This window comes from Borostomias antarcticus (genome assembly GCF_949987555.1).
Source record: "Borostomias antarcticus genome assembly, chromosome: 16".
Lineage (NCBI taxonomy): Eukaryota > Metazoa > Chordata > Actinopteri > Stomiiformes > Stomiidae > Borostomias > Borostomias antarcticus.
Window position 1 is genome coordinate 15860177 of NC_140249.1, and position 61176 is coordinate 15921352.

A 61176-nucleotide genomic window follows, 5' to 3' on the forward strand; every position below is an offset into this window, starting at 1 on the left:
GGGGTGTGTATGTGTGAGTGTGTGTGTGAGGTGAGTGTGTGGGCCTAGCCCACAGGGTGTTTTGATGCGCCTTGTGCAGTAGATAGGTTGCATGCTTACTTCCCACCTGCTTGATAACCTCTCGCTCTCAGATACTGCCGCTGGCTAGCCCCTGTGGTGAAAGGAGAAGCAGCCTCTGGTGTAAGTCTTCTCCTGCCAGTACATAGCCTCTCCATCACCAAGACTCCTGTCAGGCCTCCGCGTGGCCAGAGGTGTGATGTGCAGGCCCACAGTGTGGACACGTCCTGGCATCAGCCAACCACTGCCCCACTGCCTTGTGGGTTAGTCTGGGAGGACAGAAGGCTAGGGGAGCACACCCTGAGAGAAAAGCAACGCGCAGGCGGACCTCGACAGACTGAGGGACCGGCAGCTGTCTGCAGCTGGGGAGGGTGCTGGTTGTCTTGGGCCTCCCTTGCCACCAGAGTTCAGTTCACCATTCTACAGTCAAGTAGTGCTATTGAGGATTGCGCAACCCCTGTGGCACTTAAAAAACGTCTCTGCGCAGGTCTCCTCTTTGACCTCGGTGACAGAACATCTGGAACCAACCCAACCAAGCCTGGCAGCACTGGGGTGTTCGGTGTCGGGGGCAGGTTTGACGAGGTCAAGTGCCCCCCCTGATTGGCCAGCCCAACTCTGCTCAAATTCTTTAAAAAAAAATAATTATATATATATATTTTTTTTACTAATTAACACAATTATTAAATACATAATTGTGGTTTGTACCAGTTTGTGTTAGGTCATCATTCATTTTAAAAGTGTATTTATTACTTAAACTAGGCTACCTTTAAAAAAATATATTCATAATCCACCAATGGCACAACTCATCCGTCGACCTCAACTATTTCCGGTTTGATCTGTTACCGCAAAAAAATGAGATCTGACTATACTGCTCAATGCTCAACAAGCTACAACTAGCCAACCTGCTCACAATGGCGAAAAGAGCTATAAAAACAATTGACCACTTCTCAAACTGGCAATGCTAATGAAGAAACTACCACTCGAAATGACACCGCAGCAGGTGCAATCGAATGCACAAGTGCGCCAGAGGCTATCGAAGCTAGGCTTAATTTAGTTACTGTTGTGCTACTGACATGGCATAGCCTATTTCGAAGGCTGCAGGAATGCCTGTGTGTGTGTGATAGCCTACACTCACTGCTCTGCTACGTACACAGTTGCAGTTTATGTTGTGATCTTGGATATGGCCTAGTGCTCGGTCATAAAGTCATATTGACATGCTCGTGGTTTCTGGATGAAGTTTGATGTGTTGTGCATATTGAATTGTCATACGGATTTCTTATTAGCATACTGTTCACAACTGGCATTCTTTGTAAATAGATGGGATGGGACAGGATGGCAGAACTGTTTTTTTTTTCTCACGCCAAAATGTTGCCCCCCCTACTCTCAGAGGGTAAAATCGCCTATGCCTGTCGGCATCAGTGAAAGGCTGATGTCCCTCCGTATCCCCCTTGCAAACAAGCGCTTTGCCACCCTTCTCAGTGCCTATGCACCAACCATGCCATCTGAAAACGAGGTCAAGGACTGTTTCTATCAGTCTCTGGATGCGACACTCCGTCGTATCCCCAAGACTGACAAGATCCTCCTGCTTGGCGACTTCAATGCTCGGGTTGGCTGTAACAACAGGGTATGGAGTGGAGTGCTTGGTGGACACGGTATTGGTCAGGCCAATGCAAATTGCATGAGACTGCTCACTCTCTGTGCTGAGCGTGACCTGACCATAACAAATATACTGTTCCATCAGAAGAACAAATACAAAACATCTTGGATGCATCCCCGCTCCCCCGACATCCACATCACAAGTTTGTCTGTGGCAACAGCAGGGGGATATCACTGCTTTGTGTTGCTGGCAAGGTTTTGGCCAAGGTGATGCTGCAGAGGCTCATCAACACCATCACAGAGGAAATGCTACCTGAGTCACAGTGCGGGTTCAGGAAGAACAGGAGTACGGTCGATATGATATTTACAACACAGCAACTTCAGGAGAAGTGCCGGGAACACCAAGACCTCTTCATGGCCTTTATCGACCTCTCCAAGGCCTTTGATACAGTGAACTGCCCAGCCAAATTTGTCAGCATCCTCCGACAATTCCACGATGGGATGATGGCCTGTGTGACCATTGGAGGACAAGAGTTGGCACCTTTCCCTGTTTGTACAGGGGTAAGAGGATTTTAGACTGGATGGAAACCTCTTCAACATCAGGAGGCTACAAGCGACCACTAAACGGTCCAGAGTGCGGGTCCTTGAGCTGCAGTATGCAGATGACTGTGCTCTTGTGGCACACTCTCCACAGGACCTCCAGGCCATCCTTGCTGTGGTTGTTAGAGCCTACAGCAGGATGGGTCTGTCTGTCAACACCACCAAGACAGAAGTGGTCTGCCCGTGGAGTTCCAGTACCCCACACACCCTGCCTGCTTTCACCATAGACCACAAGCCACTAACAATAACTCCATCCTTCAAGTACCTGGGCAGTATCCTGTCTGAAGACTGCAGCATTGACAGCGAGATCCAAAACCGGATCAAACAGGCATCAGCTGCCTTCGGGAGGTTACAGCGCCGGGTCTTCCAGAACAACAACCTCCACCTGCACACCAAAGTTGCTGTCTACCAGGCTGTCTGCATCACCACCCTCCTCTACAGCTGTGAAGCATGGACCACATACAGCCGTCACATCAAGTCCCTGGAGCACTTCCACGTCGGATGCTTACAGCGCATCCTGGGCATCATCTGGCGTGATCGTGTGCCTCATACTGAAATACTCGCAAAGACCAACTGCAGGAGTATCGAGGCCATGATCACCCAGCATCAACTGCGATGGCTTGGACATGTGATCCGGATGCCCCAGGACCGACTGCCCCGCAGAGTGCTGTATGGCCAGTTACACCATGGCCAGCGCTTGGCAGGAGGGCAGAAAAAGAGGTACAAGGACCAGCAGAAGACCTTGTTAAGGAAATGCAACATCAGGCCTGAGGACCTTGAGGCTGCTGCTGCTGACCGTGACTCCTGGCGGCAGAGTTGCCCGGAAGGAACTCACAGGCTGGAGGAGGACAGGACTGCCAGAAGACAGCAAAAAAGACTCAGGAGGAACACACCCATGACTGCCAGTACCACTGCCCCCAGCACAACTTACACATGTCCCACCTGCAATAGAACATGTGGTTCCAGGATTGGACTCTTTAGCCATCAAAGAACTCACCGTTAAGGACATAAGTTGACGTCATCATCGGATTCGATGGACAACCATAAGCAAAGTAAGTGTGCGTGTGTGTGTGTATGTGTGAGTGTGTGTGTGCATATTGAAACTCAACTCTTCCTCCCTCGTCCCCCATCTCTCTCTCCTCTAAGCACCACCCACTACTGTCTCAACAAGAACAGAATCAACTCCTGCATCATCTGCCTCATTATCGCCAGGTCCATCCTTAAACTCCTCCACCACCTCCTCCTCCTCCTCCTCTTCCTCTTTCTCATCACCATCATCATCACCCTCAGCCACAGCAGATGGTAAGATGTTACCTTTACTACCAACCACACTGGGGCAATACTGACCTGAACTGAACTAACCTGACCTAAACTAAACTATAGTGACTGAACTGAAATAAACTGTTAAGAATTTAAATGGCCCTCCAATTCACACAAGGTTCTTACTTAGTGTGTATGTGTGTGTGTGTGTGTGTGTGTGTGTGTGTGTGTGTGTGTGTGTGTGTGTGTGCGTGCGTGTGTGTGTGTGTGTGTGTGTGCGTGCGTGTGTGTGTGTTTTTTTTGTATGTGTTTTCCAGGTACCTCTGTGCTCATAATGTGTGTCATTCTGGGTGTGTTGGTGTTCACTCTCACCCTGGTCATGGTCTACAGATACAGGAACAGGAAGTCACAAGGTCACACATATAGCTGCCTCCTTTCTGTCTTTCTTTCTGTCTTTCTTTGTTCTCTATTTCATTCTTTCTCTATCTCTCTCTTTATTTCTATGCTTTTCTCTCTCATCTTTCTTTCTTTCTTTCTTTTTTTCTTTCTTTCTTTCTTTCTTTCTTTCTTTCTTTCTCTCTTTCTTTCTTTCTTTCTTTCTTTCTTTCTTTCTTTCTTTCTTTCTTTCTTTCTTTCTTTCTTTCTTTCTTTCTTTCTTTCTTTCTTTCTCTCCTCATAGCAGAGCATGTTGTCCACCGCTTTGAAGCTTTCTAAAAATCAAATCCTCTAAGTTCTGTAAGAAAACAATCTGGAATAATTGTCCTACTGTAATTAACTTCAACTCTGACACTGTTGTTTCAAGTTAAGATTCTGAACAGGTGAGATTGTAACAGACATGAACGTACTTCTGGTTTATAGAAAGACAGTTTGGCTTTCATAGGAAGTAATGCAATCTCCTTATTGTTTCAATCTCCTTCTTGTAATGCAATCTCCTTCTTATTTCCGTAAAACTATTTCGTGAGAAAGGTGAGGTTGATCTATGAACTATAATTACACTGTAGGAGCTGCTGCCCTCCCTTACTGTGTGTGTATCTCTCTCTCTCTCTCTCTCTTACTAATGTTTGTGTTGTATCTCAGGTGCTGTCATTTCAGCAGACAAGAGAGATACAAACACAGGAAACCAAGAGGTCAGTGTGTGTGTGTGTGTGTGTGTGTGTGTGTGTGTGTGTGTGTGTGTGTCTGTGTGTGTGTGTGTGTGTGCGTGTGTGCGTGTGTGTGTGTGTGTGTGTGTGTGCTTCTTTCCTCTGTCCTTACTGATGTTCTCTCCCTCCTCTTCCTCCTTTCAAGGGTAGTCATGGTGACCGTGTGTCTGAGGACAGACAGGAGCCTGCAGTCTACACTGGCCTACAGCTAAACTCGGGTGCTGCCATCACCACCATCTACACCACCGCCAACCTACCCACAAGCCCCTCTGCTTCCCTCCACTATGCCAGCATTAACTTCCACAAGAGCCCCGACTGCTCCAACGACGCCTCCGTCTCCATCACTAAAGATGTCCCTTCCTCCTGTGAATATTCTACTGTGAGAAGCCCCGCCTACTCTACTGTCAATCATCCACAGAGCTCCACTGAGGATTCTCTCTACGCTACAGTCAACAAACCCAAAGACCACTGAGACGCCATCACTCATTCACTCATGACTTCATCCGTTCATCTGTCCTCAAATCAAATCAAATATTGACATGGACTTGAAAAGCAGTCATCATTTCAAGACAGCAATGGATTGCCTGTTGATATGAAGTGTTGTATTTATAACATGTCATTCCAATTGACCATGGAGAGGAGGGAGAGGGAGAGAGAGAGAGAGAGAGAGAGAGAGAGATAGAGAGCAGTGGCGTGCACAGACATTTTGGGGGGCAAGTGCTCAGTGAAAAATAAGGGTGTTTATGTTGACAAAGGAAGAGAGGGGAGGGAGGGAGGGGGGGGGGGGGTGTCTGGAAAAATTACAACACATTTTGGGGCATTATTATTACACGCTTTTAATGGACAATTGATCACGGGCCACATAGTACACTGTAGAAGAAAAAAAACATGTACAAAAAAGTTAACAAACTAACTTTCAAAAGGATGATTGCCTGATCCAGAGGGCAAAGGGAAGGTGCTCTAGCACCACCTAGTGTCTATCTGTGCACGTCCCTGATAGAGAGAGAGATATAGACAGATAGAGAGATAGAGGAAGGGTATCACTGTAGGTATCTCACATTATCAGCAACAACTCAGTATTCAATTCATTTAGAGTATCCTATCATAACCAAGGACCGCTCCACCATCACCACACACACACATACACACACACACATGCACATATGGAGAAAGGGCGCTCTTTAGTGGCAGAGTGACTGTGTTTCTCTGTCCTCTTGACAAACTACCTCTCTGTGTACGAGGATGCATACGCGTTCCTCTGAGCTGTAGGGGGCGCTCTCACTCTGTCTAGCTGTCTTTCTTCCTGTCTCTCTCACCACAACACCCTCTCTTTCTCTCTCTCTGTCTCATGTCTTGCTCTCACTCACTAAAGATGCAGTTAAAAGAAAGCAGGAAGAGGAGGGGCTGTAACCATATACTGAAGCAGAGACAGAGAGAGAGAGAGAGACTGAGACAGAGAGAGAGAGAGAGAGAGAGAGAGAGACAGAGACAGAGACAGAGACAGAGACAGAGACAGAGACTGAGACAGAGAGAGAGAGAGACTGAGACACAGAGAGAGAGAGAGAGAGAGAGAGAGAGAGAGAGAGACTGAGACAGAGAGAGAGAGAGAGAGAGAGAGAGAGAGAGAGAGAGAGAGAGAGAGAGAGAGAGAAAGGCAGGCAGAGATCCTCTGCCTTTTAATTTATTCCTCTACCTCATGTGGATTATATCTTTCAATGTATTTTACATATGACATTTGGTACATTTCATTTTGTATTAATATATTTTTTAATTGTCTATTTACTGACCTATTTTATGACCTATATTTCTATCTACCTGTTAGTTTACTTAATTCATTGTATACTTACTTTGTTTTCTCATGTCATTATTGAATTGTATCCTTGACACTGGTAATATTGTTCACCTGACATTCATGCAAATAAAGCATACTGAATTGAATTGAAATTGAGACAAAGAGAGTAAGAGAGAGAGAGAGAGACAGAGAGAGAGAGAGACAGAGAGAGAGAGAGAGAGAGAGAGGGGAAGTGAGGGAAGTGTTCGTACTCTCCGTGTGTCTAAGAGACTTGCTGTGAGAGGCTCAGATGAGGAAGTGGAGCTGGAGGCAGCAGGAGCAGTCAGATGTGACTGAGTCCAGCTGTCTGACCGTGTCTGAGAGAAGCTGGGAGCCTCAGAGACCACAAGATGAGGAGCCTCCTGGTCGTCCTCCTCCTCTCTCTGACCACAGGTCACAAGCTGCATATGACTGGATACATAGGAGGAGAAGTCGTCATCAACTGTAGATATCCCAGTGACAAAACAGGGAATGCAAAGTATTTCTGCACCAAGTCAGAGTCAAGTGTAAAGAAATGTAAGGACTTGATAAAAACCAATAGGAAGAACTTCTTGGAGAAGAGTGGGAGGTTCTCTCTGTATGACCACACAGAGGAGAAATATACTACTGTGGTCTTCAGAGACCTGACCAGAGAAGATGCAGGGACCTACTGGTGTGGAGTGGACATCCGCTTCTCAGAAGATGATTACAGTGAAGTGGAGCTGTCTGTAAAAAACGGTACAACACTAAAGCTGCTTTGCTACATCAGGCCTTCAATCAAAATACTTAAAAAATTGGGTACATTTCAGAAGATTCTGTTCAGAAAGGATAATCTATATTGTATCTAAAATGTAACAGATGAAAGTGGTCAAGACTGAGAGAGCGAGGCAGGTCAGTACAGAGGCAGGTCATTATAGAGGCAGGTCAGTACAGAGGCAGGTCAGTACAGAGGCAGGTCATTATAGAGGCAGGTCATTATAGAGGCAGGTCAGTACAGAGGCAGGTCAGTACAGAGGCAGGTCAGTACAGAGGCAGGTCAGTACAGAGGCAGGTCATTATAGAGGCAGGTCATTATAGAGGCAGGTCATTAGAGAGGCAGGTCAGTACAGAGGCAGGTCAGTACAGAGGCAGGTCAGTACAGAGGCAGGTCATTATAGAGGCAGGTCATTAGAGAGGCAGGTCAGTACAGAGGCAGGTCAGTACAGAGGCAGGTCATTATAGAGGCAGGTCATTAGAGAGGCAGGTCAGTACATAGGCAGGTCAGTACAGAGGCAGGTCAGTACAGAGGCAGGTCAGGTCAGACAGGTGTGTGTGTGTGTGTGTGTGTGTGTGTGTGTGTGTGTGTGTGTGTTTTGTATGTGTTTTCCAGGTACCTCTGTGCTCATAATGTGTCATTCTGGGTGTGTTGGTGTTGACTCTCACCCTGGTCATGGTCTACAGATACAGGAACAGGAAGTCACAAGGTCACACATATAGCTGCCTCCTTTCTGTCTTTCTTTCTGTCTTTCTTTGTTCTCTATTTCATTCTTTCTCTATCTCTCTCTTTATTTCTATGCTTTTCTCTGTCTCATCTTTCTTTCTTTCTTTCTTTCTTTCTTTCTTTCTTTCTTTCTTTCTTTCTTTCTTTCTTTCTTTCTTTCTTTCTTTCTTTCTTTCTTTCTCTCCTCATAGCAGAGCATGTTGTCCACCGCTTTGAAGCTTTCTAAAAATCAAATCCTCTAACAGTTCTGTAAGAAAACAATCTGGAATAATTGTCCTACTGTAATTAACTTCAACTCTGACACTGTTGTTTCAAGTTTAGATTCTGAACAGGTGAGATTGTAACAGACATGAACGTACTTCTGGTTTATAGAAAGACAGTTTGGCTTTCATAGGAAGTAATGCAATCTCCTTATTGTTTCAATCTCCTTCTTGTAATGCAATCTCCTTCTTATTTCCGTAAAACTATTTCGTGAGAAAGGTGAGGTTGATCTATGAACTATAATTACACTGTAGGAGCTGCTGCCCTCCCTTACTGTGTGTGTATCTCTCTCTCTCTCTCTCTCTTACTAATGTTTGTGTTGTATCTCAGGTGCTGTCATTTCAGCAGACAAGAGAGATACAAACACAGGAAACCAAGAGGTCAGTGTGTGTGTGTGTGTGTGTGTGTGTGTGTGTGTGTGTGTGTGTGTGTGTGTGTGTGTGTGTGTGCGTGTGTGTGTGTGTGTGTGTGTGTGTGTGTGTGCTTCTCTCCTCTGTCCTTACTGATGTTCTCTCCCTCCTCTTCCTCCTTTCAAGGGTAGTCATGGTGACCGTGTGTCTGAGGACAGACAGGAGCCTACAGTCTACACTGGCCTACAGCTAAACTCGGGTGCTGCCATCACCACCATCTACACCACCGCCAACCTACCCACAAGCCCCTCTGCTTCCCTCCACTATGCCAGCATTAACTTCCAAAAGAGCCCCGACTGCCCCAACGAAGCCTCCGTCTCCATCACTAAAGATGTCCCTTCCTCCTGTGAATATTCTACTGTGAGAAGCCCCGCCTACTCTACTGTCAATCATCCACAGAGCTCCACTGAGGATTCTCTCTACGCTACAGTCAACAAACCCAAAGACCACTGAGACGCCATCACTCATTCACTCATGACTTCATCCGTTCATCTGTCCTGTCAGCAGTGTGCAGTGATGTTTATATTTCTCATCATGTCTATGTTTCATTATATTTTTAAAGGCTACATTCATATTCTTTAACTTTTACAATTCTTCATATGTTGTCATCATTTAGCCTGTATATACTGTAGATGCTGGAAGCCAGAGAGTGTGAAAGCTACAGACAGACATGTTGTAACATTGCATGTTGCAAGTGTGTTGTTGTGTTGTTGACTCCATGTCTTAATAGGTTTGCATAGCATTTGTTCAAACTAAAATAATCATTCCTTACTCAGTTCCTTACTCATCATCATCATCATCATAATTTAGTCATTCAGAATCATTCAGATTGATCAATATGAATTGTATCACTGTGAGAGGGTCCTTACTGTGGTGTATATCACCACAGTAAACAGCTCCATCATCATCATCAACACACACACACACACACACACACACACACACACAATACACACAATACATTCATTCCCTGAAATGGAGTGGGGGTGTCCCCCAGTGGTAGAATGACTGCGGTGACCCAGATGTGTTGGGTCCCTGTGCTGTGGAGAACCGAAAGAGCACTCTGACTTCATCATCATCACCACTGTTGTGTTATAGGTATAGGTACTGCATTTGTAATGCGCTCCCCATCCAGTTGTTACACTGGCCCGGAGCCCAGCCTGAGGGCAGAAAGAAAGGGAGAGGAAAGATTGCACAAAAAGGGAGGACAGTACACAAGGACAGTCTAGCACTCAAGCACACAGTGTGAGGGGAAAACTCACACAAACAACTCTCACACAACACAACAGCAAGTGAACCTAGGAGTCCGTTATGGTGAACAAATGGGTTTTTAACAATCCTTTAAAGGTCCCTACGGTGGGAGCAGACTTGATGTGAATGGGGAGCTTGTTCTACAGTATCGTGTTGATCTCTCCTCCAGGGGAACCTGGCCCCAGGCAGCAGGGTGGATGACCAGCCTGATGATCATCAGCTGCAGCCAGATTACAACTAGATACTCTATGTTCCACTAACGTGGAGCTGCTAGTGTGGAAGAAATGAATAACCCAATAAAAACTGTTTTTGTGTGTGTGCATGCGTGTGTGTGTGCGTGTGTGTGTTCCAAAAAAGAGATGTGGACCAAAATACACAAAATGTATAAATTATCATATTGTACAGATATATTCCTCCTTATGGCCTAACTCACTGATCAGTATCGGAAAGACACCAGTATATTGTAAGAACTTAATGGTATTACCTACAGGATTCAGTACAAAGATGGAAACCACGTCACAGACTATTTCATGTTACCTGAGGAGCATCATACAGCTTCTGTAAGCTGTTGTACAAAACAACCAACTGCTTAGCAATGAGATTTGAATTTCCAAAAGCACTTTACAATAGCCTCTCATTCAGTCAACAATGGCGGCAGCTACATTGCAAGAACTCTGCACATGATGCATGTCGTCAGCATGTAGTGACATTAGGGTACCGATATTTAGAAACAAATGTCAAAAACATAATGGTGGTCCCTCACCATTGCAGTTCATGTGCAGCTAGAGTTGACACAGCTGGGGTTAACCATGGGTGCTCTCCAGCTCTGCTCTCTGATGCATCTCAGCTACCCAGCTAAATATGACAGGACCAGGGACAGGGCAGACTGCAGTAGGGCCTCATCTAGTGCTGTAGATTTCAGTGAATCGCTCGTCAGTATCGCTTTCACCCTCTTGCCCACGCTGAATTCAATCTAGTCCTCTGACTTGCCAACACACTTGACTATTTCTCATAAATGGACGTTTTCGCCAGATAGGCCACTGAAAGGTGGTGTTTATACTGAGGAGGGAGTTTAACCAATCCAACTCTGTGTATGCTGCGTCTCTGGCTTTGCTTTGATCAATATGAATTGTATCACCGTGAGAGGGTCCTTACTGTGGTGTATATCACCACAGTAAACAGCTCCATCATCATCATCAACACACACACACACACACACAATACACACACTGCATTCATTCCCTGAAATGGAGTGGGGGTGTCCCCCAGTGGTAGAATGACTGCGGTGACCCAGATGTGTTGGGTCCCTGTGCTGTGGAGAACCGAAAGAGCACTCTGACTTCATTATCATCATCATCATCATCACCACTGTTGTGTTATAGGTATAGGTACTGCATTTGTAATGCGCTCCCCATCCAGTTGTTACACTGGCCCGGAGCCCAGCCCGAGGGCAGAAAGAAAGGGAGAGGAAAGATTGCACAAAAAGGGAGGACAGTACACAAGGACAGTCTAGCACTCAAGCACACAGTGTGAGGGGAAAACTCACACAAACAACTCTCACACAACACAACAGCATGTGAACCTAGGAGTCCGTTATGGTGAACAAATGGGTTTTTAACAATCCTTTAAAGGTCCCTATGGTGGGAGCAGACTTGATGTGAATGGCGAGCTTGTTCCACAGTTTCGTGTTGATCTCTCCTCCAGGGGAACCTGGCCCCAGGCAGCAGGGTGGATGACCAGCCTGATGATCATCAGCTGCAGCCAGATTACAACTAGATACTCTATGTTTTACTGAAGTGGAGCTGCTAGTGTAGAAGAAATGAATAATCCAATAAAAACTGTTTTTGTGTGTGTGCATGCGTTTGTGTGTGTGTGTGTGTGCGTGTGTGTGTTCCAAAAAAGAGATCTGGACCAAAATACACAAAATGTATAAATTATCATATTGTACAGATATATTCCTCCTTATGGCCTAACTCACTGATCAGTATCGGAAAGACACCAGTATATTGTAAGAACTTAACGGTATTACCTACAGGATTCAGTACAAAGATGGAAACCACGTCACAGACTATTTCATGTTACCTGAGGAGCATCATACAGCTTCTGTAAGCTGTTGTACAAAACAACCAACTGCTTAGCAATGAGATTTGAATTTCCAAAAGCACTTTACAATAGCCTCTCATTCACTCAACAATGGCGGCAGCTACCATGCAAGAACTCTGCACATGATGCATGTCGTCACCATGTAGTGACATTAGGGTACCGATATTTAGAAACAAATGTCAAAAACATAATGGTGGTCCATCACCATTGCAGTTCATGGGCAGCTAGAGTTGACACAGCTGGGGTTAACCATATGGGTTCACTCCAGCTCTGCTCTCTGATGCATCTCAGCTACCCAACTAAATATGACAGGACCAGGGACAGGGCAGACTGCAGTAGGGCCTCATCTAGTGCTGTAGATGTCAGTGAATCGCTCGTCAGTATCGCTTTCACCCTCTTGCCCACGCTGAATTCAATCTTGTCCTCTGACTTGCCAACACACTTGACTATTTCTCATAAATGGACGTTTTCGCCAGATAGGCCACTGAAAGGTGGTGTTTATACTGAGGAGGGAGTTTAACCAATCCAACTCTGTGTATGCTGCGTCTCTGGCTTTGCTTTGATCAATATGAATTGTATCACTGTGAGAGGGTCCTTACTGTGGTGTATATCACCACAGTAAACAGCTCCATCATCATCATCAACACACACACACACACACACACACAATACACACACTACATTCATTCCCTGAAATGGAGTGGGGGTGTCCCCCAGTGGTAGAATGACTGCGGTGACCCAGATGTGTTGGGTCCCTGTGCTGTGGAGAACCGAAAGAGCACTCTCACTTCATTATCATCATCATCATCACCACTGTTGTGTTATAGGTATAGGTATAGGTACTGCATTTGTAATGCGCTCCCCATCCAGTTGTTACACTGGCCCGGAGCGCAGCCCGAGGGCAGAAAGAAAGGGAGAGGAAAGATTGCACAAAAAGGGAGGACAGTACACAAGGACAGTCTAGCACTCAAGCACACAGTGTGAGGGGAAAACTCACACAAACAACTCTCACACAACACAACAGCAAGTGAACCTAGGAGTCCGTTATGGTGAACAAATGGGTTTTTAACAATCCTTTAAAGGTCCCTACGGTGGGAGCAGACTTGATGTGAATGGGGAGCTTGTTCTACAGTATCGTGTTGATCTCTCCTCCAGGGGAACCTGGCCCCAGGCAGCAGGGTGGATGACCAGCCTGATGATCATCAGCTGCAGCCAGATTACAACTAGATACTCTATGTTCCACTGAAGTGGAGCTGCTAGTGTGGAAGAAATGAATAATCCAATAAAAACTGTTTTTGTGTGTGTGCATGCGTGTGTGTGTGCGTGCGTGTGTGTTCCAAAAAAGAGATCTGGACCAAAATACACAAAATGTATAAATTATCATATTGTACAGATATATTCCTCCTTACGGCCTAACTCACTGATCAGTATCGGAAAGACACCAGTATATTCTAAGAACTTAACGGTATTACCTACAGGATTCAGTACAAAGATGGAAACCACGTCACAGACTATTTCATGTTACCTGAGGAGCATCATACAGCTTCTGTAAGCTGTTGTACAAAACAACCAACTGCTTAGCAATGAGATTTGAATTTCCAAAAGCACTTTGCAATAGCCTCTCATTCACTCAACAATGGCGGCAGCTACCATACAAGAACTCTGCACATGATGCATGTCGTCACCATGTAGTGACATTAGGGTACCGATATTTAGAAACAAATGTCAAAAACATAATGGTGGTCCATCACCATTGCAGTTCATGAGCAGCTAGAGTTGACACAGCTGGGGTTAACCATGGGTGCTCTCCAGCTCTGCTCTCTGATGCATCTCAGCTACCCAACTAAATATGACAGGACCAGGGACAGGGCCGACTGCAGTAGGGCCTCATCTAGTGCTGTAGATTTCAGTGAATCGCTCGTCAGTATCGCTTTCACCCTCTTGCCCACGCTGAATTCAATCTTGTCCTCTGACTTGCCAACACACTTGACTATTTCTCATAAATGGACCTTTTTGCCAGATAGGCCACTGAAAGGTGGTGTTTATACTGAGGAGGGAGTTTAACCAATCCAACTCTGTATGCTGCGTCTCTGGCTTTGCTTGCTGTGCACCATAAATGAAACTGCTATTGTGCTGAATTGTGGGACATCAATATATCTTTACCTAGGCTACAGAGCTCTGTAAACTAACGAGCTAGCTGGCCTACCATAGCAGACTGTCAACGCCTGACTCGGTGACCATAGACTAGCTGTACTGCGCACGCCAATAAGGTAGGCTATCTATGCTACCCAAGACATTCGGGCCTATTTGGGTGAAAAAGCTGGCTGGCAAATTGGCAGTTGTGTTGCACAGCAGATACAGCCTAGCCATTTTTTTTTTCATGGGTTCAAAATCAAGTCAGGCATCTAAATTCAAAATGGAGTAATTTTTAAGACCTCTGCTGTGATGTTAAAACAATCAAACCAGTTTATGAATAGGGGCATTTTACAATCAAATACAAGATTTCCCAAATCAGACTAAGAAAAAACATGAATACAAAGATGAACTGTTAGGAAAAACGCATGCTTTTACAAAAATAATTCAAGTAGGCCTAACAGGAACAATTAGCCTACATTAGAAACAAGACAACTCAATGATGCAATAATACTCCTGCGATAGCGGCGGCATAAAGGGCGAAGGTGACGACTCCTCCAATGATCAGCAGGGTCAAGGCCACTATGTTCAGGGTGCGAGCAGTTGATCCGTACTCCTTCCCGGTCTCCAGGTCCCCAACCAGCTTCCTGTCCCTCGACTGGAATGATAAAATTAAATTGCGTTGCGAATATCAATCAAACAATAATTTGTACATGAATGCAACACATTGCGCATCACAACCAAATAAAATGGAATAAGACAGATAGACCATAAGGCCGCAAACAAAATAGGTCTAACCCATTTGAACTCACCTTTATCGAGAAATACAATGCTGTTAACCCCAGACATAAGGGGTTCAAATACACGAGGCTACAAATTGACCAAACAATATAGTCTTGGGGCGGTGGAACATTAACGAGCACGGTGCTATGCGCCACGGGAACTTCATTAGGTTCGGCAAGGCGCTCATACTTGTTGCCTTGTATTTGGACGAGCGGAGTCTCCATGTCAAATGTTTGTTACAAAGTGGAAAATCCGGACCCGATAAAACGATAAAGGCGTAAAAAGTGGCGACGATGTCTCTCTACCACCACCCAACAAACTTAATGAGGAGAGAGAGCGTGCGGTAATCCGAATGGAACTGTGGGAAATTCCAAATCTCCCTTAATTAGCCAATTGCACAACACCAGTACTTCCTGAAATTAGACATGCTTCTCTATTTCTCAATAGTCCTACACTATTGGATGAAGTGATTAATCAGGTGTGCCTGACTGCAGCACAATGATCAGGCACACCTGAATAATCATTTCATCCAATAGTGTGAGACAGGAAATAGAGAATGTCTAATTTCAGGAAGTACTGGAGTTGTGCATATAGTGAATAGGCTCTTTGCACAAGCTCCACTACTTCCTGAAATTCTACAGGCATTCTTATTTCCTGTTCGGCACACAGGATTAATCACTTCCATCCAATGGTATAGGACAGGAAATAAATATGCCTGTAGAATTTTAGGAAGTAGTATCCTAGAGCTTGTGCAAAGAGCCTATAGGCCCAGGCTGCGTTCCGAATCGCATACTTATACTTCTTACTACCAGTACCTACTACAGCTGCCCTTAGAAAGTACGTACTTTGCAAGCAGTAGGTAACCAATTGGGACATACTACTTCGTCATAACATTGCGCCTTGAAATTCGTCCACATCCGTCGCTGTCCATAACGCGACATTCGTCTACAGCTGTCACGACTCGCACGTGATGCACATTTCTGCTGCGCACAGGATTGTGGGTCAGAATAGCCAGAAAAGCCTGCTGGCTTGCATACTGCAAAATACGACCGGATGTAGTAGGACATCCTGGTATTTTTGGCATACTGCATGTGGCATACTATGTATTGGGACATACTACATTCTGTTTTGGCATACTATATAGTAGGGTAGTAGGCGATTCGGAACGCAGCCCCAGTCCCAATGTCCCCCCTAAACCCTCAAGCCCTGAGCCCTCACAGACTTATTGACGTCACCAGGAGTGCGAGAGGCTGCAAGGGCTTTAATTGGTATAAAAAGGAATGGGACAGCACTTGCGACACCACATTACGTTGACGTGAAAACATATTTCTTACTATTGTGGGTGTGGGGCTTTTTTTTTTTTTTAAATCAAGTTTTCAATTTTACATGTTTTTCTTGTAGGCCTTCGTGTAAATTAATTTTGGGCTGAGTCAAATCCCCTTTACATTATCAGAACTCTCTTGTGTTACCCTCAAAACATGTCTGTTCAACTTGTTGAAATCATTTCATTTTGTGGTCATATGCGAACTACATTACTGCCTGTGATTATTGTTTGTGATGAATCCACAAGTATTTACTTAAGAATGATAATATATTATGTATACACATTCCTGCACCTCACAACTCTTTCCATATTCATGTTGGAGATCTCAATTCAAAGAACACTGCTTTTAACTGGGCAATCATATGATTTAGAGCAACAGAAATCGATGTAATTTATAACCATAGCCTACATATTTTTAAACAAATCACATTAAACAAACCCATGAGGTTAATAACCCATACTTAAAAATAATGAAACCAAAATAATTATAAGGCTACTTGTGCAGATAAGCAAGTCCAGCTGAAAACATGAAAACATATTTTGTTTTGTAACGTGAACGTTAGGGTTGGTTGATCTGTCCGTGCTTGTTTATTGGCTGTTCTTCAGGTAACCCCGTGTTTCACGTCACAACGATATGAACTGTGGGTAATTCCCTTAGGCAAAGTCTGCAGAAGTGCAGACTTATGGTAAGGGGACATAAAGGGCTCAAAATGTCTGCCAGAGAGCCCTCATGCACTTGCCGATTTGACATTGGGACACCCCTAAGTCCTCGCGGACTTCGCGGGGGCGCGCCCTTAAGTCTGTGAGTCTGCAAGGGTGGACATTGGGACTGGGCCATAGGCTCTGTACACCAGCTCCACTACTTCCTGAAAGTCACTTGGCAGACCCGGCGGAAGACCCAGCGCACACCTGATTAATCACTTAATCCAATCATATTGGACAGGAAATAAAGAAGCCAAGTGACTTTCCAGAAGTAGTGAAGCTGGTGCACAGAGCATTAAGCATGACGCGAAGTTACCTCCCATTCCTAGATAAAACTGTTAGTCAGAAAATATTTAGCCTAGCTCTCCAGCTCTAGCTAGATATGACAGGGCCGACAGCAGTAGGGCCTCATCTAGTGCTGTAGATGTCAGTGAATCGCTCGTCAGTATCGCTTCCACCCTCTTTCCCACGCTGAATTCAATTTTGTGTCCTCTGACTTGCCATCACACTGACCATTTCTCATAAACAGACATTTTCGCCAGATAGGCCACTGAAAAACTATAGCTATTCAATGTGGTGGTGTTTATACTGAGGAGTGAGTTTAACCAATCCAACTCGGTCACACTTGTATGCTGCGTCTCTCGATTGCATCATAAATGAAACTGCTAAATTAATTGTGGCACATCAATATATCTTTACATAGGCTACAGAGCTCTGTAAACTAGCGAGCTAGCTGGCCTATAATAGCAGACTGTCAACGCCTGACTCAATCAATCAATGCTTTATTTGTATAGCGCATTTCATACACAGAGGCAACACAATGCGCTTTACAGAGAACTAGGGAGGTGGGCATAGGTCCCACCCCTACATATTCCAGAGGGAAGCAAGAAAAAAAAAAAAACAGTATCACCTGGGGGCCAGAAAAGTGAGCTGTAAAAATTCTTCCCTGACCCTTCTCATCGAGGCGAGCGAGCAAGCTCTTGGAGTATGTTTGTCTAACGGCTAATAACATTTATAAAGCAATAAATTACATTTTCAGAGTAAGAAAGGTAAAAAGCATCATAGGAGAGACATGGCAAACACTGGTGTATGTCTGTGTGTGCGTGAATGTGCTTGGGCCCAGATAGAGCAGGGGGTAGGGTGGGGGTAGGAAAAGAATACAGACCCGTGTTAGGGGATCTGAGCCCAGGACTGGTGTGTCTGTGTGTGTGCCTGAGTCCAGGTAGAGGCAGGGGTCAGGGGTAGGGTGGGGGTAGGAAAATGACACGAACACAGGTTAGGGTGAGGGGGACTGGGCCCAGGTCCAGGCCTAAAGCCGGAAGTGGACTGGTGTAGCCTACTGTATGTCTGTGTGTACGTGTGTGTGTTAACTAAATGCTATGACATCCACAGCAGACACAGGGGTATCTATCGGACTCAGGGTGGTCTGCTGGTGACAGTGGGGCATCCACTGGACCTGTGCAGGCCAATAAGGTAGGCTATGCTACCAAGCCACATTCAGGCCTATTTGGGTGAACAAACTGGCTAGCATAAGCAGTTTGTTGGCAACTGGGCAGTTGTGTTGCACAGCAGATATAGCCTACAGGCTAGCCAATTTTTTTTCATGGCTAGTAGATTCAAAATCAAGTCCAGCATCTAGATTCAAAATGGAGTAGCCTAATTCTAAAGACCTCTGCTGTGACAATCAGACAATCAAATCAGTTTATGAATAGGTGCATTTTACTATCAAATAGGCCTACAAGACTTCCCAAAATCAGACAATGCTAAGAAAACTAATACAAAGATGAACTCAGTTCAGAAAAACGCATGCTTTTACAAAAATAACTCAGGTAGGCCTAACAGGAACAGTTAGTAAGTTAAGAAGAATATGATCGTGGCAACTCCTACAATGATCAGCAGGGTCAAGGCCACTATGTTCAGGTTGCGAGCAGTTGATCCGTACTCCTTCCCGGTCTCCAGGTCCCCAACCAGCTTCCTGTCCCTCGACTGCATGATAGAATTAAATTGCAACTATCAAACAATAATTTGTACAGCGCATTTAAGACATGAATGTAACACATTGCGCATCACAACAAAATAAAATGGAATAAGACAAGATAGGCCATGAGGCCACAAACAATAGGTCTAACCCATTTGAACTCACCTTTACTGAGAAATACAATGCTAATAACCCCAGGCAGAAGGGGTTCAAATACACCAGGCTAAAAATTGACCAAACAATATAGTCTTGGTGCGGTGGCACATTAACGAGCACGGTGCTATGGTGCACTTCATTAGGTTCTGCAAGGTGCTCGTTGCCTTGCGTTAGAACGAGCTTCGCCGTCTCCATGTCAAATCTTTGTTAGAAAGCGCACAATCCGGATAAAGGCGTAAGTGGCGATGATGTCTCTCTACTACCAACAAACTTAATGAGGAGAGAGTTGGCGTGCGGTAACCTGAATGGAACTGTGGCAAACTCCCAAAATCCCTTAATTTAAGCATGACGCGAAGTTACCTCCCATTCCTAGATACAACTGTTAGTCAGAAAATAGTAAACCTCAGTAAATGTCCAATTCTTTCTAATCATCCCTAGGCCTACATAAAATATTTATCTACATAAAAAATTGGTTCGTCAAGTCAATTCGATCCCAACACGAGACACCATGCTTGTTTGTGAATTACTCAATGAGATTAGATTTCTGTCATTGCACAGAGTAAACTACAACAAGGAGTAGCAATCCAAGAAGGCTCCATTTGCAGACTCACAGAACGGCCTACGGCGTGATCGGTGGAAGTGCGCATGTACGCTACTTGCATGAGTAACGGCAGAGCTACACCAAGATACGCACGCGCAGTCCGTGAAAATAATCCCGTGCGGGAATTGGCTGAGCTACACCAATATAGAGCGCTCGTAGTGTTGCGTGCGTAGCCTACAGTCCATGCTACTGTCGGCTGCTGACATCAGCTCATCGATTTTCACTTCACTTTTCAATTCATCAATATGGATGGGTATATTGCATATTCTATTGTATATTGTAGGCAACATCATAGTGTAGCCTACACTCTTGATCATGTAACTTAAACTAGTTGTAATAATGTAATAATTGTCAAGTCACATATAGGCATATGTTGTTGACATGTTCTACACTTCCTTAAAATACTCAAATGTTATTTGAATTCATTATAATAATAATTAATCATTAATATAGCTATTATTCTTCAGTAGGCTATGCCTGGCGAGCTATGAATATTGTATTCAACCTAACCTACACAACGTTTTGATTACAAAGTGATTGTGCGCTTCCATTTGTACTCTGAGTTAATTATAGCCTGTAATTATAGACCCTGGACCCCACTTTATGAAGGGATAGACCTATAAGAGACACCAACTTTGCATTTCTGGACACAACATAGCCTACGCGCGGGGAAAAAAATAGAACCAATTCCTATTTTAGCAACGTAGCACGCGCACGCGGGGTCCGCGCTGTCCGCGTTCTCGGTGTAGCCGGTCTGAGAGTTATTCAGCTGAAGTTTGCCACTGTAGGTAGCCAGTTAGTGATAAAGTTATAACTAAAATGTAAACATTTTTATGTGAATGGTGTGTTGGCTCAGCTTGTCAAAACAGCTATAACTTTTAGCTAGCTATTATCTGTTAACGTTTTATTGTTGTAAAAAAAATAATTTATTGAGATTCTCTCTTAATAAAAATGAAAGGCTACAGAGAAGGTTACTTACTCAAGTATTCTTCTTCTTCCTGCGGGTGAGGTGTCATGTTCTCCTCTCCTCCCCAGGCTCGGGCCGAGGGGCTATCCTTACCACCCCGAGCCTGGGTGAGGGCTATATATCTGGGCACACCTCCAGGAGCCATGTCACCATTTCATCATCCAAAACCGTCATGCCATGCATTCCGTTGAGTGTCCGGTATGTCGGACAGTCCTGGATGACATGGTCTGCGGTTTGTTCCTCAGCGCCACACTTGCGCAGGATACCATGCCCCATCCATGCATCGATGAGCGGAAGCATCCAACGCCGGTCCGGAGGCGATTAAGCCTCACCTACTGTACGCCGGTCTGGGTAAGTCCATCCCAGGAGGGGAAGGACCGGCGGCTGGGATGAAATCACGGAGTCTGGAGGTGTTCGCCTACCACTCCGCATGCCAGGTGTGGTCCGCCCATCCTGCCTCGTTAATGTTAAGATCTCTGCATTGCTGCAGGAGATACTGTGTGGCAGGCACAAAAGGGTGTCTCGACTTTAGACGCTGGGGAGGCTCTGCTGTTGCAGTGAGCCTGTCATGGAGCAGGTGATTAGGCTCCACGGCCCGGCATGCGAGACGTGCTGTGGTTCCTGTGCGGCGGAGGCCAGCGGGCTGGATGCCTGCAAAGATGGGAAGGTTGTCCACAGGAGTGGGACGCAGGCATCCTGTCACGATGCGCAAGGCTTCGTTGATAGGTGTGTCAATGAGGCGGGTGTAAGTAAGTAAGTAAGTAAGTAAGTAAGCTTTATTTATATAGCACTCTTCACAGCACGGATACACAGAGTGCTTTATCAAATAAATCAAATAAATCAAAGGCAATAGAACACGAGACAAAAATGAAAACGACACAGAACAGAAAAAACAAGATTGCGAGCAGCAAGGAGGCCGAAGGCCTGTCTGAACATGTGTGTCTTAAGAAGTTTTTTGAACATGAGTTCACTGGATGGTTCTCTCAGGGCCTGGGGAAGAGCGTTCCAGAGTCTTGGCGCCACCGCCTCGAATGCTCTGTCACCCTGGGTTTTTAGTCTGGTCCGAAGCACCGCCAGGAGACCCTGGTCGGACGACCTCAGCGACCGACTCAGAGAGTGGGGGTGCAAAAGTTCTGAGATGTAGGCCAGGGTCCGTCCGTGAAGAGCTCTGTGGGTGAACACTAGGACTTTGAACTCGATCCGGAGGTGAACTGGGAGCCAGTGCAGGGAGGCCAGGATGGGGGTGATGTGGCATGTCTTCTTTGACCTAGTGAGTAGTCTTGCAGCGGCGTTTTGGACTAGTGTGAGCGCTGCGACACCAGACTGGTGCGCAATATTCACTGGTCGAGTAGACCAGGGCTAGGGTGCCATACACAGTGTTTTTGCGCCGGCGCCCCAGCCTGATCGGACCAGTCGTCTCATCAATGCCACACAAGCTGTTAACTTATTGCGCTGTGACTGGAGGTGTCGCGGGAACGTGAGCAACCTGTCCAATGTCACGCCGAGGTAGGCTGGTTTGGCGCAGCATGGCAGGAGTGTTCCATCGGTGTGCATTCGGAGCTCACGTTTGGCTTCCTTGTTATTAAGGTGGAAGGCCACCGACACCGTCTTTGCCTCGCTGAGCTTCAATCTCCATTTCCGGAGGTATGCCGCTAGTGTCTGCATGTCCTGGCTCAGTGTCTCCTCCACGGCCTGCCAGTCTCCAGCTGAGTACACCAGCGCAAGGTTGTCTGCATAGGCATACTTCCTGGAGACTGTGGTCAGAGCTTTGCACCACTTGCACACCTCTGATTGTTCCACATACCTCAACGACTCACACATTGCACAGTATCTGTATATAAAACATCGCTCATCTATCACACAACACGTCGCGCACACACTGTACATACACTGTACTCACCACACTCCGTTCTGTATATATTACGTAAATTGCATTTTTGCTACCTTTTTTAATAGTATATCGTATTTCGTATATTACACTGTATTTTGTATTTGCACTGTTTTTGTGCATGGCTGGAAGCCAGCTGCGCAGCTAGTATAGCGCTTGTCGGGTTATCATTCCCTCCCTCCCTCCCGACAATGTTGGCATCACAAGAGGCAGTAGTCCCAGCACACCAAAATCAACCCGCCGATCTCCACTGCACAAGTAGAGTAGTGGTCAGAGCATTGGACCCCCACCTGGGAGACCGGGGTTGAAGACCCGGTGGGGATGACTTTATGGGACTATACCCCAAACCTCCACACATTAATCTTTTCACTCCAACCTTTTCATCCCTTACATTTTTGCAGAAACAGAAGTTGAACCAATTGCAGCAAAATAGCTAACATTACAGGAAACATCAGTTTAACTGCTTTAGCCACTGACTGCTACCATTAATGTTATGGAAGCTGCTGCTAGTTGTTGTGAGCTCATGAGCTGGCTATCCTGCTCTTATTGTGCTGGATTAGCATTGGAACTGATGTGTCCAGGCGACAAGACCTATCTTAATTTATCAGACATTATTTCATGTAATTTCAATTCACAGCTATTTCAGTGGTATGACTAGCTTACGTCCTACCAGTCCTGAACAGAAACAAGCCAGCCACGCACATAAGCCAGGCTGGACCTGGCCTGGTTTGTATTGCATTTGCACCTAATATCTTAGCACTGTTCTGTCCCACACCCTGTCGTCTGCAACCCTAGTCAAATTCCCAGTATGTGTGAACCATACACATGACGAATAAACAAATCTTGAAAAACACTTAAGTGCCATGGCATCACAAGACTGTGAAGCTAGAATAATTCAAATCAAATCGGTTTATGAATAGGTGCATGTATTTTTACACAATCAGTTTGAACAGTGTTATAGCTTCAATTACTTTTCAAATACAACTAGACTTCCCAAAATCAAAAGAAAATCTAAACAAAAACACTGCAAGCAAGAACAGTAGAAAAATGTTTCTACATCAACTCAAAACTGCAAATAAGCACTCAGGTTAACGACGATTTGATAAAACACATTTTAAAGGCGAAACACTCCTCAAAATGATAAAAGAGCAGAGATTATGCCAGCCCAGCAGTGCCTTTTAACAAAATAACAGTGAACAGCTTCCGGATGAACAGACTCACACGAAGTCAGATATATTTCCAAAAAAAGATGGTCATGCCGGCTCCAATGATCCGCAGGATCAAGGCAGTTATTATGTTCAGGGAGCGAGCAGTTGATCCGTACTCCCTCGCTGTCTCCAGGTCCCCAACCAGCTTCCTGTCCCTCGACTGGAATGATAAAATAGGTCACCAAGGCTACAACATGCTCAAGGACATAATTAGTCATATGGTAAATATCAATCAACTATTTGTAGGCTATAGCACATTTCAGACATAAATGCAACAAGGGCTTCAAAACAAAATAAAATGGAATAAATAAGACAGTATAAGGCCACAAGACAAACAAAAGGCCTAACCCAAGTGGTGAGGTGATGCTATCATTAGGACAAAGGTTTCACAAATCTGAAACTGTGTTTTAATTCTTTGGAGTCTAGGCCTACTTGATAATCTAGTGCAGGTTTGATAGGTGTAAGTCATGTGGTATTTGATCCGGACCTGGTCTAATGTGGCGTTATGGCATTTTAAGGTGAACTGGAAAATCGCAATCGGAAACTGCGAGTCAGTAGCCAATTTCATCGTGCCGCGAATCGGACCCGAAATTCGGCCTCGTGTTTGACCGCGAATGTCAAACGAATATTACGAATATCAAACGTCATGCTATATTTGCTGCGGTATATCAACCTCAGATTAAGCCAGGCTTCAAAATTCACAAAACCCATCTTCAATTATGCGTTTAAACTTTTGGAACAAAACATAGGCAGCCTACTCTCTGTGTGTCTCTGTTAAACGCTTTTTTCCCTCAGGGATTTTGGAGAACCTATGGCGGCGATGCACTGCCTCTAGTAACATCAGATCTCACCACTCTGTTAAACTCACCTTTATCGAGAAATACACTGCTGTTAACCCGAGACAGAGGGGGTTCAAATACACGAGGCTACAAATTGACCAAACAATATAGTCTTCGGGCGGTGGCACATTAACGAGCACGGTGGTATGGTACACGGGCACTCCATGAGGTTCTTCAAGGTGCTCACACTTGTTGCAATGCATTGGGACGAGCTCTAGCTGGTATGCTGGGGCGGCGGCTTCCATGTTAAATGTTGATGGAAAGTGTGCACAATCTGGATCCGAAAAAACGAAGTTGTGGCGAGTAGGCCTAGAGTGTAAATGTGTCTCTACCACCTGACAAAGTTGATGAGGAGAGAGTTGGCGCCCTTGACGAATGCGAATGGAACTGTGGGATATGTGTCAGAAGATTCCAAATCTCCCTTCCATTCACCAACCTAGGCCTATCTTTGAATAACGAGTAGCCTACGAAAATATTATTTAGCCTATTTTGACCAAATTGTCACATTCTTTCAAATAATCCATACACAAAAAGATCTACATAAATAATCAACTAGCCTACATGATTTGTAAACTAGCCTACTTTAGATTAGATTCCTTTATTCATTCAAGATTAAAGATCGTGTCATTGCAGTGTATGAAATTGAGTAGCAAACCGACGGTGTATTCACACATAAAAACAGCAATTAAAGATAAAAGTTCAAGCTAAAGTAAATAAAAATGCAAAATATGTAAATACAAAATAGAATGTATGAAGTTGTTGTAGACAAAACGACATTTATTATATTATTTTAAACTTAAATTCTAAGGTTAATTCTCTTAAGGGTGTAATGAGCAGCTACCCAAATGTGTCCTTGTCAGGAGATACAAGAGAACAACCTCCTGGATCCCCACCAGTCCTGGTTCGAGGTGGGCCACTCGACAGAGATGGCCTTACTTGCAGTGACAGTCACTCCACAGCGCAAGAGCAAACTCTGTCTCCTCCGCCCTGATAGACCTGTCAGGAGGACCATGAACGAACAACAGTTGTTCTCGGCACATATCACATCTGCACACTCTTGGCGATTCCTGCTCTACATCAAGAGGATTCGTCCCTTCCTCACTGATGAAACGGCACAGGTGCTCCAGGCTCTTGTCACCTCCCGCCTGGACTACTGCAACTCCCTCCCTGCTGCCCCTGTTGCCTGCAATACCACACATCCTTGCACTTTATGTATATTTATTGCTTGTGTATTGTATATTGTGAATATTGCATATTGTCTGAGAATAATATGTACATTGTCTATATTGTGCATATTGCTTTAGAGTCACCAACAACGGGAACAAAATTCCTTGCGTGTTAACATACTTGGCCAATAAATCTGATTCTGATTGTAAGGTTAAGTCATTGGCGAGTTTGTCAAAATGCTGAGACCTTACCAGAAATCGAGACATAATTTGAGTCCATATAGGTTATTAATGCGTCAGCGGTATGGAGGGATATTGCAGCTACATACAGTACAATCAAGTCTATCCCCACCTCCTCCATCACCACCTGGTTCTCCGCCGCCACGGCCAAACACAAGGTCAGACTGCAGAGCATCATCCGCTCCGCTGAGAGGGTGATCGGCTGCAACCTGCCATCCCTCCAGGACGGGCACGCCTCCAGGGCCCAGAAGCGGGCTAGAAAGATTGTGGCTGACCCCTCCTACCCTGGTCAGAGCTCTCTGAACTGCTCCCCTGGCCGGAGGCTGCGGTCCACTAGGGCCAAGATCTCAAACCACAAAAGCAGCTTCTTCCCGACTGCTACTGCTACCAACCTCATCAATAAGGCTTATGTCCCCCCTCTGAATTTGTCTCTGTTGCACCACTTTTACTGTACATTTACTTTACATTACACATACTCACTGCACTATACAATACAGACTCTGCACACATCACAATTGCATATATTGTATATATATTATAATATATATATTATATACAATCAACGCACACACATTAACACATTGTACACACATTGCACACAATCTTGTATTTTGTAGTTTGTATATTGTCATTTACACTGTCCTGTCTTTGCTCCCTGTCTAGTCCTTGCACTCTGCCTAATGCTGTCTATCCATCAATGTTATGCACCAACTGACCAGAACAAATTGTACCTGGCAATAAAACTGTACCTGGCAATAAAACTGATTCTGAAGTTTCTGAGTATGAAGCAGGGGTGTGTAGTAATATTGGCAGGGAACTGGAGTTAATGTAAGCATTGCCCACTTGTTCTTTGTTATGCGTTATTTATGACTGAGTTAGGATGAAAGCCTGCATACAGTATACAATGGACATAAGTCACCTTGGCCTAGTCAACTACACTTAAGTCAAAACATAAGGCAGACATACAGAAACGCAGTATAAAAACAAAATACAGTACACACCATTAAAGTTTTCATAATCAAGCTTTGATTTAGAAATAACATGAATACAAGCATCCAATATACATCTCATTTGTAGTAGTCAATATACTGTACATCTCATTTGTAGTAGAAAGAAGTTCACAATTTCCATGTTAATATAACAAATTACTTCTCATGAGATGGGACAGCTACATTTAAGTCCCATTTCCACCGCATAGTACCGGCTCAACTTCATTCAACTCTACCTGGTTTGCTTTTTTCCACTGCGCTTTCCACCACAAATAGAGGGGTCTGGGTCTGGTTCTGGTCTGATTCTGGGTCTGGTTTCGTTCTGGTCTGGTTCTGGTCTGGGTCTAACAATTCTCTTTGACCAATCAGCGGTCTGCAGTGTTTAAACGACCTCGCTATCGCTCACTTGGGACCTCGCTACAGCTCACTTGGGACCTCGCTACAGCTCACTTGGGACCTCGCTACAGCTCACTCGACAGAACAGGTAAAAAAGTAACGGCTCACCTCACCTCTACTCTACTCACCTTTTTTTGCAGTGGAAAGCCCCAAAAAGCAAGTTGAATAGAGTTAAGTAAGTACTTTTTGGTGAGGTGGAAATGTCTCCATAAGGCACCATTTCATTTGTTTGGGCTTTGAGGAAAATTACTTTCATACCTCTAGAAAAGGTAGATGGTTCCGATGAAAGAAGAAATATTCTGTCAGATAATCTGTGTCTCAGGAAAATCTGTGCTGTTCATAATTTAAACAGGTTATCATTATGTTTCTAAACACTGATATCTCAGTGCATGAATGCAATCCCAAAGGCAATGTAGAGGTGCAGTTGCATCAGATACAAGTGCAGACAGAGAGTCTACACTATAGAAGGAAAAAGGGATTAGCATCTATATACATGACCTAATGGATTGGAATTTTTAGAAAGTGGTCTGAAATTAGGTAGTGAAACATGAGTGATTTAACATATGCCAGATGTAGCAGTTTAACTTTGGCTGAATTCTAATCTGTTTGAGCTTTGGTCAAAATGACATCTTAGAAGCAACAACAAAATGGAAGTAATCTGTGCTGTAGACAGACAAATGCAATAAAAAATAATAATGATACATTTCCATTACACTAGCGGGCATTCAAGGACGGTTAGTAGCATGATCTGGTTACTTAGTACAGCAGGTGGCTGGTAAGTCTAATAGGTTTGGACGTATAAGAGCCCCTTGGTGGTTTAATAAGGCATTACATCTTGGAGGAAGCAGCCATGGCAGTGACTCCTCCGCGGGTGTACACTCGCACACTGGAGTCCTGGGAGGTGAAAGGCACAGCGACAACGGGAAAATAGTCAATTTTGACATTTAGGGCAGGATTAACAAAGAGACCTTGATGTCTAATATGACTATTCTAGTATTCATAGACATATTCTATTCTACCTTATTTCAGGGAAGGATGAAGGATGTGCACATATGCAACCAAACAGGATATTTTGATGAGTGAGGGGACATAATACCTGACTCTGTCAACATATTATTAGCCTATTCAGCTTTGAACGAGCAAGTCTTTAACCTTAATTTAAGCAGGCAAGCTGAGAACCTACAGTCTTTTGTTTGTAACGACCGTTGGAGTCAGTTGACAGACGACACATACCGGCTTGGCCTGGGCGTTGTACTTGTCCAGCAGGGCCTTGACACGACTGGCATAGTCAGGATGGATGGCCGTCAGGTTCTGGATCTGCCGTCACGGGAAAATAGAAGGAGAGCAGGCAAACCAAAGGCAATGATGAAGACAAGGCTTGACTTTGAGTATGGTACTGTATGTGCGATACAGCTGCTCATAATGAAGATGACTGTACATGCAGCTGTAATTGGGCTGGCTGGTCATAAGAGCTCACCATGCGCTCCTGGATGAAGACCTGCGCTCCCTTCATGTGCCCCGCCATGTTCTCACAGAGCCTCTGACGCTCCTCCTCATTCAGCACCTGGGAGTAGAAGGTACACACCTGCAACACACACGCATGCACGCACACACACGCACACACACACCACACAACACACACACAAATCCTATCATATAGGCCTACCAATAGGTAGGTAGGTAATACTTCATCCCAGGGGGGAAATGATGGTGTTACAGCCACAGTATACAGAAGCGCAATCAAGATTAAGTACAAATTTAAATACTAATTTACAATAGATACAAAACATTCCAAGACTGTAACAAAAACGTACAAGTGTAAACAGTAGATTATGCACACATAGGGCACGGCGTTCCACATGGAGACCGCACCTGTGTGACGTTGTCATCGTCGGAGCTGTTGTAGCGGCCCACATCAGGACACACCTGGAACCTGGACTCCACGAAGCAGGTCTGGGTCTCCGGAGCGCTGAAGCTGTTGGGGTAATAGTTAGGAGCGCCACCTAGAGGTCAGAGAGATAGAGAGCAGGAGAGAATGAGAGAGAGACTCGAATGTTCTTGAATCCTTGGAGAGGCCCCTCATTGAGGTCAAAGGTGTTTAAGGTGCTATTTGTAAAATCCCCCCATTTATATAGTTTATAGATTCTTAACTGACTATCCCAGTCTTGTCCTCACTCTAAATATAAACAGCGGTGTCATATTCAAGCACTTTAACTATCTGAAGATCTCCAGTGACCTATCAAAACAAGGTCAAAGGTCAAACAAAGGTCATAATATATCATTCTAAGCCCCGATAAAGCAGATGTGAGTGTGGACTCCCTCTCAGCAGCTCACCCTGGTTGTCAGTCATGCACATGGGGCCGTCTCTCTGGTAGTTGGCCACGCGGGTCTTGAAGGGACAGTTGACGGGCAGCTGGAGGTAGTTGGCCCCCAGCCGGTGGCGGTGTGTGTCGGGGTAGGAGAACAGACGACCCTGGAGAGGGACACACACGCACGCACGCGCACACACACACCCGTTACGCACATGATCACTTCAACACTGGTGAACACATGAGGTAACACTTTGTTTGAAGGGGTGTGCATAAGACTGATATGACATGACACATGATATGGAAATATGTGTTGTGTGTGTGTGTGTGTGTGTACCAAAACAGCCTTAATCATAATGCACTCACACGAATGCAAACACATTAAATTCTAAGTCGCACACTCCATAAAATAATGGTGGCGTACGTACGTACGTGGCGCCCACAGTGAGGGTACTCTTGTAAAAACAGCTGTCAGACGGTCACTTCTGATTACTTTTTGACACATAAGTCCATTTAGCTATACTTAGCTGAAACTGAAATTATTTTGTCACCATAAGCGTAATTGTACCATTCAAAAACATTTTGTCACATGGAAAACCATTGCTGGACATTTAAGTACCCCCTATATTTGCCAGGGGCCAAGTGGGCTATTAGCCCTAATGAGATGCTACTGGCCTGGATGAGAAAAAGCTTTGACTCCCTGGTGTAAGCTGAACTTGAGCCATATTTTAACCCTATAATATTTCAATTGATTTTCGCAGTCACTCGAGTGGGTCTATCCGCAACTACACTCCCGAAGTTAGGGCTACCTTTTCAAAGAGTGGTGGTGCTTTTGGATTCCAACACTTTCCATCCATAGACTACCAAGGTCACATACATTTGAATGTTGGTTTGAGGTAATTTTGGGTAAGGTGATATTATCACCTTGTACACTCTCTCTTTCCACCTTCCTTCTGCTCAAAAACAGTTGTGAGGACTCAACCTCCCACACAGTCTGTCCGCAATTCTCGTCAGCATTTTTCTTCAAATCTCGTCAGCATATGTGTATCTATGGAAAATAAAAAACTAAGGCAGCTCTTCTGGTACAAAATTAAAAAGCCTTTATTCTGGGGATAGTTCATGATGAACATATAAAAATGCCTACATGTTTCGGCCAAGAGGACTTCGTCAGGGCAGAATGCGTATCATATGTGTATCTATTGAGGTTGTGTCGCCGGGGGTTACCTGCAACATCTTGTCTGGGCTGGGCTCGATGCCTGGGGGCATGTTGCTGGGGTCAAAGGCCAGCTGCTCCACCTCAGCGAAGTAGCTGATGGGGTTCCTGTTGAGCACCATCTGCCCCACAGGGATCAGGGGGTAGTCCTTGTGGGACCACACCTGAGGATGCGGAGGGGGTCGGTTAAAGGGAGAGTTCACCCACATTTCAAAATGTCTTTCCGCTGAAATCAAAAACAGGTGATCCAAGGTTTTCTGTTGTTTCAGCCAAATGGACGGACTGAGAGAGAAGAGTGGCTTAACTGAAGAGTTTGCAACTTATTTCTTTTAAATCGCCCAACACAAACCAACGCAGCTTGTGCAATCAAGTTAAGTTAAATTCTACAAAAATATATTTCACATATTCCCCACTTGAAATACTGCTTATATCCTCTCATTTCAAGCTTTTTGCCAGCCCAGCTGGCTAAAGTGGTGTTTCTGGGTATGGTCACGTTGATTTGTGACAGGTGTGTGTGTGTGTGGTGCTACTGAAGCCCAGGGAATATTCTTGTGGGTATGTAAACACAGCACAGTGACATCCTCAACTGACATGCTCAGCTGTGCGATGGAAGCAGACTTTACTCTGAAAGATGAATCTACTCTGGAAGATGAGATATTCCCTCAGTGCTACTGTAGCTCATAGCGCCGAAGTGACATACTGCAGCTTTTACAGTCCTTCCAGCTGGATCAGAACATTTTTCCTGGGAGGGAACGGAGCCCAGGACCAGAACATAGAACCCAATAAAGAGGTGTTGCACTTATTTGCTCTATTCTAACCCTTTAACAAACACAGCGTGTACTGATCAACATGACTGTAAATAAAACTAGCTGGATGATTTCCTTCCTTTACCTGGGCAGGTAAGTATGTCAACGTGCTGTGTGGCAGGAGGGGGGTACCTTGGTCAGATCAAAGGGGTTGAACTGGAACTTCTCCGCTTGCTCAAAGGTCATGACCTGGATATAAAAGCTCCAGGAGGGGAAGTTTCCATGGGCGATGGCGTTGTACAAGTCTCGGATGCCGTAGTCTGGGTCGGTTGTGGCCAGGCGGTCGGCTTCCTCCGTTGTGAGGTTCTTAATGCCTTGGTTAGTCTGGGGGAAGACATGGGAGCTTGGTTTCACTAGAGGCTCAGTACATTTATCATCACACTTCATTACAGTCTGCACTAGCTAACAGTCTTATATAACAGAATAGATATAGACCCTTTCAATAGAAATTTCGGCGACTTGGTCCAAGTAAGTATGCGATAAGTCAAATGCTACCAAGTCTAATTTCTTTTTTCAAAATGTGCAAATGAACGTTGGGACCTTGTTTGGTAGTGAGATGGACCAAAGCAGTGTTATTGTTTTGAATATAAATATTCCATGAAACAGTCATATGGTGGTGCGAAGGTCATTTACACATTAGCAAAATGGAAGGAAAAGGAGCCTTCATAAATTTCCAGCAATGTTACAGTAATGCAGACAAAAACTTAGAAAACAAGAAAATACCAACACATAAGACACCGTTTGCACATTGAGCACTTACCTTGTAGTGGAATTTGCAGTAGACAGCATCCCCTTCAGCATTGATCATCTTGAAGGTGTGGGAGCCGTAGCCGTTCATGTGACGATGGCCGGCAGGAATGCCACGGTCGCTGAAGAGGAAGGACACCTTCAAATGCAGAGAGGACAGTATGTTCATAATTATATTGACCCATATAGCCTATAGACAAAGAATAGTTGAAGACAACACCGTATCGTCTTGGGGGTCTATAATTATTCCAGAACAAGCCTGGTGTTGTTTATTATCCTAAAGCCTTGAATTTACAGTGAGCTAGATTTAAAATGTGTTACATTTCATGTACAGCCTGAGTTTATGCCAAGCAAGGTGTGAGAGGTGTGTCAAGTCATGAGCGATGGGCAAGAAAACAGGGAAGTTGGGACTTGTTTGAATCTTTTATGCTGCTATGTTGATTGTAACAGGCTAAAGTTAGGTATACATGGTTTATCCAAAGCAACAATATGAAACAGTGTGTGACCAGCCCAACACTGACTCTGAACCTCAATCCGCTACCTTTCTGTTGCTGGTCAGATGCTCTAGTCACTGGCCTGCTTACTAGGGCTGGGTTAAAAAATAAATTAATCGATTCTGAATCGATTCTGAATCAAATGATTCTGAATCGATTCATGAATCCCAAAATCGATCTTTTATTTAATGAATGAATGAATAAATGAAGGAATGAATAGTTCATTAATTCATTCAATGATTCATTTTTAGAAATCAGTATCGATACCCAGCCGTAGTAGGCCTGTTGATGTGTTGCATAACATGGCATTCATGTAATTAAAGGAAAATGCTCGTTTTTGACAACCTGGACCTTATTTACGACATATTATAAGAAGTTTGACTCACCGAGATCACTTTTGTGTTGTTCGGAGGCCTGTAGAAGAAATTTAAAATCCAGCGCGAGCCAGTATATCCATGTAATGGCGTCGGACGGGGCAACGGGAATGCAGTTTCTCAAAATCCATTTTCGGCCGCTAAACGGTTGTTTTCATCAATCAGATTGGATGAATCGACAGTTGAGATTCCTCAACGCGAGCCATAGTTGTTTTGGTTTTCAAACACGGGGTCTTTAACCTCTGTAATATGATCTTTACACGCCTCTCCCCCACTTGCTCCAGCACGCATGCGCACAGGCCAGCGCGCAGACTGGCTATTCTCCCTCACATTCTCTGCGCTACGATCGTTGTTGGTGCCGAGAATATTGTCGTCGTCATTCGTCCGCAACAATCCGATCGTAGCGCAGAGAATGTGAGGGAGAATAGCCAGTCTGCGCGCTGGCCTGTGCGCATGCGTGCTGGAGCAAGTGGGGGAGAGGCGTGTAAAGATCATATTACAGAGGCTAAAGACCCCGTGTTTGAAAACCAAAACAACTATGGCTCGCGTTGAGGAATCTCAACTGTCGATTCATCCAATCTGATTGATGAAAACAACCGTTTAGCGGCCGAAAATGGATTTTGAGAAACTGCATTCCCGTTGCCCCGTCCGACGCCATTACATGGATATACTGGCTCGCGCTGGATTTTAAATTTCTTCTACAGGCCTCCGAACAACACAAAAGTGATCTCGGTGAGTCAAACTTCTTATAATATGTCGTAAATAAGGTCCAGGTTGTCAAAAACGAGCATTTTCCTTTAAGGTTAGAGCAAAAAAAAAAAAAAAAAAGTTTTTAGTAACACTAACAGAATCGATATTGAATCGAATTGAATCGTGATAATCGATTCTGAACCTTGTGAATCGGAATCAAATCGATTCTTGAAATTCGAATCGATACCCAGCCCTACTGCTTACCACTCCAATATTCCCTTAGCTGTTACTCCTACAGGGAGAAAGTACAAGTGTTGTCTGTCATCCTGATAATTGAAGTAAAAAAATATGCATACAGGGATTACAGAAGAGATAAATCTAAGTCATACCCAAATTATTAGATGTGACTTGCTCTGTTGTAATCAGTCATATTGACCCAAAAACGTATTTTTAGGTTTGTGGCTTTCTATCTGTACCAATAAAGCACCCCGTCTGAAGCAGCACAGCTACTACTGACTATGATTGATAAGCCATTGTTTCATTAGAATCAGATGAAAACCCCAAACAGCCCAAAAAACATTTGATCATAAATCATTGTTTGTATGAAAATCGACCAGTGGGACATCTGCCTGATTATGATAGAACGTGTTATCGCATTTTGCTGCTAATATTTTCATAGGTTAATAGTAGAGTTAGGCCTAAGGAGCAAGCACACATTGTCTTTCATCCTAATAACAGTTACTGTAACAAACACTTTTAAAATCTAGATCACTGTAAATTCAAGTGTATAGGATAAAGAACACAACGCTGTTTCCACGTCTGTGTTATCATCATTGGATAGGTTGGCAGATAGAGACACCACAGCTGGGGAGACTGATGTGGGCAAGAACTTGTGTTCCAGTAAAATGCACTATTGCTAGAAGAGACCCAGTTTTGGCTACAGTAACCTCTGATAACCTTCGCCTAGGCCTTAGACACAGGGATTTAAATAGCTACACTGCCTTGAGGCCTAATAGGGAATGCTCTTGGACGCATTTCTCTGCTGACCAGCTCATCTGAAAGAGCAAACAACAGCTGGTCTGGGATGGCCCAACTCGACATTAGATATGGTCAGATTTCCTCAGCAACAATCTAATCTTGACCTGGCTGATCGAAAAAATGATTAGATCACCATCACATGACGCCCCCTGGTAACGTGTATTTAAGAACCACAGATTGTAGCATCAGCGCTGCTGCTGCTTACCCTAGGGCGCGCTAGCCTCTGCTTAGCTTAGCTCCTAGCTCCCAGCTTAGCATTGTTTCATGTTAGCCTGTTTCTTGTTAGCTCAACCTATTGCATTCATCATCAACTCTGTGCTACTCATCTCCCCTGCGACTACACTCTGTACGGTATTGTAACAATTGTCATAATAGTGTAGTCATACTTGTGCCAGCTGAGATATGTATCTGGGCTATTGTCTTGTAATACTATATGCTTACTCATTGTTTAATAAACCCACATGATTCATGGCTTCCGGTAATCCAACTGTCTGAGAATCTGTTTAAGGAATTTACATCAAGACACCTTCTGGATACAGTGCATCCGGAAATGTCAGAGCACAAACCAAGCCATGAAGTCAAAGGAATTGTCTGTAGACCTCTGAAACAGGATTGTATTGAGGCACAGATCTGAGGAAAGGTACAATAAAAAAAATCTGCAGCATTGAAGGTCCCAGCGAGCACAGTGGTCTCCATCATTCGTAAATGGAAGACCTTTGGAACCACCGGGACTCTTCCTAGAGCTGAGTACTCAGGGGAGAAGGGCTTTGGTCAGGGAGGTGACTAAGAACCCGATGGTCACTCTGACAGAGCTCCAGAGTTCCTCTGTGGAGAAGGGAGAACCTTCAAGAAGGACAACCATCTCTGCAGCACTCCAACAATCAGGCCAGAGTGTCTAGAGTGGTCAGACAGTAAAAGGCACCTGACAGCCCGCTTGGAGTTTGACAAAAGGCACCTAAATGACTCTCAGACCATGAGAAACAAGATTCTCTGGTCTGATGTAACCAAGATTGAACTCTTTGGTCTGAATGCCAAGCGTCATGTCTGGAGGAAACCAGGCACTGCTCATCACCTGGCCAATACCATCCCTACAGTGAAGCATGGTGGCAGCATCATGCTGTGGGGATGTTTTTCAGAGGCAGGAACTGGGAGACTAGTCAGAATCGAGGGAAAGATTAATGCAGCAATGTACAGAGAGAAAAGCGCTCTGGACCTCAGATTGGGGTGAAGGTTCCAACAGGACAACGACCCTAAGCACACAGCCAAGATAACAAAGGAGTGGCTTCGGGACAAGTCTGTGAATGTCCTTGAGTGGCCCAGCCAGAGCCCAGACTTCTCTGGAGAGATCTGACAATGGCTGTGCACCGACGCTCCCCATCCAAACTTCAGAGGATCTGCAAAGAAGAATGGGAGAAACTGCCCCAAAATAGGTGTACCAGGCTTGTAGCATCCTATTCAAGAAGACTTGAGGCTTTAATTGTTGCCAAAAGTGCTTCAACAAAGTATTGATTAAAGGGTGCACATGTGATATGAGTGTTTTACTTTTAGAAAATTAGCACTTTTTTCCACTTTGTCATTATAGGGTATTGTGTGTAGAATTTAGAGGAAAAAAATAATTTAATCCATTTTGGAATACAACATAATATAACATAACAAAATGTGGAAAAATTGAAGGGTTATGAATACTTTCCAGGCTCGAGATTAGAACTGTATAGACTAAGAGTACCTGATGTAGAGACTCAGGTCTCAGGCTCCAGAAGTCCCACACCATGTCCGCGTCCTTCAGATGAGTCTGGGGATTGCGCTTCTGAGAGTGGATGAACGATGGGAACTACGGGGATGAGAGGATAACAGAGAAATACCGTCAATCGACTGCCAGGAGTTGTGTTGCACACACATGAATAGTTTGCATATCTTGAAAGCATGGTCATGCACACCCTGGATGATACGTTTTAACTGGTCTGCATAAAGTTAGTCAATACATTTTATTTGTCACACACACAGTCCGTACCAGCAGGGCGTCCCTGATGAAGAAGATGGGGGTGTTGTTGCCCACCAGATCCCAGTTGCCTTCTTCAGTGTAGAACTTGACAGCAAAGCCCCGGGGGTCGCGCACCGTATCTGCTGACCCAGACTCCCCAGCTATGGCAACACAGAGAGATAAGAAACGCACACTCTATAACAAGGAGACAAACCTGTACACGATAAGCAGTAAAAAAAATAAAAAAATAAAAAAACATTTTAATTTGAAACACATTTTTTAAATGCCTACTTCAATATCTGGACAAAAGCAAATCATAATTTGATGTAGGGATATTAATGGTTGACTGACTAACGGTCAACTGATAATAAAAATTAACTATATAATAAACAGTTAATACAACCACATTAAAACTATGTGGCTCATACTTTTAAACAATACTAATCTACTTGCAATTGACCGTTTACAGTATGTGAATGCCCATCCTTACCGGGTAGCTACAGTAGCCTGCCAGTACAGCTGCTGCCTCAAAGATGCTTACTCAATGAACGTTTTATTTGTCATACCATGTAAATCGCCTCATCATTGACCTTAGTATCCCTAGTGCATATATTTACTATACTATTGATACTATTAACCTAAACATTCAAGAACTAACTAAATATTTAAGAATAAAGCAGTTCTCTTGTGCCTTGATTGAGTTGATTTGCCACTGTGAACATATTATTTTTGAACCCTGTGGTTTTGAGGCCAGGGTTAGAGGGTTCTGTCATGTGTGTCTGTCAAGGTTTGTCCACTCCAGACTGACTGGCTGTCATGGTTTCTACACAGTCAATGTTTGGTTTGGCCATGTAAAGCACATCAGTTATGAGAGCGTTATGTAATGAGAGCATTAGGAAAATGTAGACTTTTCTATACAGTACATCAGAAAGGGAGTCAATATGGACATACGTAGTCCAGGATTCTTATGATACATGCAAATACTTGCAGAAATGTTTACTCATATGCACAGAAGTAGCGCCTCCAGAGAATGGCGTGTAGCTTTTGATCACTTAACATTTAGAAAAACTCAGGTTGCTCTTGTTTCAGTTTGCTCTTGTTCAGCTTCCCTTTCCTGACCACTTTTTCAAAAGATCGGTTATCTTTCTTTACCGTTTCAAAGATCTGTTATCTTTCTTTACTGTTTTAAAGATCTGTTATCTTTCTTTACTGTTTCAAAGATCTGTTATCTTTCTTTTTTAGCAACATGCCGAACTGAACGGTGGTAGAGATAATCACCTTAAAGTTATTGGACAATATTTTCATATTAGCAAAGCCTTTCTCAGCAATGAAAACAGCATTTGTTGTCCAATAACTACCATCCTCCCAATTTAATTTGCACTAAATTACATTAGTCCATCTGAAGTCAATACTAGCAGTAGCTACAGAAAAAAGCAGGTTCCGTGGTGTCCTAGACTAGAGGACAACATACTCGGTTTGATGTGGGATTTGAGACAAATTGAAAATGAGACCTATTTTATGTTCTATTGTTAATTGTATGATGAAATGAAAGATGTACTTTTTAGTAGATTGAGCTCCATCTTTACTTTATTTAGTTTATTTAGCAGGGACAGTATACAAAAGGCATTAATCCTGCAAGGGGGAGGAGATGCTTTGTAAGCAGATTTAGCCTCTGGCTAATTTCCATCTGGAGTCTCTGATCACTTCTAGATTATTATGAAAAACTGCGCTTCAGAAAAGCTACTTTTCATGTAGCAAATTTCATCTGTAAAGCAGGGGATAGGAGAGAAAAATTCCTTGTATATTTTAGTTGTAGTTTGTGTATTACATTTTTATTTTCTTGCACACACAATGTAATGTAGTGTCTTATAAGCCCATGTGGGCTGGGCACATTGAGTGCAGGACACTATAATAATAATAAAGAAATCAACTCAATCAAATCATGTAGGCAAAACCAAGACTGGAATATAGTGAGCAAAAAAAAGGTATGAATAGAACCAATCATCTAGGCTGGAAAGGCCAGGTAAAGGTGCTTACCAACAGTGGAAAAGCGGACAGCAATGGGTGTAGTCTTGCCAACAAACTCAAACACCTTTGCCTTGCTGTAGCGAGTGATATCATGAGTCACCTCAAAGTACCCAAAGGCCCCTGTGGAGGAATGAGGACATCAACACAAAGAGAGTACACTGACCCTAGCCTACTACGTAAGACAGCTCCTACACTTACCCTAGCTCCTACACTTACCCTAGCCTACAGCTACACTAGACAGTTCCTACACTTACCCTCACTCCTACACTTACCCTAGCTCCTATTTACCCTAGCTCCTATTTACCCTAGCTCCTACACTTACTGTACCCTTGCCTACAGCTACACTAGACAGTTCCTACACTGACCCTAGCCTACTACGTAAGACAGCTCCTACACTTACCCTAGCTCCTACACTTACCCTAGCCTACAGCTACACTAGACAGTTCCTACACTTACCCTCACTCCTACACTTACCCTAGCTCCTATTTACCCTAGCTCCTACACTTACCCTTGCCTACAGCTACACTAGACAGTTCCTACACTAACCCTAGCCTACAGCTACACTAGACAGCTCCTACACTTACCCTAGCTCCTACACTTACCCTAGCCTACAGCTACACTAGACAGCTCCTACACTTACCCTAGCTTCTACAGTACACTTACCCTAGCCGCAGCTACCCTAGACAGCTCCTACACTTACCCTAGCCTAGCTCCACTGGACAGTTCTTACACTTACCGTAGCTAGACCTTTTTATTACGGCTTACACTTGCCCCAGAAGGATTTTAGTCCAAGCATAATCTCTTCCACTGTTTTGCACAGTCCTGTAGGGTAGAAGACAGTATAGGCCTACCAGTTCTAAGCTCTATGTGTCTCTTTATTGTAGGCCTACCTTCACTACAACATACCAGTACTGTTGGACTGAACTATCATTCCCATTAGCCTATTATTTGTCTTGGACCGGCTCCTTTGCCATCTGTACGGTCTGCCAACTTTTCTGGAAACATTTAAGGAATGCCGTTATACAGTAAATCCCTACCATACCACTGTTTTATCTTCAAATATGCCTTATTCCTGAAAAATATGTTGCATTGGGCGAAACATGCTGCATAATTGTGGGACAGCATCTACACCTTATGAATGTCTATTTGGTGACACAAACCAAACCTTAATAGACAGAATTCTTAAATGGATAGGTCACCCTTTTTACAAATGATACTGTTTTAATTAATCCCAAGTGGTATGTTGGGCAGCAGTGACAGTATCTTCCTCACTATGTCCCATAGGTATGGTATGCTACCCTTTCCGGATGCTAACAAGTATGGAAATACTGCATGGAAGATACCAGTTTCTATCCGAGAAGCTAACGAACAGTGAGGAAGATGCTGTCACTACTGTCCAACAAACCACTTCGGAGGTAAGTGAAACAATATCAAATTTTGTAAAAAGAGTGTATCCCTTTTAACATGGTGCCAAATGTGTTGCATAATTGCCGGTCAGTTTCTAGGCTGTCATGAATGTCTATTTTGTGAATAGCTAATGCTTGACACTTACCTGCCCCTTTGGCATGCACCACCCTCTCTGGAATACGTTCACGATCGAACTGGGCCATCTCGTCTGTGAAGACCACATCCTGCACCAGGAGAGGCCCCCTGGGGCCCGCAGTCTGCTCATTCAGTTTATCTCCAATGGGGGCCCCGCCCCCTGTAGTCAATGCTTCTGGTCGCTGATGACAAACAATACAGTAGACCAATTCATTTACAATCTCTCTTCATAACTCAGATGAATTGATATTTAAATGTCCTGAAAAAAATGGGTTCCTGAACTTTGCTCGCCTGGGCTCCATCTAGTACATCTAACCCACAATTCCAATTGGCTGACACCTGATCTACTTTCAACCAAGAGAAAAAAATGCATAAACCAGCCAAGAAAAACTGCCTTGTCACTCGTAAGTAAGGTAAACAAGTATGCCCACTGATAAGGGTTTCCATTACTGGTATTTCAAACAATTGGTCACACTTTACTATAAGGGTCACAAAAAACATTAGTTAACTGTTAACTAATGCTTATTTAGGGTTAGGTTAGGTTACTAATGTTAATTAATAGGTTAGGGTTAGGTGATTTAACCTTAGTTAACATAAATATCATTAGTAAATGGTTAAAAGAGACATTAGTTAACTGTACTTAATAATGCATTAACTAACTTTACATGATTGTAAAGTGTTACCAAACAATTTTCACACAATACCCATTTTGCTACACCATGTGGCAATAAACAGACTCATTTTGGCACAGTAGGAAAAAATGTGTCCGCGTGCCCCCAACACACTCAATTCAAGGGGGGGGGGCACACATTATTTTCCCCTTTCATTAACATCACCAGACTAGCACATACTAGTAGCCTACTTAATACATCTGTGGCTAGTTAGCTTCCTGACTGCTGACCTCCCTTCCTCTTTTTGTCACCGCATTAGGCCTGCATCAGATGGTTGTTTTTCCACTGTGAGATGGATAGCCTGCCGGTAATTGGTATTAGAAATATCATTTTATTTTCATAAAAAGAGAAAAACAGGCTACCTTATTCAATGTGTATTTTTTATTATTATTATTTTTCCAATAAAACAAATTTCTTTATAAAAACAAGATTTGGTCTTCTAAAAGCCTTTTTCAAAAAATTAGTCTTGAAAAAGGGGGGTCGTTTTATAATCTGGGTCGTTTTATATTCGGGTCAATACTGTAATTTAATCCTGGCATGATGGCGAAAATCAACTGCTTTGAATTAGCTAGTTATGCTCGTATCTAGCTAGATTACTGGCTGTCCCAAACTCCCCTGAAGATTCACAGGTTAAAGAGGCGCTGCACCCCCCCCCCTCCTCCCTTCCCTCCCTATAGACTCCTGTTGACTTTTGGTCTTGAGGCTGATCGAGGACGTCTCCATAGCAACCTGCTGTTATCGCTAAGACATTCCGTCCGAGTCTCCTCAGCCAGAGGCCTTCAGGCATACACACACACACACACACATGGACTGAACTCACGGGACATCCCCCCCCCCTCTCCCTCTCATTGTAATTGCCTTGTACTGTATTTTGCATGTCGTAATTGTCGTATTGCATTTTGTATGTCTCCTTTCTTCTGTTATTTGTATTGTGAAGCGCTTTGTTAGGAAGCATGATGGCGGCGCTACGCCCGACAGCAGCCAGCCACTCTCCAATTCCTGGCGTTTCTTGTTAATCTGTTCGTTTGCAGTCCTTTGTTTTTGTTTGTCTCCCTTTGTACCTGGGCTGCGCCTTGGGCTGATGTAACAGTTGGTTGGGGAACGCATTATAAATAAAAATAACATAACATAACTAGCTGAGACACATCAGAGAGCAGATCAGAAGAGCAACCGTTCGGTCAACCACAGCAGATGCACACCACCACCATGTATATTTACATTTGTCAGCTCTAAGGTACCCTAATGTCACTGCACATGCTGACTACACGCGTCATAGGCGAAGGTTTGCGCTCTCTGAGTGCCCTTCTAGTTGATGGTGATATTCACCCTTTCAGAGCTTGCATCAAATACTCAAATATATATCGCGTATAGCGCTAATGGATGTCCAGATACACTAAATAAAGTGTAAATGTAAGGAATACAGCTTGACCTAAACATTCATCGAAATAATGCCAGTATTCATAAATAAATAATGCTAGTAATAATGTTGTAGTACCTTTTGTATACATAAAGCAATAAAAACAAGTAGCTAGATAGCTAGCACTGGCTACCACTACCACTACCTGGCAGTGTAGCTGTCATAAATTGGACGCCTGCCCACTGGGCCGCTCCAATACAATGCATTTACTTACAAATATTTAAGCATGGACAGTATTTGTCTCGCACAGTGCTTGCTAAGATATGTCAGAAATTGCAAATAGCTAGGAAGATAGCCGGAGACGTTAGCTGTCAGTGGAACCTTAAATGACCCGCCAGCGATAGCTAGCACTTGTGGGGTAGCTGCGCTACAGAACACAGCCTGCTAGTGGGCAGAAATCATGCACACCTCACCTGGTTGCCTCGACCCTCTTTCCATAGCCTCATCTGATCGGAAGCTTTGTCTCTGTAATCAGCCATCTTGACGGGTAGATAGAAGTTTGCACACAAGTAGCTAATACGTTGCGATAGCTGGGTAGGGTAACCCAGAAAAAAACGGGTTCCTGAACTTTGTTCGCGTCGGCTCCGCCTACGTCTGACCCTCGATTTCTATTGGCTGACATCAAATGACCTACTTTCGACCAAGAGATAAACGCATAAGGTACCAGCCCCCCAAAACTGCATTGTCACCGTAAATAAGCTAAACAAGTATGCCTACTGGCAAGGGTGTATGCTCTATTACTTTTATTTCAAACAGTTTTCACACAATACCCATTATGCTGGAGGCACATCCACGCCATGTGTTAAATAATTTCAATCATGCATGATAAAATGTACAATTCTGTTAATCAAATGCTGTAAATGAAAATATTGCTTCAGTTATGCATTTTGGCACAGTAGGAAAAAATACACGAGGCAGCTGATATGAGTTGATTCAAATGTGGTGGCTGAGATAACAATAGTACAGTTAGGCCAACCTCAGATGCAGCATCAATAAGCAACTTGAAGGAAACATGGTAATTAGAGACTGAATGAACAAAAAAATAAAGATTGTTATCTACAGGTATGAATGGCATGACATTTCAGCCCATTACAGATGTGTATACAATCCAAAATGCTGAATACAAAAGGAGGTTAATTCACATTAGTTCATTTCTGTTGTACAACTAAACAATATTGCCAAACTGTTATGTACTGTAGCCTAAAGATAAGAATAGCCCAACATACTGTATACTGTCATGATGGCAATGTAATCCTATCAAACGCGACTAGTGGTTGTCAACAAAGATGACAGACTTCACAAGTGCAGTCACAGACAACAGTGATGCTTTTTTGGTCTAGGACAATCCATACATGTTGTGAGTCATAGCTGCAAATAAAGGGGTGTGGTGACAGAACACAAAATGCATCTACAAACACAGTTATTATACATTCAGAAGTGCTACATAGGCGTTATAAAAATGGCTACGGTCAGGCAAAGATCTAACATTGCGTGGTGGTGGTAGGGGAACATATATTTGATGATATTCACCCTTCCGGAGCATGTACTGTATGAAGCTTGTTGTGTAACGTCCACTGACTCTTTAATGCTCACAAATATGTAATGGCTGTCCATACACAAAATAAAATAAATGTGAGAAATACAGATTGACCTTTTGTAAACATTCATTGACATAATGCCAGTATTTATAATTTAATAATAACAATAGCAATAATGTTCTCGAAGTTTTTGAATACATAAGAAATAAATGCAAGGACATGGTACACTATTTACAGGATATCGCAACACTGTTAAATATCATAAGTGATACTGCAACATATTAGGTCAGATTTGGCCACCCTGTAACAACTGCTACAAATTACAATTGATTTTACCTGGATTAAAGAACCTGGATTTTTTTGTTTTGTTCAAAAAACACAACATATAACACATACCAAAACATATTAAAAGTTGTTCACTCTCACCATTTATAACTAACACAAGCAAATCCGATAAAGCTTACCTATGCGACCTTAATACAGTCCTTCATTCAGCTGGGCGCATTCAAAAGACAAATGAGTAATTTCCTGAAAACGAAGCTATTTTACCCCTTAATTCTCCTTCTGGAGGACAGTAAAATAGGACACCGGTAGGCACCATGCAGACAGGTGTGACCACAAGGCTGTGCTCCCCCTCCATTCTAGAGTGAACTCCTTCCAAGGACTGAATTGAAATTCCAATATGCAATGAAAGTACATACGTCACAATTGCACAAAGTAAACTAAATTGTAGACCGTTCATCATTTCATCATAGCAACATAGTCAGACCGTACCTTATCAATGGTAAATTATTTTTACCTCTTTTTTTTTTCGTCTTTTTTTTTTTTCCTTAGCTAAGTTGACAAGCAAGGTATCTAAACTTTTAGGTACCACTGACTCTTTTGCTAGCCATAAAATGTTTTAAATGTATCTATAAAGAATAAGATGTTTCCAGTTCTAATCATTATGTAGTTTGAAGTATGCAGGTTCATTGCACATTCAAGACTTGAAATATTCTCTCTCAAAATACATTACTCTTCCAATTCTTGAATTGGAATTTCAACTCCTTGAAATGAAATGGCATTTGGCCCACTCCTTAGAGGGTATGGGACTAGGACCTCCTCAGAGGGTATGGGACTAGGACCTCCTCAGAGGGTATGGGACTAGGACCTCCTCAGAGGGTATGGGACTAGGACCTCCTCAGAGGGTATGGGACTAGGACCTCCTCAGAGGGTATGGGACTAGGACCTCCTCAGAGGGTGCCACATAGACACAGGTTTCCTCAGTGTGGCCAACATCTGGTTCCAGTGGGTGATGCCCATGCCGCTGGCCTCCGGGCCAATGATCACATGACCCACGTTTTCACCCCTTCCATCCTCCGTGCCCTCGGCCACTGTGACCCTCAGAGAGAGATCCTGAGGAGAAAGCATACAGGTAGAACTTACATTAAGGACCATATTCACAAAGAGAACCCTTAGATGTCCTCCCAAGTAGTGTTCTCTAGTTACTAGCTTCCTAGTTAACGGTTCCCCTAAAAAGCAAGTCCCAAAGCTGCTCAGACGAACGTTCCCTTCATACGGGATGGGACATTTTAGCTAAGAGATAAGGCGCTTGCTGACTACTGTATGTCCATTTACATACTCAGTGAATTATACTGTACTGTCGTGGATTTATTCTAATAATTAAGAAACGAGTAGTCGATAATGCCAAGGTTCATCCTTGCCAAAGTCCAAAGCTGGTTACTTTTATTCCAAATTAGTTCACAGGTTTGCAAGGCCGGGCTCTTTGAGGGAGACAGAGATTCTTTAAGAGCAAAGATAAACCTCAAAACACAGCATTATAAGCACTGCGGGTACAACCCATACATGCATATGCAAAACTCCACTAACCAATTGCATATCACACAGGGCAGTATGGACCAAAGGAAGATTTCATATGACAATGTCTTTGAACAGAGAATACAGTTATTGGAATGTATCTACAACTCAGTAAGTGACAGTAGGTGCTTAAATAAACTTTCCATTCATCCAAATTCATCAGCCGCCCAATTCCTACCAAAGTGAAAGTTCATGCCTAATCTCTATTCAAACACATATGCAGTATTATACTAAGATGGATCATCACCTGTAATACGATTGCAGGCACAGAGAAGATCATGGCTTCATTGAAGATAGGGTTTGTGTCGTCCCTTTTCATGGAGGTCTTCTTCTTGCTAATCTTCCGGCCATCTTGCAGAAGATACACTTTCACAAATGGATCTGTTGACAGATACAATTCTGATAGCTTTGTATACAAGCACTTAACATGTCGGTCAAAATTAAGTTTCCAACTCTTCTGTTCCTTGTTATAATGGTTCTTTGTATTGTTATTGGCTAGAATTCTTGAGGAGGAATTATCTTTGTATGATGCAGATTGAGAGAAGTTCATTAGGTAAAAAAAAACTCATTAACATGGTATTAACTTTACCAGCAGTAAAATTTAGGCAAAAGAAAACCACAAAAATTAGAACCTCCGATAACACGTTTGACATTAGTGTACAACAAATGCACAAATAAACATGCAAACACAGAGAAAGGGTTGGGTCACCTGCAGTGGTCTTGCCATTGGTCCAGACCAGATTCTTGGCCTTTGCGACCACCACCGTGAGGCGCTCCGCGGTGGGAAGGTAGCTCAGCGACAGCAGAATCTCCCCAACTGCATCTACAGCCTGGACACAACACAACACAACAAAAGCAGATGCAGTTAGTCTGTCTCTTACTGTGCAGTATGCTCTATTTGTGGACAGATGTGTCTTCGCTTTGGGAAGGGAATTACTGTATACCTGACATCGCTAGAATTGACCCAAATCCCACTGCGTGTACTTACTGAGGGGGTCCTTTTTAAAATGATCTATATAGATGTGAACTGTCTATGAACACATGCTCAACTATCAAGTAACCCTTATCAACTGTTAGCAGAATTGTAGTTCATGTTAATATGTTGAGTTCACTACAGATTTTACTGTAATCCAGCCATTTAAGAGTGGGGACTACCAGCTGCAGTCCTACTACCAACTCTCACCATTGTGCCTTTGAGCAAGGCACTGAACCCCGTTCCTGAACTACACCATGCACCTTGTCCCTGCTGCTTTCAAATGTAGTGTTTATGTTCTGAACTGTGTATGATAAGGCGGGTGTTCAGAACAAAACAGTACAGTGCTTGCGATGGTCAACTCCCATTGAAAAGTCTCAGAGACTGCTGCAAAAAAGTGATTACAGAAGACATTCTCTGTGAGGTCGTCATCTATTCACAGGACAAAACAGAAGACAAATGAACACAGTAACTGACAGCAGACTGGAGTAATGGAGGGATTACTCCTCTCCTCCAGTGCTGAACCGTACCTTATTGACGTCCTGGAGGTAGAGCCAGGCGTTGAAGGGTCTGATAGAAAGGTCCAGGTCGGACAGCTTCAGCTCCGCCACTCCGGCGCTGATGTTCCTCTCGTCAGCGTCGATGCCGAAGGCGGAGAACCTCAGGCTGTTCTCCTCCAGAGCGGACGGTTCCAGGGGGATGGAGAGGTGTTCGTCGAACATGACCGTGAACGCGTTGGTCTGGACCTGGTGTGAAAACACAAGTCTTTTGGTGAAACAGGATAATATACTATACTAGCCATGGCCCAAAGCAGAGTTGGGGTCGATTCTGAACATAAAATCCGGCATTATTCAACATACAAGATCTGTTTATTAGTCATGTATATGGTTCACACATGTATATGTACATGTACTGTACATGTACACATATTTGGTTCACACATACTACATACCGATATTATTATACCTAAAAGATGTTTGTTTGTTTGTTTGTTTAAAAAGGTTGTCTGAAAATGCCAAAATGATGCCTAAAATGTAATTTTCTTCTCTGTCTATTTTTGAGCCCAGTAGGCTGTTTCTCAAGCACTGTGGTTCATAGCTCACCATTGGTACTGTAGATAGGGTCTTTGTCTCCCTCTGCTGTCCATATAGTGGTACTGAATAGTGGATAACAAACCAGGCTATTATTCACTCTTTAATTTGAAATTTTGGTTATAGGTGGAAATGAATTTGAATTAAGAATGAATTAAGTAAGAAAAAATGAATTAAGTTTCTGTTGTGGTTTATCTCCTGTTATTCTGGCTCAGTAATACCCACATCCTGCCTGACACCTACAGCTTTCTGTACCAACTGTGTGCCTGAAGCCCTTGTTGTGGAGCCATACCTATTTTATTACCTTCCCCAAAGTGATGTTTCCGGTGCCGGTGCTGGGTGCCTGTTTATTCAACAGGATTACGAAAAAACGACCAGACAGATTTTCCTGAATCTTGGTGGAGGGGTGTAGCATGGAAGAACCCGTTCAACTTTGGATTGAATAGGTTCTTCCTTGGCAGATCCAAATCATGGGGCAGATCAACAGATCATTTTTCACTTAAAGATACACCGAAAGGGAAGTTGGAGAACATCTTGCTTCCGTACTTTGACGTATTTCCGCCTGAAAAGGGCTGCAAGGGCGGGACATACATTTAGAGGAATTTCATTGGAACGTTATCGAGCAGGCGGGATATTCTCTCGATCTATCTCTCTAAGGCTGTCTATCTCGCTATCTATCTATCTCAATCATGATTGATTGATCTATCTATCTTGCTGTCTCACTAGCTAACTATCTCAAATACCACTACTTTGCAACGTATTCTGGCTTCTACATACATTTATATACTGCAGAGTAGTTGACGTTTTGATTGACAGGGTGGATGTCGTGAGATTATTGGCCTAAAATCTAAGGTACCTGGTGTCGTAATTGCACGTGACCTACCGTTTTCCAGGAAGTAAGAAATTATATAGTTTGATATAAGATTACAACAAAAGTTGAATTTTTTTGACGTACATCGTTGAATAGGTGAACACTATGACCAATTATGTGAACCAAAATGGGACAGAATGCTTTTTTCATTTCTGTGCGAATTTAACATTAACTTAATGTTAACATTGGGCATTTGGCCTTGTTATATTATGCACCAGTGTCATCTGGTGTCTATTTTTGATATTGCGAGATATTGCGATTTGATAATCGCATTTGGCGGACCCACAAATTCTTTTTCACTTTTGTCGACATCGAGAGACACCCTTCTCTAAACTAGAAAAGCCAACTTACACATCCAACAACTGTACATGCTGAGGACATCCATCATTGACGGGGTTTGCGCTCACCGTGAACCCTTCTAGTTTTGTTATATTAGGCAAATAAAATCATGCTCAAGTTATAAAAGGTTATAAGGAGCCCAAATATGAAATATAAACAAACTGTCTTTGTAGATTACTCTCTATCTTATATGAAACATCTGAATGTGTCAGATTCTCTGGAGATTGTCTTTTATATTGTTCAAATTTCAACAACTTTAAATCTGTTGTCATTGTGTTTATATGATTTATGTTTTTATCCTCCTCCTTTTATATAAAACACTATGTTCTACGTTGATTTGTATGAATGGTGCTATATAAATAAAATGTCATTGACATTGCACTACAGTAGGTGGCCCTTTTGCCCTGCATAGACCACACAAGAGAAAGAGTTCTGGATCAGGAATTAGATCTCCCCCTTTTTTCAAATAGCAGAATAACATAATCCTCCTGCTTGCCCCTGCAGAATGTGAATCACCAGTGTTCTGTAAAATATGCACACTTCAACAAGAGATGCCCAGACACTACTCCTCCCCGCCTGTACCTCCCCCGCTGCTAAGGAACGAGGAACTGCCCTTTCTAGCTGTATGTGACTTATGTGCTGGTGTGAACATTTTAAACGATGGCTTGGTGAAAACAAGGGTTCTGTGAGAGTGCAAAGATGGAGGTGGGGAGAGAACCAGGGGAGAGGTTGAGAGAGGAGTCAAGGAGGGGATTGGGGGAGCTGGGGAGTTATACACAGAGAAAGAGAGGGGGGTGAGCAGACGGACAGAAAGAGAACAGGAGTGAGGGAGAAAGACGTATACAATACTATCGATAGGCAAAGAGAGAGGGAGAAATATGTAGACCATACTGTCAATAGGGAGAGAGAGAGAGGGAGAGAGAGAGAGAGAAAGGGGGAGAAGCCAAGCTCGATGGCTTGCTCCCCTGTGGATTGTGCTACGGAGTCGAGCTGATGTCAGCGTTTCAGCCGGTCTCCGACCTTCCTCAACATTAAAGAGGGGAAGTCCTCCAGTCTGCACCAGTAACTGCTGTTATCACCAGGGACTGCTGCTATCACATCCGGCCTGAAAGATTTCATACAACTACAATATTCTTTCCAGCTGAAGGAAGGGGTGACAGCCAGGAGCTTGTGGTTGGTATTGGCAGATGATGCATGCAAGCTGTTATGTACTGTAAATGTATTGTAAATGTACAGTATGCTTTATCAGGGTGCAACTGATCTTAGCTGGTGAAATGGGTGGGAAGTAGGGTTGCAAATGTCAAGGAATTTCATTAAAGGAGTAGTAAAGGGAAAATGCATGTTTAGCCCTGTTTTAAGGTTACTTATGATCATATACAGTGGTTCAGATCAAAACGTTGACAAAACTAGCACTTTTGAGAAAGTCTGATAATTGCGCTACCACCGTTTTGGTCATACAATGGATGTGTCTTTGAAATTGAGTGTTTTCATTTTTTTTGAATGATTTTTCACGGTGCCCGTCCACATCCATTGTATGACAAAAACGGTGGTAGAGCAATTATCAGACTTTCTCAAAAGTGTTAGCTTTGTCAACGTTTTAATCTGAACCATTGTATATGATCATCAGTAACCTTAAAACAGGGCTAAACATGCATTTTCCCTTTACTACTCCTTTAATCGATAACTGTTAACCTTAACAAATGATAGTCGATTAATTGATAAGAACGTCCCGCGCTGGACTGCGCTTTGCTCGCTTCATTTCTTTTGTCTTCTTCCGCTGTGTTGTTGAAATTTCCCAGCATCCCAATTAGCCTTCACTGCATGGCGTGGCGCCCTCATGTGCAGTCATCCTAAATCATGATTACATTTCACACAACTCCCGTTGATAACATTCGAACCCCCCCAAAAAGTTATGTTCCATTAACAAGCAATTAATTGAGTAACCAAATCTTACTCAAGTAAATTCTTATCGGCAATTAATCGATTGTCGATTAACCATTAACATCCCTAGTGGGAAGGGAAATGATTCTATTCTGTTCTATTTTGCTCTCCTATTCATTCAAGTGTTCACTGATGTGTGTTTGAAAGAATGTATGTACAGTAGCCCATACGCCTTCTGGCTTAGCTCATCAAACTAAAGGCTATAGGATTTGACCCAAGTCCTCTGTGCACCTTCCACTGAGTCAGATTCCTGGTATGTGAGAACGTAATGGTATGTGAGAACGTACTGGTATGTGAGAACGTACTGGACAAATAAGACGAATTCTGATTCTGGAACAATTTAGAAAAATGTTAGTTAGAGGGGTTGGCATCAAGTAAAGTATTCAAGAGCTTTTTAGCAAAAGAAAAGCACAGTACTGTACCTGGGAGAAATCCCTACTACTGTATGTGTGAACCATATACATGGCTAATTATTAATGTTGAATCTTTAAGTCTTCAAAGGCTGGGGAATATTCACTGAGTCTTACAAATGTTGCCAAGGACTGTCATTGGAATAATTCTAAAGAGACTATTCACAGAAGAAAGACTGTGGCTGGAAATAAGCTGAACCCACTTTCAGTACTCAGCAAAGCAAACCGGATATATATATATATATATATATTATATATATTATATATATATGTGTATATATATATATATATATATATATAGAGAGAGAGAGAGAGAGAGGTAAAAATTAGACAAAACACGCACGGACACACACACACTCACCCTGGTGACCCCCACGTTGATCTCCTCGGGCACTAGCGTGACTCGGATGAAGCACCCTGGAAAGTCCCCCTCCTCTCTCTCCAGCAGGTCCTTGCCCTGGTGCAGGGCGATGTGGAGCAGCCCCGCCCCCGGCCCCGGCCGGGCCTCGTACTCCAGCGTCACCTCCAGCTGGCCCACGCTGAAGTCGTGGCCGAAGTTGTTGGCCACAGAGGAGATGGAGCTCAGTGAGTCGGTGGAGACGGAGCGGTTGAGCTGGGCCGGACCAGCGGGGTCCATCAGCAGCTCCCGGCTCATCAGCTCCAGGTGGCCCAGGTCCCTCAGGCCGTCCGGGGTGTCCCCCAGAGCCAGGCTGGGCTTGCGGCTGGAGGTGGTGGTGGAGGCCCGCCGGTGGTTGTTGGCTGCCACTCTCTACAGGGAGCGGGAGGGGACAAACGGAACTGAGCAACTGCTAATGCATATGATATTTGTATGGACTAAAGGAGGTGCCAAATGATTCATTAAGCAATCTGCATTGAAACTAAGGAAAACAGATGCTCATGCACGCATGCACACATGCACACACACACACACACACACACACATACACACACACACACACACACACACACCACAAATCCAGTCAGCAATATTTCTACTGATTTCAAAAATTTGATGTATAGAAATATAAATAAATATAACTCTAAATATATTCTCCACTTTGGGACGTACGTCCATTTTTGTATCGAAAACATATTGAACAGTTATTTCCCTGTTGACTTCAGATGCTTGCTCTTACCTTTTGCCGCACCTCCGAGAACGACGTGCCGTATTTCTCCTGCAGGTAGCGGTAGTTGAAGTTGGGGAAAGGCGAGGGCGCGGGGAAGCTGCCCGACCTCCACAGCCTCCAGATGTTGAGGCCAGCCACACCCAGAAGGACCAGGAAGCCGGTCAGGTAGACGCCCACCTCCCACCCCGGGGGGTCCCGGACCACTGGGGTCAGAGGTCAGAGAAACGGCTCGTCAGCACACACTCCTCACAATTACTCCTCACAATTAATTAAGGTCATTTAGCAGACGCTTTTATCCAAAGCGACTTGGAATGTTTTTGCGACAGTGTTGGGGATGAAGTAGGTTGCTCAACATCACAATGTCAAGTGGCCCGGTCCGACCTTGAAGCAGCGACCTTTCGGTCATGGCCAGCTGATCTGACCTCTGGATCACCTGCCTCCTTATAGTTGCACTCCGGTGATTTCAAATATATTGCATGGGCGCTAACCCCATTGTACCACAGAAGTATTGCTCATCACACAAAGGTGCCAATCGGTACTACCGCTGTTTTCCACAGAAATGACTATGAGCACTGGTAAGAGAAAATCTGTATATCTGCTGGCAATAAGTCGGATAGTGTGTTACTGACAACTCTTAATAATACCTTCCAAATTGAAAGCCTCACTCGATGACACTTGCTGTAAGAAAAATATAGGAAAAGTCACACTTCAAAACACATTTCAGATGGACTTGAGAGAGGCGCTGTTGTTATCAATAATGGCCGCCGTCCCTCTCTGGAGAAGAATGACTTCGCAGGGGGAAGCTGACAGCTTTATCTACCTCTTTCAGAGCAACAGACAGGCAGATTATAGAGCAGGCTGCTCTTCTTAATGTGAGGGTGTCAGAGTCTGATGCAGTTTAGGGCTGCTCCTGTGAAGTCCCTAGAGAGGTGTGGATCATGGTACTATGACAGGCTTTAAATAGGCGGATACACACGGCCGCACACACACACACACACACACACACACACACACACACACACACACACGTGTACATGTGCACTCCCTACTGGGACTTGGCAGTGCGCGACCAAGCAGAAGGGACTGTCAATATGGAGGTGGCATCGCTGTGACAGAGACTCACCACTGAGATGGTAGTCCGATATGTCCCTGCCCTGAGCCGAGGACATTGTGCTGCAGCCACCCTGGGAACACAGGAACAACTCAGTTGAGAGTGTTATACGTAAGTGTTGAAGATACAATATAATAGCATTATAGTGCATTATGTCAACGCAGCACAGTACAGTACATAACTACCATTGTGCAGATGGATATAGTAAATGAACACGTCAACTTCTGAGAAAATTATCTTATTTGCTACAGTTTCTTCCCCAGAACCAGATAAGAAGATGCATACCCTTCTCTTCACTGTGCGTGCAGTAGGAAGCATTGAGACCTGTTAGAGCCGTTAGCCTAGCTTAACTCAATCACTGGAGGTCGATTTGAAATATTAGCATAGGCTAACGGCTCTGACGGGTCTCAATGTTTCGTAGTGCAAGTACAGAGAGAAGGGTAAAGTATGCATCTTCTTATCTGACTCTGGGGAAGATTCTGTAGCAAATAAGCTAATTTCCACAGAAGTGGGGGTGTTACTTAAAGCCTAACACATGAAGTAGATTCTAGGCAATCAAACAGTTAGCTACTGTATGATGGTTCATAGTGAACATAGTGGGTAGGCCTACATTACAGGGCATGCTTCATAAGTACATGTAAGTAGTCAGGTGTCATGGCCATGACTCTTTGTGGCATTACATAAATGCTTCAGAATTCTATCATTTGAGAGTTTTTAGTTTAATTGTCACTCAGAATACTGTTGGTGGTTAGTATGCAGTAGAAATTATAGTTAACCATGACATCCATCAATATGGCAACAGTAACTGTATTTGTATGTATAAGTATATATATATATATAAGTGCTACAAAAAAATTTCTGTAACAATTTTTCCTGTCTCTGTAAACAGCAAAAAAGGGTGGCTTGAGTAGAACTAGACTCATTTAACTGCCCAACCCCCCCTCCATTCCTGCTTCTTTGGAAGCTCCCAGCATCCCCCCCCCTGACTCAGGCCTGGAGTAAGCAGGAACATTCCACTAATGACACATAAGAGGGGGGGGGGGGGAGGGGGGAGAACCAAGAGCAATCACTCAGTTCTGCTGAGCGGTTTGTAAACCCGGGGCGGCCCAATTAAGCAGGCTGGCGCAGTGCGGGCTCAGTGACAGCCGCTGAAGTGCCATTAGCGAGAGGAGGGTCCGTACCGGAGAAGAACGGCCTGCCCTCCACTCAGCCTCAGCTCAGATAACCATGTGGGCTGAAGGCTCTCTCTGTCTTTCTCTTTCATCTGTTCTTACAGACCCTCCTCCCTCTACCAGCAAAAAAGGGGGCTACTGTATGAAGCTGAGTGAGAGAATAAATAAAACATGGAGGGAAGTGAGCCGGAGGGAAAGGAAAAACAAGGTACAGAAAGATTAAGATACATTGATGAATAGAAAGCAAGTGGCTGGAGAGAAAGCAGGATGTCAGCACACGATGAGAAAAACAGGCTTACAATCAATGGAATTGGAATAATCAATATTGATCCATCGAGTGTATTAGTTATTAGTTTCTATGAGCTTTTTCAAGTCCTAGGGACTACCACAATCATATCATGAGGTCACATAGAACAGATCATGATACACAATCTAGTACATTTTAATGGTCTATGAACTGACATGTGCAGTGCACTCCCAATATTTTGCTAGGCTAGTTATTTAGCTACATGCCAAGCCAGATCCAAGCCAGATCCAAGCCAGATCCAAGCCAGATCCAAGCCAGGTAAGTTTATTTGCGGGTGGAGCCGGCCCCTCAGCGGGCCCCAGCAGGGGTATCAGGGCGTGTTTGTTACCATGCATGTGTCCAGAGTGGCTCTGCCTGCAGCTGACAAGCCCACATTTTGCCCCCATGCTGCCCTCAGAGAAACCCCCTCAGGTCTAACGGTTAGATGATCCAGAAGGCCAGCGGTTTGATTCCACCTGTTTCTTAGGTCTACTAATTTATCTCATGTGTATATAATGTATATGTTTGTTTTTTTAAATAATCAAGCCAAAAAATAGACTGAACAATCCTACTAAAACATGACAGTCACAATATATATATAATATTATATTTCTAGGAGCTAAAAATGAAATGTTAGTAAATTGGACTTCACGCAGAAACAATATGGCAGATACACATGATATTAAAGCCGCAAGCGGCTGTATGGGGTCAACCTTCAAGCGACCACGCTGCACGACCACGCTGCAACGGCCGCGCTGCAACGACCGCGCTGCACCGACCGCGCTGCAACGACCACGCTGCAACGACCACGCTGCAACGACCACGCTGCACCGACCACGCTGCAATGACCACGCTGCAACGACCACGCTGCAACGAGCACACGCAGCAACGAATGAGAGCTGCAACGAGCGAGCACAGCAACAAGCCCATCAACAGGCCAGACTATTACAGCACATTTGAGTTATAACATCAATGCAAATACAATAAAAGCGTGATGGGCATGGCTTTGTACATAATGCATAATGTACTCCCGTCCCGCCTGCACCCCCACAACCAGCACGTGGAGGCTACTGACTATGTAAGTGCTACAGTCACGCAAATGCTTCGACGTGGTGCAACATGGTAGTGCCTTCTTCGTATCCAGTTAGTTTAATCTCCCTAGATTATTGTTGTACAAAATTATAAACACTTGAACTTTGTGGCCCAATTTTCTTTTTTTTGTTTGTTTTGAATGCCAGTTTCTTAACACCCTCTTAACACCCTATAGGGAGACTTGCACCCTAAACATATCTGTGAAATTGCAGACTAATCAGACTCATGGTTTATGAGAAAATACTTTTAGTAGGTATTGCCAAATTTTCAACCTGCAGCCAAATCCATCATGGCAATCATGGATCCAAATGGCAAATTTGTTGCACATGAGGGATGACATAAATGTACCAGGTTTCATACATTTTTGTCTAATAGCATGGAAATAACAGCACTGTGAAATTTGCATTTTGATTCATTGACTATAGCGCCACCTATAGTCGAATCTGCAAGTGCTTTGACATGGTGCAACATGGTAGTGCCCTCTTCGTGTCCAGTGAGTTTAATGTCCCTAGATTATGGTTGTACAAAATTATAAGCACTTGAACTTTGTGGCCCAATTTCTTTATTTTTTAATGCCAGTTTCTCCGCCATCTTGGATTACATTTCTTAGCCGTTAACACCCTATAGGCAGACATGCACCCTAAACACACATGTGAAATTTCAGACTGATCGGACATATGGTTTATGAGAAGAAACCTTTTGTAGGTTTTGCCAAATTTTCAAGCTGCAGCCAAATCCATCATGGCGGAGACTATGGAAAATTTCATACATATTCATCCAATAGGGTGGAAATGGCAAGCATTGTATGCTAAATTGCTCATTATAGTGCCACCTAAGGGCAAATCTGCAAATGCTTCGACATGGTGCAACAAGGTAGGGCCATATTCGTGTACAGTGATATGTACAAAATGATAAGCACTTGAAATTTGCAGCCCAATTTTTTGACATAAAAAAAAAGAAAAGTCAGTTTCTCCACCATCTTGGATTGGATCTCTTAGCTGTGAACTAGGGCTGTAGGATTGTATCGATACAACGATGCATCGCGGTACGTAGTCTCGCGATACTGTATCGATCTTTCAGCCCGGAGTATCGATACAGCCGGGCGCTGTAAAATAAAATAAAAAAATAAAAAAAAATTAAATCCAGTTTAAAAAGCATATTCTACAATATTAAGTTAAAAAAGCATACATATAAATAATTTTGAAAAACCATAAATACTACAATGTTGACAGTTTAAAAAGCATGGATATCAAATGTAAAATATTTATTAGCTAGCTCTCTGTCATTGAGTTTGAGTTATCTATATAGTGCATTTGAGCCATTCAGTTTTCAGTCTTGAACACTTAAAATCTTTCAGTAAATGATGTGTGTATCGCAATACGTATCGTATTGTATCGTGACCTCTGTATCGTGATACGTATCGAATCGTGACCTGTGTATCGTGATGCGTATCGTATCGCGAAATCCAAGATGATATACAGCCCTACTGTGAACACCCTATAGGGAGACCTGCACCCTAAACATATGTATGGAATTTCAGACCGATCAGACTTTATGAGAATAAACTTTTTGTAGGTTTTGCCAAATTCAACCTGCAGCCAAATCCATCATGGCAGAGATCATGGGTCCAAATTGCAAAGTTGATCCTCATGAGGAATGACGTACGTCTACCAAGTTTCATACATTTTCGTCAATCGAGGCGGATATGGCAGCATTGTACGCTAAATAGCTTATTATAGCGCCACCTATGGGTGAATCATAGTGAGTCTTTGTGGCGTAGTTACTCATGATCTGTAGTTGCGACATAAAAGTTACATGCGAGTTACAGCATTTTTGGTTGAGGACTTATAATACTAACGTTATTCAAGGGCGTCAAGGAAAATAATAAGAAAACCAACAATTACAATAGGGTTCTATCTAATACATCCATGGGTTCTATGCACCTTCGGTGCTTGACCCCTGAATATTGACAGAGAAGTGTACAGTGTCTTTTCCCTCAGGCAACATGAAGGACAACCTCCTGCATCCTTCCTTATTGTTCCGATGTTATAATACACTGAATCTCATCGTGTTCACACTCTCTGATCCCTTTGGAGCAGCCAACAAGCTGCCTGTGGAGAGCTACAGCTCAGCCAGTGTGTGTGTGTACGTGTGTGGGCATGAGAGAGAGGGAGACAGAGACAGACCAAAAGAGAGCGAGACAGCGAGAGAGAGAGAGACAGAGAGACCAAAAGAGAGAGAGAGACAGCGAGAGAGCAAGAGAGAGCATGAGTCTGCATGAGCGACCATGTGAGTGTGTGTGTTCTGTTAGCACGTCATATACTGTGGGTGAGATACAGGAGCCATGATTGGATCCACTGGGAACAGAGCACAAGCAAACATTCCTCCAAAGAATCCCACAGAGCCCTTCTGTTCTCTGAGGAGCGCCGGCACCGACAGCCTGCTGTCATAAACATATTATACCTTCGAAGCATGTGTGTTTGTGTATGTACTAGCTATCTACTTAGTGTGTGCCTGTGTGTAATAATAATGTATATTATGCAGGGTTGTATGTTTGATTGTGGTTGGTATTGAGTGTGCATATTACAAGGTACACCTCTCTCTGTGTGCTAATGTACACTAATGTAAAATAAAAAAAATAAAATAACGATGAGTTGTCTACTATTTAGAAATGTAAACGTGTTTTTTTAGTGCTAAAACACGCTACACACATGTGATCAATAATAATGGATGCAGCGCTTTCCACAAGGAGAGAGAGAGAGATGGGGGAGGGGGGTTATGAGGGCCTTCTTTTTCATTAGATGAAAAAGAAGGGAGAAAAACAGAGCAACAGTGAGAAGAAAGGTGTGTGTGCGTGTGTGTAAGAGAGAGAGAAAGAGAGAGAGAGGGGGGTGAGAGAGGGGTGAGAGAGAGAGAGGGGTGAGAGACAGAGCATGGGGAGAGAGAGAGAGAGGGGTGAGAGAGAGCGCATGGGGAGAGAGAGAGAAAGAGAGAGAGAGGGGGGTGAGAGAGGGGTGAGAGAGAGAGAGAGGGGTGAGAGACAGAGCATGGGGAGAGAGAGAGAGAGGGGTGAGAGAGAGCGCATGGGGAGAGAGAGAGAGGGGTGAGAGACAGAGCATGGGGAGAGAGAGAGAGGGGAGAGAGAGAGAGCGACAGCGAGTGCGATCACCGGCGGCGTGCTCCGTCAGCTTCCCTCTTGCTCCTCGCTGGCCAGCCGCGGCGTCGGCCGTAAATCAACATGGTTTTTTAATCTGGCTAAATGACTCATAATCAAATTAACAGCCTGGCTTCTACAGAGGAGCCTCCGAAGTGGCCGGCCAAAGGTAATGTTAGCGGACGGCTCTGACTCTCTCTCCCCTCCCTCTCTGTAGCTCTCCCCCTTGCTCTCTCGTTCTATCTTCTCTCTCTCCCCCATCTCTCTCTCTAGCTGTCCCCTCTCCCTTCCTTCCTTCCTTCCTTCCTTCCTTCCTTCCTTCCTTCCTTCCTTCCTTCCTTCCTTCCTTCCTTCCTTCCTTCCTTCCTTCCTTCCTTCCTTCCTTCCTCCCTCCCTCCCTCCCTCCCTCCCTCCCTCCCTCCCTCCCTTCCTTCTTTCTTTCTCTCTCTCTCCCTTCTTCCTTTGTCTCTCTCTCTGGTGGGATGTTTCCAGGGCGTCTTCCTGCGTGTGGTTCAGTGAGAGCAGACCGCCACGGCCTCGCCACCCATAGTTGAACCGTCAGAGAGAGAGCGTGGGAGCAGCAGCCTCCATCTCACAGTGAATCACCGGCTCAATCAATCAAGATGAAAACAACACTCTCCCTCTATCTCCTCTACTGACACGTCCCATTCTCCATGGCCTGCTATCAGAAAACTATGTAAGGGCAATACATTGGTTTAGTAATGGTTTAGTATGGGCACTCACTCTTAACCCCCCCCCCCCCCTCTCTATCTCTCTCTCACCCACTCCATATTCCTACACATAGCATGGCAGATGCTGTGTGTGTGTGTGTGTGTGTGAGAGAGAGAGAGAGAGAGAGAGCAAGTGATGTGTGTACAGTATGCGTGTATGTATGTGTGTGCGTGTGTGAGAGAGGGAGAAAGAGAGAGACAGAGAGAGAGAGCATGTACAGTATGCATATATGTGTGTGTGTGTGTGTGTGCGTGCGTGCATGTGTGTGTGAGAGAGAGAGCAAGTGATGTGTGTACAGTGTATGTGTGTATATGTGTGTGTGTGTGTGAGAGAGAGAGAGAGAGCAAGTGGTGTGTGTACAGTACGTGTGTGTGTGTGTGTGTGTGTGTGTGTGTGTGTGTGTGTGTGTGTTAAATGTATTCCTAGAGGCCCTAACAGTTTATTCAGAGCAGGCAGTATTTCAACAGCTAGGGGCAGAGAGGATGGTGCAGAGAGGCACCAACATTTACAGACAGCAGTTTCATGTTCATCACCAAGCAATTTCAATCCAAGTCCTCAGACATTATTGATATGCTGAAGATGTATTTGGAACTAAATGTTAATGGCAGAATTGAGGCAGTGTGTTGTAGCCTATGGCCTACACCAAGTTTACAATGCTGCTCTGGTTTAGGGAGACTGGGCCAGGCTCATTGTCACTAGAGCGCAATGTTCTTCAGTTTACTGTTAAACATTATCAATTCAGGTTCTGCATGCATCAAATTCCTCCTTATCGTAAAAAACGATTAAAATATTGAAATGTGGGGCGCCCCGGTAGCTCATCGGGTAAGGCGCA

The 61176-nt window shown here is 43.9% G+C and overlaps 2 protein-coding genes across 2 annotated transcripts; both read right to left on the reverse strand.

Moving 5' to 3' along the window:
* Positions 1 to 26516: 26516 nt before the first annotated feature.
* On the reverse strand, positions 26517 to 43184 carry cat (catalase). The gene is made up of 13 exons (XM_084450842.1): positions 43064 to 43184; positions 40573 to 40744; positions 39030 to 39140; positions 37023 to 37153; positions 36738 to 36842; positions 32429 to 32554; positions 31801 to 31992; positions 30874 to 31026; positions 29675 to 29813; positions 29213 to 29343; positions 28818 to 28925; positions 28574 to 28657; positions 26517 to 28234 (listed from the first exon to the last, which is right to left on the reverse strand). The coding sequence occupies exons 1-13, from the start codon at positions 43127 to 43129 to the stop codon at positions 28169 to 28171; spliced, it is 1584 nt and encodes a 527-aa protein (XP_084306968.1). The 5' UTR covers positions 43130 to 43184; the 3' UTR covers positions 26517 to 28168.
* Positions 43185 to 45409: 2225 nt separating this feature from the next.
* On the reverse strand, positions 45410 to 53966 carry syt12 (synaptotagmin XII; the record flags this gene model as incomplete). Its single annotated transcript, XM_084451322.1, has 7 exons — positions 45410 to 45583; positions 46293 to 46426; positions 46755 to 46875; positions 47549 to 47764; positions 52032 to 52439; positions 52807 to 53000; positions 53921 to 53966. 7 exons carry the CDS (start codon positions 53964 to 53966, stop codon positions 45410 to 45412), a joined length of 1293 nt encoding a protein of 430 aa, XP_084307448.1.
* Positions 53967 to 61176: the final 7210 nt, after the last annotated feature.

Coding starts and splice junctions, on each gene's coding strand:
- cat (XM_084450842.1), bottom strand. CDS start 43,129: ATGGCTGATTACAGAGACAAAGCTTCCGATCAGATGAGGCTATGGAAA. Junction 31,027..31,800: donor ACCCCTTTGATCTGACCAAG/GTACCCCCCTCC, acceptor CCGCATCCTCAG/GTGTGGTCCCACAAGGACTA. Junction 29,814..30,873: donor GCCCAGACAAGATGTTGCAG/GTAACCCCCGGC, acceptor GTCCCTCTCCAG/GGTCGTCTGTTCTCCTACCC.